The sequence below is a fragment of the Lactuca virosa genome, chromosome 1 (genome assembly GCF_052849685.1).
Source record: "Lactuca virosa cultivar CGN04683 chromosome 1, Lactuca_virosa_CGN04683_v6, whole genome shotgun sequence".
In the NCBI taxonomy this organism is placed as follows: Eukaryota; Viridiplantae; Streptophyta; class Magnoliopsida; order Asterales; family Asteraceae; genus Lactuca; species Lactuca virosa.
Genome location: NC_136426.1, coordinates 238,051,088 through 238,123,176, shown reverse-complemented (window position 1 = coordinate 238,123,176; position 72,089 = coordinate 238,051,088). Strand labels below are relative to the sequence as shown.

Below are 72,089 nucleotides of genomic sequence, written 5' to 3'. Positions count from 1 at the left end.
ACTTGTGACTGCTCATAATCAGGGTTCATAGACTTGTTTAGATCAAGCTTTCTACTACATGATCCTGCTTCTCTCCTACAAGGTTTCTTTCTATTCATTTCAGGTGACACACTATCAGGCTCCAACTCTTCAATAACAACTTTAGAAGGAGACTTGTAATAACTAGCTACCCTTGTCTGACCAGTTTTAATATACACCCTAATAAGTATGTGTTTAGGGACATATGATACCATTTTAAGTACATCTTGGTCATTACCTAAAGGCATTAAGCCATAGTCCAAAGGGTATTCAGGGATACAGAAATGGTAGTAAAGGGTTTGCTCAGTTTTGTACCCTAGTTCTCGGACCATGTCGTCAAGCTCATGAAATGAAAATAAATCAGTGTCAACATCATCTACATATGCTACAACACCATCAATGTATTTCCTTCCAGGTGCTTTGGTGAAGACACCACTGTAGTGTATCTTCAACATGAAATTGTTGTCATATCCTTCTGCAAACACAAAAAAAAGAAAGAGTAAAATCAATGATTTCTCTACGTGAACACAATCGACCAAGAAAAAACAAGTTTTGTTGTAGTATTGTACCGTATCTTTTTCCTAAGTCCTCCACGGTTACAAATTTTTCTCGAAAACACCATATTGATAGCACCATTGCAATTCCTGCAGCTTAAAACCCTAAATCCCAATTTCTGTTCTTGCTTCTACGATGGGAATGAACCCGATGAATACAAATGTAACTGGTTATCTTCTTGGGAGAGGGACGGGTAGTGACGTGCAAGCAATAGGTAATCATTTCATATTAAAGAGAGAAGGTTACAACTGAAATGACGAAATTACCCCTGCAATATAAAATTAAAAAATGAGTTAACGGTGAAATGCTAACGGAGTGAGCCGGAAGGACCATCTGTGAGGTTTTTTGAACTTAGGGATTAAACTTGATATTTTTGAAAACCACAGGGACCATTTTTGAAGTTTTGTCTTTGTTTTATCAATATATTGATATAATATGAACAATTTAATACATTTATTATAACTTTCAATACATAAAGCTTTATATAATTCATGATATACCGTTGAGAGCGTATAATTTTTATCTATATTCCGATGTAAGTTTTTATCGCAATCTCACATAAAATATGATGTTTTTAGTATTTATTCATACGAATATAGTTGTCTTTATATCATTATAAAATATTTTTTTTCTACGTCTCCTCTTTAAAAGAAAACAATATTATGATCTTCACATCAGCAAACAGATAACATAGGTTGGTCAATTAATATTAGACTTATCATATAAAATATTGTCAAGTTTAAAAATAAATTAAACTAATTTTTGTTCACTCTCAATGAGAAATATATGTTTATGTAGATTTCTGATAACTATATAAAGAGTCGTTTTCAAATAGTGAAAATTATTAGATTCAGTTGTAATTTCTTTTTTATATATTATACTTTAGAGATGTAACTTTATACATTCAACAGTTTTGTGAAATAGTTATTTTTGATTTCGACTATATTTATTCGGCTTAGGTTATTCTATTCAAAGTAATTATTGTGTTATTGTATGCATAAATGTGAGCCAATCAAATTTACTTATTTTAAGAAAGTGATTAATATATATTATTGAATTAAATATAATTGAAAAATATCATCTTAATTAATTGCAAGGGTATTTTAGTCGATTAATATAGATTTAATAAAGGAAAATTGCATTTTTAAGGGATAATAGATTCTATTAATTTTAAAAATCTGATTTTACGAATTATAATTTTTTTAATTCGGACATTCTGACAGAATATGTTTATGAGTATATTAAAAAAAATATTTTTGAACCATAAATAATAAAAATATTCTTGAACCTATTTATTGATCATGACTTTAAAAACTTCTTGTAGAATAACAAATTCTTGAACAATCAATTGAAGAATAAAAACAAAAAATACATTATTTCTTATAGAATACGGGTAACAATTGTTAAGAATTACATTTATTGTTAAAGAATAAAACTAAAAAAACTTTCAAAACGGGAAAGAAAACATCAAAATCTAACAACGACACTAATACATTCTAAAAGAATAATGTTGCTTAAAATCACTTTCTATTTTGTGGTCCGTTCTTCAAGCATCAACTTTTGTGATTCCAACAGAATTGGAATTCGTGATTCTATTCCAACAGAATTGGAATTCGTGATTCCATTCTAATAGAATTGATGGGCTATATTTAGGAGATTATCGGCATGAAAGCTCCATGAAAACCATAAGGCACTCGATATGGCAAAGGTAATAATTGCAACTGGCTCACTGGTAAACTTCTGTGCATCTACTAGGATAACCTGTGAAATTAAGCCAATTTGTGTCCCATTGATATCCAAGAAACATTAGTCCAATTTGCTTCACAATAATATCTATACATGTAATAAGAGATTGATATAAACTTACCCGAGATATATTCAAATGTTCATCATGTACAAACGAGATCACCCAACATGATATATAATTTCATGGAGATTACTGGTATATCAATTAGAGCCCAACATGATATACATAAGCACAGTTTCATGCGTGAGAACCCTAGTTTTTTCCTTCCATTGTCCTAAGGCTAACAGATAGCTATGATCCAATGTCATTGAGTGATCTCCCTAAAATTCAATTATTTTACCAGGAAATGTACAAAACCAAACACCTTAAGAGAAGACATCCAATTCCTCAACTGTAGCAATTGATAAGGAAAACGCATATTTTGCTTAAATTACTCTTCATATATATATTGACAGATTCATGGAGAAGAGTGATAATATATTTGTGTGACAACCCGAAATTTCAATCTTGTACAAACCATTCAATCCAATCAAAGTTAGACTTGTTCCTGCTAACTTCTAGCACTATTTTGAGTCTATTTGAGCATTCCGAGCCTAGTATATCCAAGGAATAAGTGAATGGAAGTGCCAATTGAAGTTGTAACCCATCAAACATGCCATAAACCCTCAAAAGAGGAGTTTACGGCCAAGGGTCATGGGTTTACGGCCGTAAACACATGGTGGCCGTAAACTCCATGGTATATATATGGCCCTTAGTCATTTTTCAGCCACTTTTCACTTTTCCAAACCTAGAACTCGAATTCTCTCCCAAGGATCTTGAGACTTTTGCTCCCAATCTTCAAAAATGTAAGTAAATTCTTCCATATATGAGTTAATACATATCTTCTCCTTGATTCACTCTTCATTTCATCCATGAAATCTCTTCTTTTGGGTAGATCTTCAAGTGTTCTTCATTTCACCAAGAACACACACTAGTGTTTTTGGACTCTAACCTCCCTTTCAAGCTTCCACTACGTAAGTACACTATCCCTAACATGTTGTATACTTGAAACACTTGCTAAACATCTAGAAATCGTGACCAGAAGGGTGTTTACGGCCAAGGCAATCTCCCTTGGCCGTAAACTCTATTTAAGTGGTGCAAAGTTGCCACAACACCCTCCTAAGCCTAAAAACAAAGCCTAGAACACTTCCAAGATGATTATAGGACCTTAAACACACGAAATGGTACAAGACACCATGAGTTTACGGTCGTAAACACCATGGGCCGTAAACCCATGGGCAGTAAACACCATGGGCCGTAAACACATGGGCAGTAAACACCATGGGCCGTAAACCCATGGGCCGTAAACTCATGGGGGTTTACACTTGGGCCGTAAACTCCAATGATAGGCCCTACAACCCTTAGATGCAACCCCTTAGTACTTCTAGCACTTGAATCAAAGTGTTTTCCTTGTCCTAAGGTGTCTTTACTTGTTTAATTAGTTGTTTAATCACTAATTAGATACATATATGTGTCACTATATGTTAAATAGGATCCGTGTGTGCTCGAGTCAGTACGTTTACAAGTCATCACAAACATACTATACACTACATAAGAGAGAATACTATACACTAGTACAGAGAGAACATTACTACACTATGATATACTATACAAACATACGAATACGATAACTAGAATGTGACATACTATTTTTAGATACAACAAGATCGTGTTGTATCATTTTTGTAACCAGAGTCTCCTGGAGGGAGAGCGCGCATTGTGTGTATAGATCTATACGGGACAAACACTCCCACACCCCGACTGCTAGCTACAGTCCCAGTCGATAAGGCCAAGGGGTGACAAAATTTCACCTCACTACATATGACACCGGAGGGTCATCATTTATTCAGTCGTCGATCAACATGGTTACATACGAGTTCACATTCAAACCTTTAATTAACCGACTAGGGATTAAAGGCAAAAAGACTCTCCGAGGTGTATTGTACATTTAATACTGCCTGGAGTCTGTATTTTATTACTTTATAGCCAGCAGTGTTACTGCTGAGGTAAAACATTATTTTCCCTATTACATTTACTTTGTGATCTTCTCACATATTCATAAATGTTTAAACTATATTTCGTTAATAATAGACATACTTGGGAAAATACACACTTTTACGCGGAACAAACATACATAACATTGGTGCCTTGGTAGAAGGCCACTTTTAGTAGAAAATATAGGATTTTCTAGGAGATATTATTACTCACTACAAACATTTATATCGAGAACTTACAAACATTTTCTTCAAACTTACAAGCGTTTTCATACAAACAAGGACACTAAATACTTATGAAATCACGAGCTTTAATGTTGATAAACTCTTTCAAAATAAATTGTATTCTCAGGTCATCAGTAGACAGGTACCGATGAAGCTTTTGAGAAGATGGAGCACATTCAAGACTCATCTCTTATTTTGATTCATATTTTTGGTGTCTTATAAACTATACAGAACACGCTTGTATTAGAATTATTCTATTAATGCAATGGATGTTGTTGCTTGTTTACTATTATGCATTGTTATGATACTGTACATGACGTCCTCCGCCCCAGAACGTTTCCGCCGTTCCGGTTTTGGGGTGTGACAGATTGGTATCAGAGCATTGTTTATAGTGAATCGAGTATATCAACCCATAAAAGATATACAAACTATAAACACATCGGGATTAAAATACTCTGACCAAGAGTTTATACTGTTAAATAATAAAATATTTAACCAAAGTATACCTAGGTAGCTGCATTCATACTAAAATCAGTGTCACTAGGACAGAACAGTGTCATACTAGAACATAACAAAAGTATTACGATTGTTGAACAACACGATTAGGCTTAGAGACATATAGTCAAACCTGGGAGGATATAGCCTGATCAACTATATTTTCCGAGGAGTGACTAGCATGTGCCTAAGAATGGTTGTGGTGTTGCAACAAGTCTAAAAACTTACCAACACTACTACAACAAGAACATTAGAACAGAACATAAACCTAAAATACTATAGGAGTATTTTGTGTTACTATAATTACTTATTTGAGAACTAAAAAGGTCTTTACTAGTAGGGCAATAGTTGCTAAGTGGATACGCTAAGGTTACATGTGACTAAGGTGCTATAGACTTAGAATCTGTGACCTTTGCTTTATTTCCTGTTCCTTGTTTGGTTGTGGATTTAGAGTTAGGGTCACTTATTCGAAGGTCTATCCTGTTTTGGTTACATGTAATTGGTATGCACTATGCGAGTATTGAAGTAACTAGTAAAGATCATCTTATAATTATCTTAGATTAGTACGTCTATTATTATAAGATTCTTATACCCCCTTTTCTCGTGTAGATAGCATGGATGGCTTCCATCTCCCCGGCGATCCATATTTTCCCAACCAAGGCAATGGTGGGTGGCTCGATGATGAGCCATAAGAGGATCATTCAATCCCTTTGGATGATCACCTCGCAGAAGGTTTTTCAGATGGTTCTGACTCTGAACCAGAAGTCAACAACCTGCCCCAAGAGGCTCCAGTCCCAAACCTCAACCCCCGACCGGCATGGGGCGACAAACTTGAACCGTTGGAGCGATGAACAGGGTAAACCATTAACCTTCAATGGAGACCGAAGCTTTTACAATATACGCGAGGGAGGCTCAGCTGACCGAGTCCTACCCATTATGGTCCGCAGGATTTCTCGGAATGTAGAGCAAGGTCGAGCAGCCATCGACCGAGTCATGGAAGTTGATGCCAACTCTGGAATTAACATGGTCCGCATTCGCCAACTCGAAGAGGCTATGGAAAGGACTAGGAGAACCAACGAGGCCTTGCAGCAACAACTGGCTACATCCCGAGCCGAAGTCATGGAACGCCGAGTGCGTCAGAGGGCGCATGAGCGACATCTTCAGGAAGTAGTTCGTCAACTGCCAGATCTGAGGGTTCGCCCGAGGGATACCCGTCGCCGGTAGAAGATGTCGACTCGTCTTTTCTTTTGGGTTAAGGAATAGCCTTTCTTTTCTGTGCCTATGTAGCACTTGTCTATAAAATATTCCTATCTTTCAAGTACTTTAACTAGATTTCTAAGTTGTCAACATTTTCCCTTATGGTTTGATGTAAGACCTACTATTAGATCATTTTTCCCGAACTCATTTACATCATTAATACCAGTAATATTGGCAGTTATCTAATCCATTGGAAAGTCCTTACTCTTGTGTTTCTCTACTCTATGGTCATGTCTCTATCTGATGTTTGGACTATGGCGATTTAGTCCATGAATCACTCGCATTATGCTTACAATTGATTCTTACTACTATCATCATCTCTATCAACTTTCAGTAAAAGATGCCGCCTCGCAAGCGTCTAACCAGAGGCAGGCCTGTAAATCAAACTCCACCACCACCACCCCCTCTGCAGTTCGATGCGGTGATGTTTCAGGCAGCTGTGACCGCAACCATGGCCCAAGTAAATTCTGGTAGTGCTAGTGGGGCTGGGACGGGAACCAACTCTAGCCATGGTGAAATCCAACCACGTACACGGGAGTGTACCTATAAAGACTTCATCAGCTGCAAACCAACGTACTTCAACGGAACCGGGGGGATTATTGCGCTGTCCCAATGGATCGAAAGAACGGAAGCAATCTTTGAGATGTGCTCTTGTCCTGAAGCAAGCAAGATAAAATTTGTTGTCTGCACCTTCACCGAAAGGGCCCTGACATGGTGGAATGGCCATGTCAAATCACTCTCACTGGTAGCAGCTAACGTTATGGGCTGGGAGACACTGAAAGATCTAATGGCGAAGGAGTACTGCCCGAGGGGCGAAGTTCAGAAACTCGAAGAGGAGCTGTGGAACCTTAAGATGAAGGGTTCCGACATAGTGGCATATACGGCCAGATTCAGCGACCTGGTGACTCTATGTCCCAACATGGTCCCCACCGAAAGCAAGAAAATCGAGAGATACATCTGGGGTTTGGTGCCCCCGTATCGAGGGAACGTTCTAGCATCGAACCCTGCGACCTTTGATAGTGCCAAGGAATTGGCCCAAAGGCTCATCGATCACGAGGTCCCTTCTCTTCCAACAACAATTACAACTGCTATCTCAGCACCAAACAAAGCGGCCGACAACAAGAGAAAGCGTTGGGACCGAAAGAAGGGCAAATCAACTCAACCCTCTTCCAAGAACCAACAGGTTGTGGCTGTCCATGCTGCCACAACTCTTGTTGCCCATGTACCAGCGAATCCATATGCAGGGAACCTACCCAAGTGCACTAAGTGCAATTTCCATCACAACGGCTCCTGCCGGGAATTGCACTGCACCAACTGCAACCGGAAGGGCCATACTGTCCGGTTTTGCAAGGCGCCACCAAAACCCATCACCCAAGTCCCTGGTACAGGAGTGAGCCAGGCCTGCTACGGTTGTGGCGAGACAGGGCAATTCAAGAGAAACTGTCTGAAAGCTGGGAATGCGGGAGGAGCAGGAAGACTACTTGCTATCGGCCACAATGAAGCAGTGGCAGACCCCACAGTAGTCACGGGTACGTTCCTCCTCAATAACTCATATGCATGCGTCTTATTTGATAGTGGGGCAGAAAGGAGCTTCGTGAACCAAAATTTAAACACTTACTTAATCAATCACCGCAAGCACTAAAAGAAACCTTCGTCGTAGAAATGGCTAACGGAAAGACAGAGAGTTCTAACGAGATTTACATAGGTTGTACCCTCACACTAGATAATCATTCATTTCCAATCGACCTCATACCCGTGGTGATCAAGAGTTTCGACGTTATTGTGGGCATGGACTGGTTGAGTCTTCATCGTACCGATATTCTGCGCTTTGAGAGAGTCGTCCGTCTAAACCTACCGAATAACAAAACCTTGTTGATCTACGGAGACAAACCCAGTACGAGCCTTCGTATCATCTCAAGTATTCAATCCCAGATGTACTTGCGTAAGGAATATCGTGCATTCCTGGCGCACATTGTCGATACGAGCCAGAAAACAAAAGACCTAAAAGACCTCCCCGTAGTACGCGACTTCCCCGACGTTTTTCCAGAAGAACTACCGGGTTTACCTCCCCAATGTCAAGTCGAATTCAGGATCGACTTAGTTCCAGGGGCTACCCCCGTAGCCAAATCGCCCTATCGTCTAGCACCTGCAGAAATGCAAGAACTGTCGGGTCAACTTAACGAACTGCTCAACAAGGGCTTTATAAGACCAAGCTTCTCACCCTGGGGAGCACCGGTCTTATTCGTGAAGAAGAAATACGAATTGTTTCGTATGTACATTGATTACAGGGAACTCAACAAGCTTACGGTCAAAAATCGTTACCCTCTTCCTCGCATAGACGATTTATTCGACCAGTTGCAAGGAGCGAGCTACTTTTCCAAGATTGATATGAGATCCGGGTATCACCAGTTACGAGTGCTTGAGGAGGATGTTCCGAAGACAGCCTTCCGAACTCGTTACGGACACTACGAGTTCGTAGTGATGCCATTCGGATTGACTAATGCGCTCGCAGTATTCATGGACTTAATGAATAGGGTATGCCGTCCTTACTTGGATCAGTTCATCATCGTTTTCATCGATGACATACTTATCTACTCTCGGAGTAAGGAGGAGCATAGCGATCATCTACGACAAGTACTAGGAACCTTACGATCGGATAAGCTCTATGCGAAGTTCTCTAAATGCGAATTTTGGATCCGCAGAGTCGAATTCTTAGGTCACGTGGTTAGCGAAGAAGGAATCCACGTGGACCCCTCCAAAATTAAATTCATCAAGAACTGGTCAGCACTGAAGACGCCTACATAAATTCGTCAATTTCTAGGCCTCGCTGGCTACTATCGCAGATTCATACAGAACTTCTCGCGAATTGCAAAACCTCTTACGACACTGACCCAGAAAGGTGTGGCCTTTGACTGGAAAGAGAAACAAGAGAATGCATTTCAAACGCTGAAGCGAGCCTTATGCACCACACTGATACTATCCCTCCCCGAAGGGATAGAAGACTTCGTAGTATATTGCGATGCCTCCAACCAGGGGCTCGGATGTGTTCTGATGTAACGAGGTAAGGTCATCGCCTATGCCTCAAGGCAGCTGAAGACACACGAGGTCAACTACACCACGCACGATCTCAAATTAGGAGCAGTTGTGTTTGCCCTGAAGATCTGGAGACACTACCTGTATGGTACGAAAAGCACTATCTTTACAGACTACAAAAGCCTACAACACATATTCAACCAGAAGGAGCTCAATATGAGACAACAACGGTGGGTCGAACTACTCAATGACTACGAATGCGAAATTCGTTATCATCCGGGTAAAGCCAACGTAGTAGCAGACGCCCTAAGTCGGAAAGAATATTCTGGTCGAAGAGCCAAGTCATTAACTATGACTATCCATTCGCATCTGTCCACACAAATTAAGGAGGCTCAACTCGAAGCCTTAAAACCTGAAAATGTGGCGGGTGAATCTCTGCGAGGAATGGATAAGAACTTGGAAGTTAAGGGTGGCGGAGCTTTATATCTCATGGACCGGATCTGGACACCGAAACACGGTGGCTTCAGAGACTTGGTCATGAAGGAAGCGCACAACACTTGATATTCCATCCACCCGGGTTCAGATAAGATGTATTTGGATCTTAAAAAGTTATACTGGTGGCCTAACATGAAAGCAGAGATTGCTACCTTCGTGAGTAAATGCCTTACTTGCGCCAAGGTCAAGGTCGAATACCAGAAACCCTCAGGTCTACTACAGCAACCAGAGATACCAGAGTGGAAGTGGGAGCGGATCACAATGGACTTCATAACCAAGCTACCCAAGACAACGGGTGGACTTGATACCATTTGGGTCATCGTCGACAGATTGACCAAGTCCGCGCACTTCCTACCCATCAAAGAGACCGACAAGATGGAGAAGCTCACAAGAACATACATTCGGGAGATAGTACGACTGCATGGTGTCCCTATATCCATTATCTCCGATAGAGATAGTAGATTCACTTCGAGGTTCTGGCAGTCGCTACAAAGCTCCTTAGGAACGAGGCTGGACATGAGTACAGCCTACCATCCACAGACCGACGGACAAAGTGAGAGAACTATCCAAACCTTGGAGGACATGTTTCGAGCCTGTGTGATCGACTTTGGGAAGGCATGGGATACTCATTTACCCCTTGTCGAGTTTTCCTACAACAACAGTTATCACACGAGCATAAAGGCTGCTCCATTTGAAGCCCTCTATGGCCGGAAGTGCAGATCCCATCTGTGCTGGGCTGAGGTGGGTGACACTCAGTTAGCTAAAGGACGAGTTCCTGACAACACTCTCACAGGTCCGGAGATCATTCGGGAAACGACAGAGAAGATCGTTCAGATTCGTGAACGACTGAAAGCCTCTAGAGACCGACAGAAAAGCTACGCAGACAAACGAAGGAAACCTTTGGAATTCCAGGTGGGAGACCGAGTCCTTTTGAAGGTCTCACCCTGGAAGGGCTTGATACGCTTCGGAAAGCGTGGAAAGCTAAATCCAAGATACATAGGGCCTTTTGAGATTCTCGCTAGAATCGGCCCTGTAGCTTACAAACTCAACCTACCCCACGAGCTTAGTAACGTGCATCCTATTTTCCATGTCTCGAACTTGAAAAAGTGCCTATCCGACGAGACTCTTGTAATCCCACTCAACGAGATCGAGATCAACGAGAGCCTCGATTTCATGGAAGAACCTGTAGAGATCATGGACCGAGAGGTCAAGCAAAAGAAGCAAAGCCGTATCCCAATAGTGAAGGTTCGCTGGAACGCCAAGCGAGGACCGGAATTCACTTGGGAGCGCGAGGATCAAATGAGATTGAAATACCCTCATCTTTTCGCTTAGTTATTTGTAATAACTTAGTTGCTTAAACTCTAATTTCGGGACTAAATTCCCTCTAACGGGGGGATGATGTGACAACCCGAAATTTCAATCTTGTACAAACCATTCAATCCAATCAAACTTAGACTTGTTCCTGCTAACTTCTAGCACTATTTTGAGTCTATTTGAGCATTCCGAGCCTAGTATATCCAAGGAATAAGTGAATGGAAGTGCCAATTGAAGTTGTAACCCATCAAACATGCCATAAACCCTCAAAAGAGGAGTTTACGGCCAAGGGTCATGGGTTTACGGCCGTAAACACATGGTGGCCGTAAACTCCATGGTATATATATGGCCCTTAGTCATTTTTCAGCCACTTTTCACTTTTCCAAGCCTAGAACTCGAATTCTCTCCCAAGGATCTTGAGACTTTTGCTCCCAATCTTCAAAAATGTAAGTAAATTCTTCCATATATGAGTTAATACATATCTTCTCCTTGATTCACTCTTCATTTCATCCATGAAATCTCTTCTTTTGGGTAGATCTTCAAGTGTTCTTCATTTCACCAAGAACACACACTAGTGTTTTTGGACTCTAACCTCCCTTTCAAGCTTCCACTACGTAAGTACACTATCCCTAACGTGTTGTATACTTGAAACACTTGCTAAACTTCTAGAAATCGTGACCAGAAGGGTGTTTACGGCCAAGGCAATCTCCCTTGGCCGTAAACTCTATTTAAGTGGTGCAAAGTTGCCACAACACCCTCCTAAGCCTAGAAACAAAGCCTAGAACACTTCCAAGATGATTATAGGACCTTAAACACACGAAATGGTACAAGACACCATGAGTTTACGGTCGTAAACACCATGGGCCGTAAACCCATGGGCAGTAAACACCATGGGCCGTAAACACATGGGCAGTAAACACCATGGGCCGTAAACTCATGGGGGTTTACACTTGGGCCGTAAACTCCAATGAGAGGCCCTACAACCCTTAGATGCAACCCCTTAGTACTTCTAGCACTTGAATCAAAGTGTTTTCCTTGTCCTAAGGTGTCTTTACTTGTTTAATTAGTTGTTTAATCACTAATTAGATACATATATGTGTCACTATATGTTAAATAGGATCCGTGTGTGCTCGAGTCCTCACTTGACACTTAGCATCCTACCCACCACTTCCATCCAAACCACTCACTACAGGTGAGTTCATACCCCTTAATCAACCCTTGAAATGATTTTTAAATGCTTTTATGGGGGGGAATACAAGTTGAAGCATTCTAGTTATTATATTAATCACATGCGATTAATAACTAGAACAAACAGAAAGATTTTCTATCACTTTCAAATTGTTATCAAACTTATGGATTTCAAACACTTCAAAACATTTTAAACTCTTTTATATGCTAAATCCTTTATAAAACTCTTTTTAACTTATATTATTGTCAATCTCATGTCTATACAGATATATTTATATAAGTAAGATTTGAAGGGCTTAGGACTGATAGCTCACTTTATTTCTTGTTCCTTGTTTGGTTGTGGACTTAGAGTATCCTGTTATTTGTCCGAATGTCATTGAAACCTTAGTTATATATCATGTATATGTGTTTAGATATAAAGGCTTTTATTTCAGTTCAGTACCTTTGGGTAGCAAAGGCATACAAACAACATTACTAGTAAACTATAATAGGTATAGTTTAAGAGATTACTACTCACTATTACTAATACAACGAAGCATACAAGAGTCAGTACATTTACAAGTCATCACAAACATACTATACACTACACAAGAGAGCATACTATACACTAGTACAGAGAGAACATTACTACACTATGATATACTATACAAACATACGAATACGATAACTAGAATGTGACATACTATTTTCGGATACAACAAGATCGTGTTGTATCATTTTTGTAACCAGAGTCTCCTGGAGGGAGAGCGGGCATTGTGTGTATAGATCTATACGGGACAGACACTCCCACACCCCGACTGCTAGCTACAGTCCCAGTCGATAAGGCCAAGGGGTGACAAAATGTCACCTCACTACATATGACACCGGAGGGTCATCATTTATTCAGTCGTCGATCAGCATGGTTACATACGAGTTCACATTCAAACCTTTAATTAACCGACTAGGGATTAAAGGCAAAAAGACTCCCCGAGGTGTATTGTACATTTAATACTGCCTGGAGTCTGTATTTTATTACTTTATAGCCAGCAGTGTTACTGCTGAGGTAAAACATTATTTTCCCTATTACATTTACTTTGTGATCTTCTCACATATTCATAAATGTTTAAACTATATTTCGTTAATAATAGACATACTTGGGAAAATACACACTTTTACGCGGAACAAACATACATAACATTGGTGCCTTGGTAGAAGGCCACTTTTAGTAGAAAATATAGGATTTTCTAGGAGATATTATTACTCACTACAAACATTTATATCGAGAACTTACAAACATTTTCTTCAAACTTACAAGCGTTTTCATACAAACAAGGACACTAAATACTTATGAACTCACCAGCTTTAATGCTGATAAACTCTTTCAAAATAACTTGTATTCTCAGGTCATCCATAGACAGGTACCGATGAAGCTTTTGAGAAGATGGAGCACATTCAAGACTCATCTCTTATTTTGATTCATATTTTTGGTGTCTTATAAACTATATAGAACACGCTTGTATTAGAATTATTCTATTAATGCAATGGATGTTGTTGCTTGTTTACTATTATACATTGTTATGATACTGTACATGACGTTCTCCGCCCCAGAACGTTTCCGTCGTTCCGGTTTTGGGGTGTGACAATTTGGTCATGTCATATTTTCAAGATCTCATATTTTCTGAGTATAAGGTAGGCTATATATCAAAGGTCAATAAAAAAATACCTGCTCGGTGTCACGGTCTGCGTTACCGTAGCTAACAAGATCTGCCATTCCATGTGACAGATTCACCGGCCCACCACCAGACGTCACTGTAATCTCCGGTCATAATCAATGGCGAGCAGGCTTGGTCTTTCGTACACTACCATCAACCTTTCACTTCACATCTAAGTTCAACACTCAAAGCATACGAAATTCCCTTCACGTCGCTGTCAGAGAAACGAAAATCGTCCTTTCAAACCCTAGAAATCACCAACTCCGCCCACCAGATCTACAAACCGCGCCAATAATCCGTTTGAGTTGAACACCTTTGAGTTGTCTTGGAAGATTTCAACAGCCGTTTGACCTTGAACTATAAATGGGGGAAAGTATGATGCTTGACGCTTATCTGTTTTCAACCGGTGAAGAAAGGTATGACACTGAAGCTGATTAGTTGCGGTTCCCGGCCGTCAAATTGGTAGATTGACGACGGAAGGCGACGAAATCAGAATGTGGTCCCGTCGGAGTAAGCGGAGTCAAAGAGAGAATTTCTGGCTGTTTGGCGGAGTAAATGTAAGAAAGTAATTCTGTTTTCTAATTTATCTATGAGTCAGGGCTTGGATCCAGCAAAGGTCTTGGCGAATGTGCTGATTTTTGGCGAAGGTCGATGACGCAGATACGACGTTGGAGGTCGCAGGCGGCAATGAGAAGGTGAGGAAGACCAGCTTATTTATTTAGGTTTTAAGGTGAGGAAGACCAGCGATTATCCCATGATTATAGGGATTATTTTTGGAAGTTACTAAACAAATTACTAAATTACCCTTATTTATTTATTTAATTTTTTAATTTTTTATTTAATTTTGATTGACCCACGTTTATGCATACAATAACACAATAATTATTTTAAACATTTGAACCTACCTCATATTTATACTATAATATCTAAATTCTTAATCCCATTGTTTATTTACATTTTTAATCACAACTCTTTTAACTACATCGCAATGCGCGAGAATATTTCTGGTACTAAATAAACGGTGGACAAAATTTAGAATTTACTCTTTTGTTTTTGTTTTGATAACTTTAACAGCACACTTGGATCAGATGGGCCATGTGATACAATGGCAATTTGGATGTTAAATGTTTACGGGTCAAAATGATAAATCCAAAGCCAAGGGTATAATAGTATTTTCATATGCATTACCCTTTTCTTTGTTAGCACTTGCCCTGCCCAAGAGTCTTCTTTTTAGTACGAACTTCAAAATACACCTTACCCTGCTTCACCCAACTCACACAGTCTCTCTCTCTCTCTCACACACAGTAACTATGAGACCTTCCACCACTGGATCCCTCCTACTCCTCCGCATCGTCCTCCTCTACTCCGCCGCAGTCGTCGTCTCACAACCTGCCAACGCTGCCTCCACATCCTCAACTCTTGACCCAAAGCAAGTAAGGGCACTCCAATCTCTCTACATTCCAACAACCCATGACCCCTGCACCCAACCTTCTTTCCACAACGCCACCGTCTGTGATACCGGCACTCCCTTCCGCCACCTCCTCTCCCTCCGGCTTTCCAACTGCTCCGAGGACCTCTCCCTTTCCACCACAGCCCTTTCCTCCCTTTCTACACTCACCTCCCTCAGCTTTGTCGACTGCCACGTTCCCATAGTCCACTTCCCCACCTCCCTCTCCATCAACCTCCTATCTTTCACATCCATCAACTCCCTACAACGTCTCACCGGCGTCTTCCTCAGCCGCTTCAGCAACCTTACAGAACTCGACATCTCCGGCGATTCCATCAAAGCATCCGGCATCCACATTATAACCTCTAACATGAAGTCTTTGAACACCCTAACCCTATCAAACACTAACCTCACTGGATTAATCCCAAAACATTGGAATCCGAAGCTCTCGCACATGGATTTGTCGGAGAACAAACTCAATGGTACTATACCCACATCTTTAACACTTTTGGAAAACCTTAGATTCTTGAATTTATCTTCGAATCAACTCACTGGAGAAATACCCTCTACAATTGGTGACTTGATTTCTCTTCAAAATATCTCTTTATCATCAAATTCGTTATCTGGCTCGATTCCGGGATCAATTTCCACTATTTCAAGATTAGTCCATTTGGATCTGGGTTCGAATCAGTTAAACGGTACAATTCCCAGATCCATCACCGAAATGAAGGGATTGAAGTATCTGAATCTGGAAAACAATAATTTCCATGGAGTTATGCCTTTTAATGCGTCGTTCATCAAGAAATTGACCGTGTTCAAGATAAATGGAAATGACAATCTGTGTTACAATCACTCTTCGATTTCGAAAAAAGCGAAGCTTGGGATTGCTCCTTGTGATAAACATGGACTGCCTATTTTGCCTCCACCGGCGGCCGATGAGCCGTCGTCATCTGTGGATGATTTGAACAGCGGTGACTATGATGATGGTGGTGATAGTGGAAAGAAGAGAAAGGGAGATGATAGTGATCATGGTCCAAATAAGGTTGTTCTTGGAGTGGCAATTGGGCTTTCGGCTGTGGTTTTTCTCATTATTTTCTTGATTATATTATCCAAATGTGGTGGTAGATGCTGTGGATGTTGTTAGATTAGCCATTAGAGTTTGGATTGAATATTTGGTTGATTCTTTTGCTGAAGAATGAAGGAGATATACCTCGGAAATGAAGCTAAAAATTGCTTGTTTTCGGACACAAGGGATTGACACGTAAGAGAAAGATTAGTCTCACTTGATAATAATTATGATCAAAGATCTTAAGTGGGATATGATGGCATGTGTTTATTTTTGTTTGTTTGTAGTAACATTATTTGATTATACTTTTTTTTTTCTCGGAACGGTATTTATATTCTTTGAATTTGGGAAGAGTTGTAGATTGGAGTGTAATTTGTACCAACTCTTATGGAGGGGATGTATGTGCAACCATTCGTGGTTGTGATGAGTTGTATCATGTGCTCGTTTTCTTGAGGATGATTTTTGCCTTGTTATGAGGTTCACATGAATGTTACTTCATTTTTTGCTTTACTTGCTTTTGATAGGGTTTTAAGTTTTGGTTGTTTTCTTCATGGTATTCATACAACTAACCATGTTTAAACATTTTTTATATTCGAAATTTTTTAAAAAATGTTTATCGTTGTAGATGATAAATATTGAGAGTTTTGTTTGTTTAAACACTAATGAACTCTAATTTTTAATCATCTAACCTTTACATTTTCATAACAATCTATTTTACATTTATATTTAGATATTATTTTTATATTTCTTTATACAGTCTTTTTGATCAAATGTACAAAATATACTTAAATATATTTAATAAACATTTATATCATAAAAAAGTAAATTAAAATTTCTCAAAATAATGCAAATATCAGAAGTTAAAAAATATCACATTACAAACACTTAATCGTTTTCTATTTATTAAATTCTTAAAAAAAATGATAGACTTAAACTTTAAAAAATCATATAAAAGTTAAAACGGTATATATATATATATATATATATATATATATATATATATATATATATATATATATATATATATATATATATATATATATATATATATATAGGGAAGGGTTATTTGGAAACAAAAAAACCCTAAAAATCATAAAAATGCATAAAAAAAATAATTAGATATTACAAAAAAAAATTAAAATTTTTTTTATAGAAAAATCACAGCTTTTAGTATAAAATCGCTGAAAAAAAAAATAAAAAATCAATTTTTTTTTATAAAAAAGTTGGTTTTTTTTCAAAAAAAATTCAGTGATTTTATACTAAAAGTTGCGATTTTTTCATAAAAAAATTCAAAATTTTTTTTTGTGATCTCTAAGTAAAACCTTTTATATATATATATATATATATATATATATATATATATATATATATATATATATAAGCTCAGGTTATTTTGTTTTTACTAACTATTGTGTACCAGAATGCACTGATCTAGACTACAGATGGAATAGAATCAATGATTATGATCTGAGAGTCTATGATATTACGATAGGGTAACATGTACCATATACTCACACAAATTTCAGCATAATTGTATTTTGGACAATTAACTATATTTAAAAAATGAAATTTTCGGATTGTTAGGGATAATTAATACTCCTAATTTTAAAAATCTGAATTTTTTAAATTAATTCAATTTAATTCTAAACATAATTTGTAAACATAACCGATTTTATTCCGTCAGAATGTTTTTTTGTTAGAATGATTTTATTTCAGAGTTTTATTCTATTAGAATATTAATGAAGAATAACAGAATTCTTGAACTCCTAGTTGAAGAATAACAACATTTTAATATTTTTATATACATTCGAACTTAAATACAAATTCATACATATTCTTACATACTAATAGCCTTATACATTTTAATATATTTATACATATTCTAAAAGAATATCATAAAAAATCAGCATTCTTGAATATACAATTAATGAATAAATACAAGTGTAATTCTTAAAAAATAAGAACATTCTTAAACTGTGAGTGTGATTAATCTTTGACTCATTCTTCAAGTCATTCTTATCAGGTCTTCAAGTCATTCTTCCGACCATTCCTATCACAAATGCAACAAAAACTAAGAATGGTTAAAAGCATGTTATACATTCTGACAGAATACATATAATACATTCTGGTAGAATATATAGAACACAATCTTGAATAATACATAAAATACATTCTCGCAGAATACATAGAATAAAATCTGCTAGTTATAACTTTACATGCCACTATAAAGAATTAAAAGCATGTGATTTTCCATTTGCAATCGTATTTCTATATATCTAAACATTTTAAAGCATAAAATGTATAAATGCATTCTGTCAGAATTACTAGAATGTTACTTGCAATTCCTAGCACTTTATATATTCTGGAAGAATACATAGAATACATAGAATTTGCTACTAAATCAAGATTATAAAATTGTTGGAATAGTGGAACATGTTAAGTTTAATATTTTGCAAATATTAGATGGTTAGATTTTGATATTTTCCACATATTGCTTATTTTGATCAGGTGATTACAAATGTTTTTGAGAAGAGTTTTCTCATTCATACAATGTTTAAGTTCTAATCTGTCTCAAATTTGTGAAAATATCTTATAAACCGTTAATTAAATCATCACCCTAAATTGATTAAAAAAAATCAAATTCAAATAACAAAGATTGATGTTACTCAGGTAATTAACAAACAAGGAGTTAACAACAACAAAAAAAAAACATATCAAAAGGTTTAATGAAGAAAATAAAAGAAGTACTCTTTCAGGTAATTAACAAATAAGCATACCACATGTTAGAACCAAGTAACACAAATAACTAAGTTAGAATTATTTTTGTGTTCTTCAAGAATTTGAACATCAAATTCTCTTTGAGGCATTTCTACAAACACCTGGTGTGCAACATAGACATCAAATTCTCTTCCAGGCCGTTTCTACAACGAAGCTGCCAATGTGAAAAAAAGTAAAGGTTGGAACAGAAAATGAAAACACCCAATGTAAATGAAGAATGTAATTACCTGTAGAATAGGAGAATAGAACGAGATGTCTGGGAGAGTCGATCAACATATACTTTCAGCACCATTATTTCTCTCTGCCCATAACTTGAGTTGTTACTTTGATTAAGATTTGATTTGGATAATTAAAGCCTTATAATTACAAGTAAACATCGTTTGACAGTGGCATGAAGGAAGCAGAAGTCACCAATGGTGGAGAGGGAAGAAGAAGAAATTGGGTCGCCAACGATCGTGAGTTTTTGGACGATCTCTATCGCAATTGGTGACAGAGTTCTAAGACGAGAAAGAAGAAAGGATGGATTGTGTGAAATAATATGTTGTGATGGAGGATTCTTGGTGCCGCCGATGCTGGGGAAGAAAGAGGGCAACATTGTGTGGATGGTGATGACGGTAGGTTTACAGAGAAGACGATCTTATGGTCGTCATTATCATTAGGGATATTAAGATTTCATTTAAATATTTTCTAAATATACAAGATTTATTTTTGGTTTATAAAAGTAAAATGACTATGCTACCCTTATTCTTAAATTTAATGATTAAATTATTGTTAAATTCCTATTGGTCCATACATGTATACAATAGTTGTGGGAAATATTTGAACCTAGCTCTCTCTCTCTCTCTCTCTCTCTCTCTCTCTATATATATATATATATATATATATATATATATATATATATATATATATATATATATATATATATATATATATATATAAGTTGGTTATTTTTTAAATAGAAAAAATTAACTATTGAAATGTTTTTATAACAATAACATTTTATCGATAAAATTTAATACAAAATTATTCTTGTCAAAGTATATTATTTAAAATTATAATTTTTTTAATCTAATCATAGAAGAACAAATGTGTAATAACAATCTTCTTTTAAAAATTAGGGGAAAATACTAAAAAAAACTTAAATTTTATCGCTTTCTCAATCAATTCTCGAAATTTTTAATGATAATTAAACATTTAAACTTGACAAAGTTATATAAATAGTCATTGTGGTTTAGAAAAATTCATAAGTTTAGTTCCCAAACTTCTTTTTCTTGAAGACGACACTTTTGGTTTCAATTTTTTGTATGGTGTAACATTTTTCTCTGACACGTTTCATAATATTTCCTGTTTTGGACTCTCGACATGAAAACATTCCAGTGGGTTACCAATCATGGAATTGCTCTCGTATAAACATGCTTAACTGTAGAGTTCTTTTGGGATATGCTGCACTTACGACTTTAAAACGTGTTGTGACATGAAAGGTATCCACACCCCTTATAAGGTGTGCTTAGTTCTCCTTCCCAACCTATAGGGGATCTTCATCCCCCCTTTATTGGGTTCGACGTCCGAGTCGAACACATCGACCCATGCCCTAGCTCTGATAACATCCCCTCAGAGAATGCTAAACCGTAGAGTAACTTTCTTTGCTTATGTCTGATGCCCCCAACAACTTTGAAACGTAGGTAGTAAACCATCTCCACCCTGACCTAATTTTCCTATGTTAGCAAAGTTAGCATTTTGTTATGTACCTCTATTGAATTGAATTTAGATGGCCTTAAATTGTTATCTAAGGGATAAAAGTGTAATAAAATGAACCTTGAACATATATATGGGGTGCAAGGGGCATTATGTGACACTTTAAGGGCCGAAAATATAACTGAAGGACTATTTAAGTGAAGCTAACCTTAAATTCGAGTTTGTAACCGTATTCGCAGTCAAGAACACTTAGTTTGAGAGACTTCATGTGTGTTTCCCATTATTAGAGTTGGAAGGTGATTCAAGTAAAGAAAGTTACATTTTTTTATGGATTCTTGGTTGTGTAGTTCTTGACTTCTTTCCCCCTTCTTGCTCCTACTGTCCTTCCATAGTTCAAGAAGGTTCGTACTCAATATCTAGCTTCTATTTTTGTATTAGTTCCATTGAAATTGGTATTAGATGAGTTTTTTCACAATTGGTTTGCTTTAGTATTATTATGAAAATAATGTTCTAAGGTTGTGCATGAGCGTCTAAGGTTTGAACTCCCAAAGCCATGAACAATAACGGTCGATGTGACGTGTCCTTCCCATGTACGTGGCGTGCCAATGCAATTTTTGGGTTCTGGTTTATACACTCTTGTATAAACGCGACATGTCCATACTCTTATTGCGGCGTATCTAGTTGTTAGTTCGTGACTAGGATATGTACAACAAATTAATGAACACGACACATATATCTCGAGTACATGACATGTTTCCGGTCTGGACTCATCCTACATCAACGTGACGCGACGCACTATTAGTCATAAAAACTAGTTAATTTTTTAGTATTTAATAAAGAATATTATAAAATATGGATAAATATGATACAAAATTGTTAATATACGATAAATTAGGTCAAAATCCGGAGATAAGGCTAAAAGAAGAAGATTGGAGCAGAATATGAAGTATTTTAGGAAGAAATTCGAAATTGCCTTAAAACACGGGGTTATCGCCACGGTTGATAGGGTTAGCGACGCAAAGAAGGTTGTTACTTCGGGAACAATCTACAAAGACTACAGTTAGGGCCGCGAAGATGAAGGCTTAGCACCACTAAGTTTTATTTTTTATAAATACGAGATCTTCACAACCTAAATCAAAGAGGAGACAAGAAATCGACTTTCTTACGAAAAAAGCCCTTTATCATCCAGAAGTCAGAGGAGATCAAAGAGGGAGTTATACTGAAGATCGTTGAAGAAAACTTGAAGATTTATTAGGTTTGCAATGTTTAACATTCTTATCATTTGTTTTTCTGTAGACATGAGAGACCAAAAACTTTCTCTTCTGCTTAGATGTAGATGGACCAAAGTACTATGGTGTAAAAGTTGAATTGAAGTTATGAAATTGATTATTTATCACTTTTTGGATTAATTCTTTACCTTACTTGTTAAAGTTCATATTTTTATTGTTTGTAACTAAGTTACATGTAGTTTAGACTATCAATCCAGTTATTGTAACTTGAATCTTAATGATTTTGAACAATAAACATTGAAAAGTTTAGATTTATTAACAATAAACATTAAACTTTCAATTGATTTATAAGTAACTCGGCAAATCGAAATGATTTTTAGGTTGCTAGTTTTATGACCATTAAATTAGTTGCTTATTGATCATATAGTATTAGTAATTTGAACAAGATTCCCTATCATCATATTGATCAGTCTCATTTTAAAAATTCAATAAACTATCAACAAATCACCATAGGAAATAGGGATTCGAAATCAAAATAGAAATGCCTTAATATTATTGTTCTTTATTAAATCCTTTGTTTGATAACTTGAAGTTAAACCTAATCACAAATAAATACCCCCCCCCTTCAAATTTTATTTTTGTTTTAGTTAATTTAATTTGTTATTTTCATACCTGTTCCCCGAGAGTTCGACACCCTTATTTACCTCAACTATACTATACTCGATCGGGTTCATTTCTTGTGTGCGTATTGGTTAAGTCGTAATAGATTTAGGATCTCTACATTTAAAACCTGAATATTTTTGTATAAAAGTAGCACATCAAGTTTTTTGCGTTGTTGCTGGGGAACAATTTAATCTATATCATATTATTTTGATTTTGTAAAATGTTTAATATGTTTTTAATTTTTGATTTTAGTAGTTAATCGTTTGTTTGAATTCATGATCTTCGTGATGTGAAAGCCAGTGTATCGCGATGCGAATTTTGCTGATTCCAGATACAGTTTTGTTTTTGTTGTTTGTTAAATTTTAGCTTGTTTTGTTAATTTTTTTATAGTAACATTTCATGAACATAAGATTCAGTTCCAATGTTACTTCCCCATTTGAAGAACCATACGTGAATTACATAAAAGGCAAAAAGAACTCAATCGAGAGGAGGATTATTTATAAGAAAAGAGCCATCCCGACACCGAAACAGAAGGAGATCAAAGCGATCAAGAAGACATGACGGACACACTCACTTTGGAAGAATTTGTTACTATGAAAAGAGAAGGAACCAGACCAGGATTGTTCCGACCAATAATTCCATCCTTTTTTGGCAAGGATCATGAAGATGCTAACAAACATATCGATCAAGTTCTGGAAATAGTGGATTATTTCAACATTATTGGAATATCAAAGGACGCGATAATGCTATGTATGCTACCGATCACATTCTAAGATGTGGCAAAGAGTTGTGTTAAATTATTACCGCCTGGTTCGATTACAACATGAGGTACATTAAAAGAGATGTTTTTGCAATAATTCAACCCACCTTCAAGAATTGCCAAGGTAAAAGCTAAAATTCTCAATTTTCAAAACATAGTTCGAAGCTTGGGATTGCTACAAGACCATGTAGCTAAATTTTCCACAACATGACCTTATTACGCACCAAGAGATACAAAAGTTTTACAATGAAATCAATGTTTATACGATACAACTCATTGATTCCCAAGGTCCAATTACAAAAACAAATCTGACGGCATGCAAAGAAATCATAGAGAATTTGGCTAAGCATTCTTATGAATGACACTCACTAAGAGAGGGTGAAATTAACATGTACAAGAGCAGTATGGGAAGCATCCAATGGATTAGCATCATTAAACACAAAACTTGACACCATGGATTAGAGTATCAAGAAGATCAACTAAACCATTCATGCTATACAAGTTGGTTGTGATAATTGTAATAGAAAACACTTAACAAAGGGTTGTGACCTTGATGAGATCGAGAATTGAAAAGTGCAAGTATATACTCTAGTGGTGACAAATTTGATCAAGATTGACGACAATAACAAAAGGAATAGAAGCCATACGTAGAGTATCAGAAATAAAGGGATGAAAATATAAACAAAAAGTCGTAGGATTTTATCAAAGAGAGAAACCAAGTCAAGAGAGAAACCGATTTAGAAGCTCTATTGGAAAATTTTGCCGAGGCTTTCGTAAAACGCTTGAATGAAACAGGCGCAACTCTTAACGATCAACAAGCAACACTCTGAAATTAGCAAGCTTCTATACTTGGAATCGAGCAACAAATGAGACAATTATCAAGACTCCTACAAGAACGTATTCCAAGCACGTTGCTTAGCAATAAGAAAACAAATCCAAAAGCCCATGTGAAAACCATTACCACAAAAGGCACAATTGTTGAACCACTGAAAGTTATAGATCTTGATTTCATACCCGCCGTGCAGTCCAAAGAAGAGATCAAAATAGCAAGTCCTACTATTTACCTTTCACGCCGTGAACAACAGATCTTCACGATGTGATGCACGTACCAAAAGATGAATTCATACTTGTATCAATACAAACCATCTCTATCATATCCTGCTAGAAAAGCCTAGAATGATTTGGAATGGGAGCATAAAAAACTCCTAGAGCAGATTAGATTGAAGACAAGTGATATTTCAATAGTTGAAGCATTGATTAAATTGCCTATTATGTGGCTTTTCTTAAACTAGTGAAGCATAATCAAAATGTTATGGAGGAATTAGCAAGAGGGGAAGAGCCCAAGCAAAAAGCGGCTGAATTGTTGAACCAAATTCCTGAAAAGATAGATGATCATGGAAGTCTCATGATATCGTTCGAATTTGGAAGTTTAAAGACAAATGTGTGACATCCCAGAATTTAGGTCAAAAACTGTAAACGGTCAAGTTCACAGTAAGTCTCTTGGTAAATTAACTCATTGAGTTTTAGTGCATCTAATATAATATAAACGAGTTATTTCAACTATTATAAAATACCAGATTGTATCTTAATTCCAAATATGTAATATGGCAAACAAATCAAACAGCTCAAAACTGTAACCCAAGGAATGCGTCTGAAAAAATGAAATTTCGTATTAAGCAGTTGTGAGCAAAACAAACATTTTAGTCACGAAGTACGTGTTTCCCTGTTTTCGAAAATATAAAGAACGCCCAAAACGGAGTTCGTATGCAAAATATACGACCGTTTTAAAAATCCAAAACTAGTATACTACTGTTTTTCTTAAAACCACTAAAACCGTTTCTATCATTTGAGGGACTTGCACACCTCAAATGGAAATTACGAAAGCATTTTTGGACTCAAACTATGACCTAATATTTATTTTCATATTTGAAATATTTTTGATAAAAATATTTATAAAAATTAAAAAATCAGACGTTTTCAGATTTATGAATCGCGAAATCTCAAACTATTTCGACAAAATCTCAATTATTGGTAATGTATTCCGGAAAAATATAGGAATCCAAACTGGTTGCGGTGGATCTTAACAATGGAAATAGCCCAACACTCAATAATTTCGTGAACAACTATATATATGTATGTATATTCGGATATGGACATGTGTCATGATCAATTACATGTGGTTGGTTAAATTTTCATAAATATATAATATATATATGCGTGTATTTTTAATTTAACAAACCAATGTTTAACAAATTAATAAATGTTACGTTCCTAACATATGAGTTCAGATATATATATATATATATATATATATATATATATATATATATATATATATATATATATATAGGCTTAAGTTATTTTGTTTTTACTAACTATTGTGTGCCAGAATGCACAGATCTGGACCACCGGATGAATAGAATCAACAGTCATGATCTGATGGTCTATGATATTACAATAGGGTAGCATGTATCATATAATCACACAAATTTCAGCAAAAGGGTATTTTGGTCAATTAACCTATTTTCAAAAAAGGAAATTTTCGGATTTTAAGGGATCATTAATTCCCTTATTTTTAAAAAATCTGAATTTTTTAAATTAAATCTAATTAAATTTTAATATTATTTTTAATAATAACCGATTTTATTCTGTCAGAATGACAAAAACTCAACAATAAACTAATAAATATATTTGTGGTTTTATTCTTGCAGAATATGGTTTCATTCAAGATACTTTTTATATTAAACATGCTCAAAGAATTATACAACATATTATCAAGAATAACATTTTCTAAAGAGTACGAATTTTATTCTTTAAGAATCACTATTTACATTCATCCGTAAAGAATAAGACTATAAACAATTATTACATTCATTCTAAAAAAATTATGACTAATAATGGTTTAAGGAATACATTTATTCTTTAAGATTAAAACTAAAAATGGTTAAAAAAGAAAAAAAATCGAATCTAACAAAAACACTAATCAATTCCGAAAGAATATTATTGTTAAGAAACACTTTATACATTTTAGCATAATATATTTTGCAAGAATACACTCTAGTTCTCCATGTTTTTTCTCATTTTCTACATCAATGGCAGTCTCTTCAAAACCTAAATCCACAAAAAAAAAAAACCTTAATCAACTTTCAGATATTAAAAAATTCAGAGCATTCTACAAGAATAAAAACTATAAATTCTGATAGAATGTAGTAGACATTAAACAATTGTAATTTATTCTAATAACATGCATTACTAGTTATTCTGCTAGAATATACTATCGCTATTCTAATAACATGCATTACTCGTAATTCTGCTACAATGCATTACTCGTAATTCTGCTATAATGCATTACCAGTTAAACAAATATACTTGTTGTTAACAAAACATTCTTAAAGACATTTTGACAGAATGCATTTATATAAATAAATTCTGACAGAATACACACAAGTTTTGACTTATATTCTAATAGAATTTATAACATCTTTTTTTATAAAATAAAAACACCAAACTAACATAACTATACATATTAACATCAATTCTAAACGAATATTTCATTTCTATTTGTTGCTTAAACTTCAATTCTTTAAGAATTCTAACAAAATATTATCTACTTTACTTCTAACAGAATATTTCAACACAAGTATAAACATGTTACCTTAACATATTCTAACAGAATCTTCCCAATAAATATGTTACCTTGATTCTGAATCACTTCCAAAATCAAAACTAGTAGATAGAAAATTTAAGTGCAATATTTCAATATTTTCTTAGGATTCAAGCCCTAAAACATAATAACACAGTCCAATTCCATTATTGAATTCTCAGATTGGAAATTTGTAATCATACAAACGAACTGCGAAATAAACCAAAACTGAAAATAAAGGAAAGTAAAACCACACTTGGATTGAAGAAAGATCAAATTCATATCGGCTAAGTTATGCTCTGGTGATGGCCCAAACTTAAACCAATTTAGGGCTTTTATGTCCTGTTCGTCATTTGGCTGATTGAGTAAGGGATACGAATCATTCACAAAGGAGGTCACGAAGGAACGGAACAGATGAATGAAGAGGGGGAAAAGAAAGGCTCACAGGCGGCACCATTTTCGTCGATTGATTGCGAGATGGAGGTCGTCTCCCGAGGTCGACGGGCCGAAAGGGAGAAGCAGCAAAGTTTTGCTCGTCTCTTCCGGCTACAAGGTGTGAGGTCCGGGCTTTGCAAGCAGCGTTAGTAGCGAAGACGAGCCTTTTGACCTCTGTGGTTGATGGGAACCTCAGAGGAAGAAAACGAGGGGAAATCGGGTCCGATGGGAGTTCGGTCGGCAGCCATTCGTCACAGGTGAGGACCTCGGTGGTGTTTGCTCGAAAATCACGATGTTCCCCCCCTTGTTTTGGCAGTTCCGAATCAATCACAGGTAACAAAAATTTCTTTTCGGATTTTGTTTGTTTGTTTGATAGAAATCATTGGGGTGTTTTGGGTTTGTTGGGAAATCGATGATAATGAAGGGAATTTGGGTTTGTTTCATTTGACAGGGAAGGTAAGGAGAACCAACAGATGAATACTGTGATATAGAATTAGGGTTATGAGGATGAAGGAACCGTGATTCAAGGGATCAAATACATGATTTTGAAGGTAATTAAAGATTTTAAATATTTACCATAAATAATTACAGCTAAGTTACTAATATACCCTTATCAATTTAATTAATTAATTATTGTTTCCTTAATTCTCATTGGTTCCTAAAAGCACACAATAATTATCAAAAACATATGAACCTAGCTCTCTCTCTCTCTCTCTCTCTCTATATATATATATATATATATATATATATATATATATATATATATATATATATATATATATATATACCTTATAAAACATTTTTAGTCAAATGCTGAATTTTAAGTCGTACAAATCTTATTGCACTGTTTACAATCATTTTATGCATTACCAAATCATAGATCTTAGTTTTGTCAATATCTGAAAAAGTCAAACAACTTCTTATCGCTCCTGTCAAAGCGTTATGGTTTTGACCCGGTCCTTATTCCTATCCCATCCAACGACTCCCTACCATGTCGCCCTTTCTTATGCCTTATAATATTATACATGTTTATCTTCTACACCATTTATATAACCCTCCCCCTTCTATCAACCATCTGTCCTTCTCTCCAACTCTAATTAACCATCACGCTACTCACCACCAGCTCCATGACCTCACTCCACTATTGTGCCGCCTCGTGCTTCTCTAACTGGTGACTACATTTCAACCATAATCCCAAACCTGCTCTGCCATTTGCAGCCGTCACAACACTCCCCTGCCCACATCCCAGGCAACCAATGCTACCCTGAAATCGTTGCTAGCACCTTCGCACTCCTGCACTACCAGGTATTTTATATTAGAGTTTCTCTTAGCGTCATCACCATTTTTCTCCATCTTCGCTGCTTGGTCCAACCACCAAATATTAAGCGAGTGTTTTATCAATTGCTACTGGTTTATGTGTAATAATGTCCAGAAATGTCCATTACTGCCACCAAAGACGTCACTACAAGCTGTTGGTGTTATTACTTGCCGCCACGACCTCAACCGACATCACCTCTGGTGTCTGTCGCTCTCGACACCTCTCCAAACTGCCATCATCGCCTCATCTCTTCTCTAAGACTTTTGAGGGCAGCGCACGTAGTAACAGTCACTCCGCCCTTCAATCACGTTTAGCCACCCACTACCAGAAAGAATGAGCTACAAAGTTGTTTCCCTCACTTGTAACATCAGTTGCTCCACTGTTGTTCACAAACGTTGTGCCCTTCACCACCAAATATTATCCTCACAATCATTTGTTGCTCCACGACCATCACATGCTTTGCTCACTGCCATTGCTTTGTACCTTGCCACAAACCCCAAATCAACCAGACACCTGTGATATTATGATTAATTTCCTAGGCTTGAATCTTGGATCTATCTCTCCTGTTCACCCGGATCTAGGTAAGAACACCTTTGATTTTGTTTTTTTTACTCTTATGTCTTTTTATTTTGATTTTTTCTTCATTAGATTCAACTGAATCGAAGCATTGTTTTATGGGTTTTATTTATTATCTCAGGTTACTAATCTACACAAATATATGGGTTTTATTTGGGTCTTTTGTTGGGTTTTCTATATTCCCAGATCTGTACCGAAAATGATGTTGAGAGACGAAGATTCTTCATGGCTAAAGTAGTTTGTTTGGAACTAGTATAAATGTATTATATTTTCAAATTCATGGACTTAGCTTTTGTCAGTTTACATGACTATTTTCCTTTATGTCTGCATGCCTGTTTTTCTAACAATGAAGAATACTGTGGAAAATTTTGGTATTTCAATTATACAAGCTTTTGGATACTATGACAATATTTTTATATTTGTAGATTTGGTGCAAAACATTGTTTGTGGCATATATTCATTTTATTTTGACCATTTTACTATTTTATAGCCTTTGCTTTTATGGTCTTCTTTATATTCTAAGAGGTTTTAGTATTTTAGTTGCATCTATTCTATCAGTTACTTACTTAACTGATTCTTTTTAGATATAACTTTTTAGTGGTAAACTGTAAGTAAAATAAATTTTGAAAAGGTAACTCTTGAGGTTTTGGGTATGATGTTTACAACCCATTGAAAAAGGGATTGGATTTCGAGTTTCCATTCTAACAACAATTATGCTCTTCTGATGTTATCTAAAATGATTTCCCCCTTTTATACAACTACATGATTTTATGCATTTACTATAACCAATTATAATCAATAAAAATTATGTTTTAGGTTGACCAGGTGTTATTGGATTTTGAGTTTTCAACATTAGAACTTTGTGGGAGTGAAAGAGGAAGGAGTATGGGTGATATAGGAAGATGGTGCATCCGTATTCTTAATGATGTGTTTTTTTGTGCTATGAGATAATCTTACAATAAACTATGAGGTACACTATATTCTTTTATACAATATTAAAATAAGGTGCAATTGAGTGTGTGTACATATAATGTAGATGCTTAAAATACAATGATGTAAATATTATATTATAATCAACAAATCGGCGAAAGTATGTTGCTATATCTTGCATTAATTCCGGATAATACGACTAAATGCAAGATATGGCAACATACCCTCTCAACAATCCGTCTTGATTTTCTTTTTATTCCATAACTAATTTGTTCGCAAATTAGATTACTTCATATGGTTTTGATTTAATGTCTTAAGGTTAAGTTTCTACTTTGTTAGTGTCTGCCTTTAAATTTAGTACGGATATTTGTTTTTGATTTGTTTTTTGTATTTTGACTTTACCATGTAGGACCATTTTTGTTTGTCATAAGCCACATCTAGATGTCCATTTGGATGAGTTTGACATGTTCTAAGTTCAAAGATCTTTCATTATATTTAATGCTTTATATGTTGAATTTTATAATGAGATGAGTTCGTATGTAATTATTTGTTATACATTTTTTCAAAATTAAGCTTGAGAGGCAATTAGTAATTCGTTATAAGATGTGATTTAGTTATCTTTTTAATAATACTTTAAAAATACTCGAGCTCTATTTTTTTAAATTAATTTTTTTGTAGTCCTAAATTATATGGTAATGTTTATAACTGGTTTTGAAATCAAATAAAAAAATTACAAATTGCTTTTTCAAAATTTATAAAGTAAAATTGTTTTGGAAAAATAATGTAAATATGTTAAGTATATATGGTAGTCCAAAATTATTTTTTTGTCAAACATTTTTTCTCGATTTTTGGTTTCTCTGAAATGAAAATCTTGATTTAAGTTTTTCTATGTTTCCTTTCACCTTTTTATCACTATTTCTCAATTTTAATCCCTAAACTCACTCTCGATCATGATATTTTGCAGATAGGAGACATCCTATGATTTAAAGCTCTAAATTTCAACGGTGACCCTTTTTTGTTTTTCTGCCATGATTGTAGAAACTGTCGTTGCAAATTCAAGGTAAGCAACAATTTCTAGCCATAAACATCACTCTTGACTTGAATTTAAGCCCTAAACCATTTTTTTTCCAGGAAATAGACTTCAGAAGAAATCTTATGAGCTCTCTGTATTTCTGATGTACAAGTCATTTTTAGGAAATACTGAAAGAACGAATGAAGTTGAACCCAAAAATCGTCATAAATCCATTCGAAAACCATGATATAACGCTGATAAGGTGCAATTTTGGTAAGATTATAGTATTTTGGGCTTATTTGTTCAATATCTTTCATTTTGGTCACTATCTACATCACGACAAACATGAACCATCTATTTCTCTCTGCATGTCCATGGTGGTTTGTGTATGATGTTTTCATATACTTTTGGATTATTAATTAGAGTAAATTACACGAGTGGTCCCTATGGTTTGGGGTAATTTACGTGTTTGGTCCCTAACTTATTTTTTTAACTCGGGGGGTCCCTACTATTTGTTTTTGTTACTTGCTTGGTCCCTATTGTTTGTTTTTGTTACGTGTTTGGTCCCTATCTTACCTAAAAAGACAATTATTTAAATAGGGAAAAATTGTGGGGTAGGTAAGGTAAGGTGAGGGGTGGGGTTAGGGGTCTGTTTATTTTTAATAAATTAAAAAATCAGGGCAAAATAGTCTTTTTAGTTAAGATAGGGACCAAGCGCGTAACAAAAACAAACAGTAGGGGACCTTCCGAGTTAAAAAAATAAGTTAGGGACCAAACATGTAAATTACGCTAAACCATAGGGATCATTCGTGTAATTTACTCTATTAATTATTACACATATGTTCATCTTCAAGTTTTTTGGTTGCAGATCCATTCGAAACCCATAATTAAGCACAAGTACGCTACATTGGGTAAGATTCTGTTATTTGAAGTTTATTATTATTTTTTTCAAAATCTATCATTTTGTTTATAGCTATTTTTTGTGTAGCAAGATTTATGTAAATCCATAAATCTAAGTATTTGACGAAGGAAAGACATGGATAGTTACATTAATCTGGATCTGATATGTTAAGATTTACCTTTTTCAGATATGTGGAATATTAAAGGTGAAAAAAATAAAGATAAGATGGAGTTGAGAGTGAGGGACAGAGAGAAAGTACATAGTTTTATAAGTCAACATTTACGAAATTGTATGAAAAAAGTGTTTATGTCTGGATGAATAAAGACTTTCAATTTTCGGATCTATTGGATCTATAATTAGTCTTTTGTAAAAAAGACTGAATTTGAAAAGAATAGTGAGCTTTTGACGGTTAAAATGTATCTTTTGTTTTGTATTGTACCTAGAAGTTGATTACGAAAGTAGAATGAATAAGTTAGATAAAAGACAACGGATGAGGACGATAGAAAGGAGAGAAAGAGAGCTTTTATGCTCATTTTTGTAACATTTTTCATTAATGTGTTATTAATTATTTTATTCTAAAATAATATAGCACATAAAAAAATTAGTCATTCTAGGGTCGTGTAAGATGCATATTTGATTCATAGAAAAAACTCAATAATCAAAAGACATTATTTTATATTCAAGTAAACCTAAAAATTGTCCATGATTCCTCATTTTTCACGATTTAAAAGTAATCTATTTTAAAATTGTTAGTTTGGGTCTATTTATATAAAAATGAACATTTCATAAAAAAGCATGTTAAAATGAAAGTTAAATGAATAGATAAAAATATCAATTAATTTTTTTTCGAAAAACCATATGCAAAATTAAATTTGTATCAATTTGACGGTTTTTTATTTTATATTTTTTGTTAGTTAGTGAAGTTCATTGTTGTTTTGTTTCAAATGTGAGATTATCCACCTAAAAAGATAACTATTTACATATTTTTCTGAAACTAATTTGATATTTTCTATAAATTAAATATAAGCAGTGGTATGATTTATGTTGATTGTTGAGTGATAGTTTGTTATGTTGGTTAACATACTTGTAACTGATAGTTTGTTATGTTGGTTAACATAATTGTAACTCCAAGGCACCATTGAAAAAGAATAAATTGTTGGTCGTTTTACTTTCAAACCTTTGAACGATTGGTCCCTTATTGGTTTTAACCAATTTTGGAATTTTAACATGCTATTTCTTTTAGTACGAACATTCGAACCTTAAACCAAAACTGAAAAACAGGATACACCACAAAGACCATTTACGTAAATTGCATAATAATCATTACTTTTTCTTGACTTTCACAAAAAACCACTAATTTCAGACCCAATATTCTCGCATGGTCAATTTTATGTTGCATTTTTCAAAGGGGTCTCACGTGACAATACAAAAGTGTTAGTGAAGCCAAACGAAGATAGAGTCTATATAAAAAGTGTTGCAAGATTAATCATGTATTAGCAGTTATGTGTTTTTATATATTTCCATATTTAGTGTAATCTTATATAATTCTATTATTTTTGTTTGAACTGTTTATTTTTATCGGTTATTTGATTTATCATGTAAAAAATAACACCAAGGTTGGAATCTATTGTCTTGGATATGTACTTTCTTTTGAAACATAACATTTTTGTAAAAAAAACATATCACCAAAAATATACTAATAATATATTTTAAAATCAAAATAGAAAATTTTATTTTATATCTAACCAAAAATAGGAACATATATATTTAAAAAAAATATAATTTACATTGTTTTTCAACAAAAAGAACCGGCCTAAAGGAACCAAATCCCCGCCAATATTGTATAGATATTCAACTAGAAATAAAAAACATAAATAAAATGAAACACAATGATTAAAGAAAACAAAAACCAATATTGTGAAGTCTAAAAAACCGGAACAAAAAAGTCGAAAACCATTGGTTATCCAAATTGACAAACCATTTTTTTGTTTGGCTTCGAGGTTGACAATCCCGACATGTTCCACAATTAAACTAATCGCCGCCATGACTAAACTATTCGTCAAAAAGAACTAATCATCTCTACAAAACTAATTTCCGAAAAAATTATACGCACCCGTCGCTTGGCGCGGGTAAACGGCCAGTATGTATATATATATATATATATATATATATATATATATATATAAAACAAATTCATGACAAATGGGAATAGATTATAATTATTAAGAAATGATTTGTAAAAGTTTTAAATATACATACATAGGTATACAAATGGAAAACACCAATAATACATACCAAATCAAACAAATACACACAAATACATACCAATGAAATCAATACATCACACATAAAATATAAAATATGAATCATAAAATACAATCTCTTTGTATCACAAGTAATGCAACCCAACAAAATCTCGTCAAAAATCATTTTCTTATAGCTTCTAAATCTCATTCAAGGCACACACAATCACCAATTACTTAATTGACAGCCAAAATTAGATGAAACTTATACACTACTCAACTATTGTACAACTTGCTTCTAACCTTCAGCTTATACAAAACCACACTCAATACAATGATAAAAAAACACTCAAACTATTCCATATTTCTTCATTCTGTATGCTTCTTCGTATCCAACCAAGATCAAACATCATCAACAAAAAGAAAAACACTGATTCTTGTTCATTTTCCCTATCAAACATCCCGGTTCATCCATCAATACCAGTCAGCAAAAAAAAAAGAGATTCATCCTGTTTTTCTTCTACTCTTTCGGTGGACAACAAACAGCCAAACATTTTTTTTTCCTCAACTGATTATCTTTTCGTTTCCTGTCAATCGAACCCTCCTAAAAACACCCTGAGAATCACTTTTACTGCTACCTTCTTCTTTTGTTGAGCTTCCACCAATGGACTAAGAACATCACAATCCACCTCTGTCCCTTCCTGTTTCAATGACCAAGCCTCAACCCAAACATCCATCGATTTTTTATCAAACATCAACACATAAACATCCATTCCCTATGTTAATTTCTGTCAAGAACAAATAATAAAAAAGAAGAAGAAGAACAGGGGAGGCTGCCGGAGCAGCCCCCATTCGCTTACCTGCTACCGATCGAAGTAACAGCCCCACCCTCGCACTCCTCTACCCCATCCCGTTCTTTCCTTCAGCTTCGTCAAACCACGGAGACGACCTCCCTCGTCGCCGATCGAACCATTCCCCCTTCGCACATCACCATCAAAGCAGGAAGAAGCTTCGATGTTTTCTCCCTTCATTCATTCGGTCTCGTCGACCTCCCCCTGCCGCCACTTCGCTGAACCGTCATCACCACCGCTGGCTATCACTGTGAGTAATCGACCGACCACCACCATCGTGAAATCTTTAATTGTGGATGCCCACTAAATTTGCCTCCAGTCGGAATCACGAGACCTAGGTTGTGGGCCTCGTCCCCAGATGTTTGAACTGCAAAGAAAAATCGCGACTGTTCAAACCTTGATACACTTTATTTAAATCAAACCCTAAACTATGCCCTTTTTTTTTACGAGTCTAGTCCCTCCTTGTGAAATTATTCTCATTCAAGTCAAACATACATTTAAATTAAACAGAATTGGTCCCTCCCCCAGAAAAACCTAATAAGTTAAGTCCTAAAACTCTAAAATAGTTTAAAATGTACATGTTTAACCCCTGTATTGAGAATAATTCGCAATATCAGTCCCTGAAGTATGATTTTGGCAAAGTCAAACCCTAAAATTTATTTATTTTAAGAAAGACCACCATATACTTAATAATTAATGCCAAAACTACCATTTGGTTTATTAGGAAATATAAATATACTCGGTGGTTCGTTTTAAGAACGAGGGCGTCACGTAACAAATCTCACGACAAGATTCACATCTCGAGCCTCGTTCACGCTTCAAGGGTGAGTGCTCACGGCTCCTTTTTAATATTTTAAATATTTTTTTTTGGGGGGGGGGGGGGGGGGGAATACATGTGCCTAAATATTTTGTTTATACAAATCAATTCCTTTTTATGCAAATCACAATAAATCTAGTTTATAAAAATATTATTATTTAACAATTTACCATATTGTTACGAATAAACTAGTATAAATTTTTCGTATACGTATTATGGTTATTTTATCGTGAAATAACAATTTCACACAACAAATACTACACGATACAAAATTATATGATTTTTATGTGACATTTCATATTATAACAAGCACGTTATGAAACTCTGGAGTATTTCATGGATTCAAGCTATTACTATGCATGTTTATTTATATGTTTAAGTGTACGACGTTTATACATGTACATACGTTCATTAATTTGAAACATTCATTTTTATAAAAGTGAGCACACCACACTTTTGCATACATGTCAAACATACTCAACTTTTATAAACCTTATACAACGATATTCATTATGCCTAGTGAGTTAATCATAATTAAGTTAGGACTGAGAGTTATTCACAAACTTTTTAGTTAATGGATTTAGTGAAATGCTACGTTATTCATTAACTAAGTCTAACCACTCAAAACTACATGTATTCTTAGGAAATCACTAAACATACATTCCAGACGGATTGGATTACAGGTGACCTAGTTTACTTACTGTTGTATTATATGCTTATCTGTTAAGGCAATTCATGTATTATTATTATTATTATTATTATTTGTAACAAACCTTGTATCCAAATATCAAGATGAAACTCAAATGCTATTTTGTTTATTGTTGTACTTGTGTTATATATTCAATTTACCTGTGATCCATGAACTTAGTCACACAGCCTGACGTGTTCCGCCACCTCGGCCGGGGGTGTGACAGATTAGTATCAGAGCTAAATTGGCTATAGAGAACTCGTATCCTCGAAAGGGGAATACAACTATAGCAACTAGCTTCTGATAAAAGTATTATTGTTATTAATTACACTACTTCTTGGCTACTTACGGTACGAGGAATCTGGTTTGAAGGGCCGCATAAGGTTATTGGATTTCAGAACGACTTAATTGCTAAAATGGTCCTGCCCTCCGGTGTTTCCCTGTCTAGACCTCGTCTGTACTTGGTAGTCTTGGAGTAAAAAACAAAATTTAATAATACTGCAAACCTCACCAACAATAATATATAAGAGTTATATATATATATATATATATATATATATATATATATATATATATATATATATATATATATATATATATATACTCTGACCCGCGATGAGAACTCTTAATAAAATTCTAACATACCTCCTACTAAAACTACCAACTCAACTGTAACACTAGTCAAAATAGGTCAATAGACAATCACATGTGATTATGCCAATCATGTAATGTGATTTTGTTAAACTAATAACGTGATAAGAGTGATATATAGTTCATGATAAATTCTAATACAAATATGAACTTTCTTTATGATACAACTCAAAGTATACGTCCATACGATTCCAAAAATATAGAGAATGTCTGAATCTGACTTCGCATGAAGAAGTTATGATAAACCGAACACTATAAATCTCTATAATAAGAGGAATTTAAAATAGACTTAGAACTAGCTATTGAAGTCTAAAAGAGAGTTGTAGTACTTGTAAATACCTACGCGTGTATATAAAGAACGTCAAAAACGGAGTTCGTATGCGAAGGTTACGACCTTCCGAAGATTCAGCTGTTAGAAACCCTAATCTGACTGAGCTCACGACGTGAGCACAGAAACTCACGACTTGAGGAGTCATTTTTCCACATCTCGGAATCTAGAAGGTGTGTGACGAGGCTGCGAGGGGATAAGATCCAAACTCACGACGTGAGCAAGGATATCTCACGACGTGAAGAGTCACATGGCCACCTTCCGAAGCTAGGGACGCAAATGGCAAGTCTACGGGGATAAGATCCAAACTCACGACGTGGGCCTTATAAAACCCACGACGTGGGGGGTCTAAAATCCTTACTATAAATAGCAGGTCCGACTTCAGCCATTCTTACACCTAAACTTCTTTCTCCTCTCTCCTTTGCTGAAGCCATCTTGCATCCCGAGCCCCGACGACCTCGTACGCTGACCGTTTCTGCTTAGATTACATAAAATCACGCTACTAGGGTGAGTTTCACGGCCCCACTTTCTAATATTTTGGGGGAAAACGCATGCTAAATATTATATATACATTACTATTATGTCTATATGATAGTATATAGTTATAATAGACGGGGTATAGTCGTTCTAAATATAATATTTTGAATATATACAACTATTATACTAATGTAGATCTTGAGTTATACTTAGGATTCTATATATATGTTGTGTGCGATATAGTTCCGAAGTTATATTCGGAAGTTCTATATGTTAATTTATAAAGTATGTTGCTATTATTGGTTTTATGTCAAGATAAAACTTGGTATGTTGTATGTTGTTATTATTAGTTTTATGACCAGATAAAACTTGGTTTGTTATATGTTGTTGTTGTTATTGGTTTTATGTCAAGATAAAACCTGGTTTTACTTCAAGTTATAGCTGTTATACTGCCTAAATGTTATGAAGTTAGGAGTAATGTTTAAAAGCATAGTCTAGTAACTTAGGGTTTTAGACATGAAAATGCTTTTGTTATTAGAGCTATAGGAAGCCGTCGAAGTCTACATGAGTAATTGTATTCATCAACTAAGATTGGGGATCTTAGCGGAAATCCTCTGAACTGTAATCGTTAATTCCGTGTGAGCGAGGAAGTCGTGTATAATTAGTATACGGGTTGACCACCCCACTTGTGACTGTTAGCTACAGTCAACCATAAGCAAGTGACGAACTATCCTTTTTACTTGTTATTGTTCCGGCGTCGATGAAGCGTACAGTGTTGTCCTCATGGAAATCATGAGTGGGTTGTCCTCATGGAAATCATGAGTGGGTTTTATCAGAGGTATTATGTCACAGCAGCGGTTACAGGCTCATGGTAGCAAATTGTTAGAAACATTATACTTTGTCATATACAAGTATTAATGTTAAGTATAAGTTTCCCCCTACTTATACCTTAGGTTTAAGGAATGTTTAGGTATACCAGTTAATTGATAAGTAAACTATTATACCTAATATACATACTAAATGTTGGAGAGTCAAAATGATACTTTCAAAACTATACTTTTGAACGTGGAAAATGTACTATTTTATGGAGTCAAAACTTTTGGACTCACCAACTTTATGTTGACGTATTTTAAAATGCATGTGTTTTCAGGAACTTGAAAAGCTGGTATGTATTTGAACAGAAGAAGTTTTACTATTACCTTTATGTTCATTAAGAAGTATGCCATAGTCGGATATTATGTAATAGGTCCTAGAAAAACAGTTATGTAACTTTCAGTTATCAATAAAGGTATGTATTTTCTTTAGTACTGTTCAATGTATGTTATATAACTGTGATACGAAGAATGACGTTACACCACCCGGTGTTTCCGCCGATGGCTGGGGGTGTGACATCAACCCTTTAGGTCAAAAACCTCAATTAAGGTTAGTACCGTACATAAGTCATACCATAAATAAACCCGAAACGTACGACTATGTTATTTATGGTCGGGTCGGTGCACAACCAACCTTAAGCAAGGAGTTTGACAGACTACAATGGTTGAAAGTTTTAGAGATTGAAGGATGTTCTCAAGATTCGCTGCAGAAACCTAATACTTTAGAAACCTTATATCAACCCCAGAACAACATATACATTTTAAAAATACTTAAAAATCTAGGATAACGTTCAGATTTTCCTAGTTCGCCTAAACCCAAAGAAGAACAAAGAACGAATAGCTCCGCTACCGTCATAACAGCGAAACCCATAGTTCCCAACTGATCATTCAGTAGTCTACAAACTTCTCCCTCTATCATTTGAAATCGGTAGGATTTCAATTCTCTCTCTATAAATTGGAAATCTATAGGATTTCTGGAACCGATTTGACGATCTCACAAAGTTTTTCTCAGGAATGATGAACCCGAAATATTTAGAGACCGAAAGGTACATCTGGGGATTAGTGGTGGTTGTCAAGACCAACAAAATAAATACCCTAAATATTACACACTAAAATAGTGTATAGTGGTAAAGGGATCGTATCCACGGAGATTGGTTCAATTTAAGTCTCTATGTAAATCACTTGTTCAAGTACTTGTAAAACAAAAGTGAAAGTAAAATGGAGGGGGGGGGGGGTTTAATTATTTTAGATTGTGTGACAAAATTAAAACTAGCTAGAATGTAAATATGACAAGTAGACAAGTAAAAGATTTGATTAAAATCAATAAAGTGGAATTGGTTGATTTTGGGATACACCACAGGGATGACATAGTTGACTTATCATTACACCAAAAGGAATAACACTTGTGAATTGGTTTAACTTGGCTATAGCAATTCATAAACACAAATTACCTCAACTCTTCTTAGATATTAAAATGGTTAGAGGAGCTCTAACACATTCCCTTAATTAAAGTCACAAAATCAATGAAGCATATAATCTTATGAAAATAAATTAGCTTTGAGTTCTAAGGGTTACCAAGTCCATAAGATAATCAAATGCTTACATTATCATTATGGAGGAAACATTCCCATGGTTTAAATGAAATGAAAACAAACATAGAAACCATTTGTTGCTTACCAATCTCAAAGTCCATTACTTAACCAAGAAATTGATCAACAAAAATATATGTTTATTCTTCTAAGCTCATGATCAAAGATAAACAAACATAAAAAGATGTTTAACTAGAGAACATTTCCATAAACTTCAAACACAAGGTAATAATAGTCTTCAAAACAACCAATCATCCATGGGATAAAACGCTAATCAACCAAATGAGAATTTAGCCAAGCATGGCCAAGATAAAAGAAATACAATATAGTTTAGTGGTACCAAACATTGTTCTAGTTGCAAGATGGAAAGAAATTACACCAATCTTCTAAATCATCCAATTCTTCCAAAGCCTTCTTGAGAGAAAAATGGAGTCCTCCTTCCAAGTGTTCATCTTGAAAAAATGATTCAAATCTCTGGTAAAAGGGGTTCATTTCCGGATTCAAAAAGTTCCCAAAAGCTACCCACCAACCTTCCACAAATAGAGTCAACAAGTCAAAACTCGGGTTCACTTCATCACTATTCACGCGGACCGCGTATGGTTCCACGCGGACCGCGTGGGTCACGCTGAATGCATGCCTTGGCCCATTAAAAATGCAATCCAACCCAATCTTCTAATTTATACTCCAGCCAACATGCACAACTCTTGGGAGCCCAATTGTACTATTCCAAAGCCTCCAATGATGATCCAACGCTCCTTCAATCCTCCATAGCTCGAGTCCTTGTTCAAAGATTAATCCCAACACGCTTCTTGCTTATATTGACACCGAGCCCAATTGCACGACCTCAAGTTCACAAGCAATCCACAAGCGTCCAATTGTCCCGTACTCCTTCCATACCTCCAGTAACGAATAGTCTTCAGTAAATCCTACAAATAAGCTCAAAAGACTGGAAAGCACCTGATAAAGGAGAAAAATAACAAAAAGAGAAAATATGCATGAAGATTAACTAAAATGAGATGGAATGTGCTAAAATAAACTATAAAAAGAAGTAAATAAAATGAAACTATCAAATCACCCCAAGCTTAAACCTTACTTGTCCTCAAGTAAGACAAGACTAAAATGAACTTGGGATGAACTATCCTAAAAAGAAAAAGGAATGAACATCTTAGGTAGAAATTCACAACACGCCCTTAAAATAAAAACATATAATCCATTTTTAGGGGTAAGAAACACATTAAGGGACGAGCCTTTGTTACCTTTCTAGAAAGGGATGCATGTTGATCAAGATGCAAAACGAGCATGCATACTTCACTAGTATGGTTTATGTGACATTGTTTCGTGGTCCGATCTAGCCCACTAGCCATAAGAAAGTGTCCCTCGGTTAGAATGTTCCTCACTCCTCACAACTTCAACCCCACGTCAAAAAATAAAACCTAGAAAAAGATAACTCGGGCCAAAAATGGCAAGGAACGAGCTATGTACAAAAGTTGGCAAACTACAATCATCTAGAAGAGTAAATGCTTGCACCAAAATAAGATCCAAGTAGAGCAAAGAGTCGAGCATGCGATGAGTGAAGGGCGCCATCGTGGTTGCCAACAAAAATGATATCTAACTAGAAAAACATCAAACTAGAAACAAATTACATAAGCTAAAATCCGAAAAAGGCTAAACATCTACAAAAGCAAACAAATGGATACAACTCCATGGCCCGACCTTTTATTTTATTTTATTATTTTTTTTTTTTTTGTTCACTCGAAAACCCCAAGGACATGTTACAAATACAAAAGCTTAAGACAAAAAGAGGAAAACCTAATATATATATATATATATATATATATATATATATATATATATATATATATATATATATATATATATATATATATATATATATAACTACATTCGCATTTTATGATTGCGATAATATCCGAATTTTCAAAACCATTTTTTTAACTAGACTTCTAAAGACTAGAACCAACAAACATAAGGTTCAAATTTCACGAAAGATCAACATTTGACTTCTCCAAACAAGTTGGTTACATATGAAATTTCACGTATACAAACTAAATACTAGACTTTATTGAAATTTTTGGTAAATTAACGCAAAATTTTTCGAACGACACTTTTGAAACAATTTACTTTTGACTCACAAAACAAAACAAAACTGGGAAAAAGGGGTAGTTGTCTCTCTCTCTCTCTCTCTCTCTCTCTCTCTCTCTCTTTTAGGCTCACTTTTTTGGTTTACCATAGGAGTTTTACAAGTATAGCCTGAAAATAAAAATACAAAACTATATACAACTATAAGCAGAATCTAAGTCTAACCCAAACAAGAGGCCAAACGAGCACAACTACACTAAGGCTAATTCGAGATCAAGTGGGAAAATGTGTCTAAATCATAAAGTAATGATATATGATGTGAATTGTAGCTGTTAGACACTAAAGATCTCAAAATAGCAAAATCTATCTTTTATTCCTTTCTTTGGGGTTTGATTGTGGCTTGTGAGGAAAATTCAGGTGAGGGACTAGTCGGCTCGAGGCTAAGTTGTCCCCCTACTTATGCCACACTTGACATGAGTCGATTCATATGCAGAACTACTTGCACTCTCTCCCCACGTATATATAAGAGAAGAAGCAGCAACTGAAAGTCCCTAAGAGCGATTCTTACTTGTTATGTGAGTTTCCAAAAGAATTGTATTTAAGGCGTGCCGTGTTTTTCAAGTAAAGATGTTCGGAGATGAGAATAAAGAGATAAGAAAAATGCATGAATGCTTATGCCCTAAGCTAAATGCCACGCAAAAATAAAAAGTGAAAAAGAAGAAAATAAAATATTTTTGGAATTTTATAAAAAAAATGAATGCAATTTAAGGCTAAATGCTATGCAACCTAATTAAAATGCATGAGAAATCAAAAAGAAAAGGGAATACCCCACCCCAAGCTTAAGAACAAGCATTGTCCTCAATGCTTAAGGCGAGGTGGAAGTACCTAGACCGGGGGATCGGAAGGAGGATATGAGTATTGGGGGTAGGGGTAAGGGTAAGGTGGAGATGGATAAGGGTGGGTGGGTGGAGGGTATGGATAGGGAGGAGGAAGTGGGACATTCTCGAAATGGTTTTGTGATTGGTGCCACCCCCACATATGGTGCATCTGTTGGGACATGATTTGGTTGGAGACACAAAGAGCCTCGAACCGTTCAGCAAAATTGGGGGGAAGCGGGTAATATCTGGGAGGTGCTTGGGGCTGGGCGTGCTGTGGACCATGGGTGGGATCATCGTCGGGCTCGTCATCCACATGCATCTCGTCATCATCTTGATCCTGGAGCGCATCTTCATTGACTGACTGAATGATGGTCCTCGCGAGTCTCAACTGAGTGTGATCGTGGAAGGTGAAGTTGGCGACTTGAGGGTCAGGAAAATGAGATATCCGACCCCTTGAGGACAATACCATGTAAAACTGCTCCTGTTCGTACGACGGATGTGATGCATGTTTGTGAGAACCCGCTCATCCATGAGAATTTTGTTGTCGACGGGCATGTAGTCGTCCGGAAGCTCAATGTCAAGACCGCGAGCTAAAAGGGTGACAAATCCTCCTATGCAAATGTCACCGGTTGTTTTGGCTCTCATGAGTGCGCATTTGTGGAAAAAGAACGAGGAAAAATCCGGGATCGGTGGGTTTTCACGTCGCGTCATGCACCAAAGGAAGAGAGCTCATTTTTTGTGACTTGGCCGGCTTTTTTGCGGGCAAAAACAGTACACACCAAGATACGATGGGCAATGCGGAGGCACGGGTGAATGATGGAGGTCGCCTTATCGCGACCGGCACATGAATAGATCCCCCCCGGTGATTTCCGTCCAAAAGGTCTCGTGGTTGAACTCGGCGGGCAAGACATCGAAAACCGTGAATGTGTTCGAGGAAGGTAAGCCCAAGATGTTGTTTATTATTGCAAAATCAATGTATGCCCGGTCCCCCATAAGTTGGAATGCAACTTTTTTCCTCTCGCTGTCTAACCCACAGTCTGCAAGGAACTCTCTAGTAGGGAGCTCGTAAGTGTTTGCCATGAGTTCGAGAAGGTTTTCCCACCCAATGTTACGGAACAATTGAGTGATCCCCTCAAGGACCCCTAATGAAATGAGTGTGGGTTTGCACACAAATTTGGTGGAGGCAACCTTTCTAGGAAAACTCTTCCTGTAATTTTCGGCCGCCTTGGCATCCCGAAATCTTGGAATGTCGGGTTCATCATTTTGAGCTCTAGCGGGGGCTTTGCCTCGGGCTGCAGCCGAGCGTTTTCTAGATGTGGACATGGTCCACCTGCAAGAAAAAATGACAACTACACGAACCACAAACCTAACAAATGGTATTTCAATTCCAATCACCAGTCGACTCCCTATGGACTTCTAAAATGATTCAACACTCAATGCAAGAAACATTATCAAGAATCAATTGATGCAATGCCATATAAATTGTTGTTCTAAAACATGCATATTGGTCAATTAAAGTCAAGGAAAGAATGTACCCGTTGGTGATCACGACTTTTGAAGGTTGAAAATTTGCACGCGAAAATTCGGGATTTGAAAATCTTGCAACACTCCACCCCAAGCTGTAAGCTTTGTTCAATATCCTGTGAGAAAAACTTTACCGCGAAAACCCGAGAAATCCGACAATGGCTTGAGATTCTGGTGAAATTTTCCGGCGAGCTTTGAGGGATATTTTTAGTGGGGTTTGTAGCCTTGACCAAGAGGAGAGATGGTGGTGGTGGCGCCCGGAATTGCAGCAATGGATCGGACCGGATTTTGGGTGGGGTTTGTAGAGCTCGAAAAATGGAAGAGAATGGCGGTGGTTTCACGTAATTCCGACCGGCGGTTTGACGGGAAATCGAGTTTTAGTGATGGAGGGGAGGTTGTTTTAATGGAGTTTAGGGAAGAGGAGTAGAAGAAGTGAGGAAGAAGATGGCGGCTGATGGCTTCTATTAGGTTTAAGTTGCGGTCAAACGTGGTCAAAACCGGGTCAACAAAAGTCAACACCTCACACGGACGCGTCTGTGAGTACACGCGGTCCCCATGAATTAACCTGGAGCAGTTCTGTTTGCGATTCTTACACGCAGACGATTTGAAGGGGTATATGCGGTCCGTGTTAATAACCCACGCGGACGGAGCCACGAGTACACGTGGTCCGCGTGAATTGGCTAAAAACGGTCCATTTGTTCGACATTTCACGCGGTCATCTATCCGAGCACACATGGTCCGTTTGTATAAACACATGGACGGCTCTTCGAGTATACGCGAACTGCGTAAAATGTTCTGTAAACCCCCCACTCTTGAAGATGGACGCGGTCATTTTCAGGGGTCATACGCGGACCATTTGTTTATACACGCAGACACACCCCTAAGTACACGCGGTCCGCGTGTATCCTGTTGCAATTTTCTCAATTTTCGCCCTTTGACCAAAACGAATACCGGGCCTTAAAATCCAACACTCTTTTACTGCAAGAAGGAAGAAGAAGAATTGTTAAGTGCAAAAAGGATCTATCTAAGATATTTATTCGGAATTAGAAAAGATGAAAACTTTAAGTTTTCCAAAAATGCCCTTCTTTAACGTCTTTGGTGAGACGTCCTTCCCTTTCGATTTTAGTAAACCGGGGCATCCAATTAGATGACATCTAGGACATTTGCATTAAAACCTTCATAGAAAGGTTTCAAACGATGCCCATTGACTTTAAAGATTTTCCCCGTTTCTTCACTTTGGATCTCAACCGCTCCGTGCTCAAAGACTTTTAGCACAACAAATGGACCTATCCATCATGACCTCAATTTTCCGGGAAATAATTTCAATCGCGAGTGGTAAAGCAAAACCCTATGTCCCGGCTCAAAATGCTTGCGGGTAATGGACTTGTCATGGAAAAGCTTCGTTTTCTCCTTGTAAATTATCGAGTTTTCATAAGAGTCGTTTCTCAATTCTTCCAACTCTTGAAGTTGAAGCTTCCTATGCCTTCCCACCTCATCAATGTTGAAGTTGCATTGCTTGACCGCCCAAAATGCACGGTGTTCCAATTCCACGGGAAGATTACATGGTTTTCCTAAAACTAATCTGAATGGAGACATTCCTATCGGGGTCTTGTAAGCGGTCCGATAGGCCCACAGGGCATCATTAAGCCTCGAACTCCAATCCTTTCTTGTCGGGTTCACTGTTTTCTAAAGAATACTCTTCACCTCACGATTCGAAACCTCCGCTTGGCCATTCATTTGAGGGTGGTAGGCGGTAGATACACGGTGGGTTACGTTGTACTTTCTTAGCAAAGCCTCCATCATCTTGTTGCAAAAATGTGTCCCTCTATCACTAATCAAAGCCCTAGGCATACCAAATCTCACAAAGACATTAGATTTTAAAAAGTCGATAACCGTTTTGGCATCATCCGATCTTGTGGCTTTGGCCTCAACCCATTTAGAGACATAGTCAACCGCGAGCAATATGTAAACATTGCCAAATGAGACGGGAAATGGGCCCATAAAATCAATCCCCCATACGTCAAAAATCTCACAAACAAGGATTGGATTTTGGGGCATTTGGTTCTTTTGTGAAATATTCCCCGTCCTTTGGCACCGATCACAACTTTTGCAAAACAAATAACAGTAGCGTGACATGGTTGGCCAAAATAGCCCACACTCAAGAACCTTTCTCAAAGTTCGATTAGGTCCGAAGTGTCCCCCACAAGCAAATTCATGGAAATATTATAAAATGGATTGATGCTCTTGTTGGGGTACACATCGCCTAATAATTTGATCGGGACAATGTTTCCACAAATAAGGTTCATCCCACACATAATATCTTGCATCACTTTTCAATTTGTCTTTTTGAGCACGTGTAAATGTGTTGGGATACCTTTTCGTGACCAAAAAGTTAACGATATCGGCATACCAAGGAGTAGATTGAGTAAGGGAAAAGAGATGCTCATCCGGAAACTCGTCCCGCAACGAGAGATGAGTCTCATTTGAAGTGATTCGGCTTTGGTGATCGTCAACAAGGTTCTCGCATCCACTCTTGTCCCAGATTTCTAAATCAAATTCTTGTAATAGTAAAATTCACCGGATGAGTCTTGGCTTTGCATCTTTCTTTGTCATTAAGTACTTGAGAGCTGCGTGATACGAATACACAATAACTTTGGTGCCAAGTAGATATTGTCTAAACTTCTCCAAAGCGAACACTATGGCCAATAGCTCCTTCTCCGTGGTAGAGTAGTTGCTTTGAGCATTGTCTAGTGTTCTCGATGCATAGTAGATCACATGAGAGGCTCTTCCATTCTTCTGACCCAAAACGGCGCCTATTGCATAGTTGCTTGCATCACACATGATCTCAAAGGGGAGATCCCAATTCGGTGCTTGCATGATGGGAGCGGATGTAAGCAACTCTTTGAGCTTGTCGAAAGCTTCTTTGCACGCCACATTGAACTCGAAATCAACATCCTTTTGCAAGAGTTGGCACATTGGTCTTGTTATCTTTGAAAAGTCCTTGATGAATCTCCGGTAGAAACCTGCATGGCCCAAAAAAGAACGAACTTCCCGAACACAAGTCGGGTAAGGTAAGCTTTGAATAACATCAATCTTGGCCTTATCTACCTCAATTCCTTTCTTTGACACAATGTGACCCAAAATAAGACCTTGACTCACCATAAAATGACATTTTTCAAAGTTTAAAACCAAATTTGTTTCAATACATCTTTTCAAAATTTTGGTGAGATTGGTCAAGCACTCTTGAAAGGAGTTTCCGTATACCGTAAAATCGTCCATAAAAACCTCAATTATGTTTTCGACATATTCGAAAAAGATACTAACCATGCAACGTTGGAAAGTGGCCGGGGCGTTACACAATCCAAATGGCATTCTACGGTATGCGAAAGTACCAAATGGACATGTAAAAGTTATATTTTCTTGGTCTTCCGGTGCCACCGGGATTTGGTGAAAACCGGAATACCCGTCTAGACAACAATAATGAGATTTTCTGGGCAACCTTTCTAACATTTGGTCAATGAAAGGTAATGGGAAATGATCTTTTCTTGTGCTTGCATTGAGTTTGCGGTAGTCAATACATACTCTCCACCCGTTTTGCACGCGGGTGGGGACCATCATACCTTTGTTGTTCTCGACCACCGTGATTCCCGTATTCTTCGGCACGACTTGGACCGGGCTCACCCATTTGCTATCCAAGATTGGATAGATCATTCCCGCATCTAGGAGCTTCAAAATCTCTTTCTTGACCACTTCCATCATTGGCGGATTCAACCTTCTTTGCGCGTCTCGACTCGGCTTGCATTCATCCTCCATCAAGATCTTGTGCATACAAGTGGAGGGCTCAATCCCTTGATATCCGCAATCGTCCATCCCATGGCTTCTTTATGTTCCTTCAACACCTTGAGGAGTTGCTCTTCTTCACATTCGGTTAAGTGAGTTGAAATGATGACCGGAAGAGTCTCGTTGTTTCCCAAGTACGCATACTTCAAGTGTTGAGGAAGGACCTTTAATTCCAATTCTGGTGGTTGAACAAGGGAAGGCGGAAATCTTGTGTGAGTTTGAGGTAATTCAATTTGCTTCACACTAAATTGAGTGGTTTTCTTGATCTCTAAATTGTTGACCAATCTTTTAACTTCTGGGTCTAATGAGTAGAGCTTCAACTTCTTGGCTAATTTTCCACAATCAAATCCTTTGCTCAAAATCATCTCCAACATGTCACCATTAGACAACTCGAACAACTCTTGGGTTAATGGTTCGACAACATCAATAAAGCACAAGGATGAAACATCACTAGGATATCTCATAGCATCATAAATGTTAAAACTTATTGTTTCACCATCAAACTCCATTGTTAAGCTTCCCGCATACACATCAATCTTTGTTCTAGCCGTCTTCAAAAATGGTCTCCCAAGTAAAATTATACGCGACTTTGAGGACACTTGTTCATCTAGATCAATCACATAGAAATCCGCCGGGAATACCAATTGGTTCACTTGCACTAGGACATCTTCCAAAACACCTCTAGGAAATACACTTGATTTATCCGCAAGAGAGATTATGACACCGGTTTCACTTAAAGGACCAACATTCAATGATTCATACACCGACTAGGGCATGCCATTAATAGAAGTACCAAGGTCAAGCATGGCACTACTAAAAGTGACATCTCCTATCTTGCAAGGGACCGTAAACATTCCCGGATCTTTGCACTTAGGTAGAAGCTTCCTTTGTAAAACCGCGGATGCATTTTCGTTCATTGAGATTTTCTCATTTCCCTTCAACTTTCTCTTGTTGGTGCAAACCTCTTTCAAGAATTTTGCATATCTAGGAATTTGTTTGATTGCATCAAGTAGAGGAATGTTTACTTCCACCTTTCGGAAAGTGTCCAAAATCTCTTTCTCCTCCATGTTCTTCTTTGAAGTTGCAAGTCGGGAGGGGAATGACGGTTGAGTGGCTATTGGTGTCAATAGAGGGGTAGTCTTCTTCGGGGCTCCGGCTTGTGCATCATTCTTGACAACGGGATCCTCAACGGGAGCGATCTCTATTTCTTCCTCCTCTTCCATTGGCTTCTTCTTTGAACTACCTTCTCCGGCTTGTTTGTCACTTCTCACGGTCACCACATTGACATTTGGGTTTTTTCGGTTTGAGAAGGCAATTTCCCACGGGACTCCAACTTGCTTATGGATGTAACTATATCTCCCATTTGTGCTTCAAGGTTGGAGATACTAGTTCTTGTCTCTTTTTGGAATTGTTGGGTACTAGTGGCTAAGGATTTGACAATGACTTCAAGAGACATTCCGGAGCTACTTGGTTGGGATTGAGGGGGTTGTTGATGATGATGTGGAGGATGCGGTTAGGGTTGATAGTGTGGTTGTGGATGTTGGTAATGAGGTTGTGGTGGTGGATAGGAAGGTCTAACCAATGCATTTTGAGGCAATGGTCTTGGGTTGTAGCTCATGTTGGGATTTGGCTTCCAACTTGAATTATATGCATTTGGTAACCGGATGGCTTGTTGTGGTAGTTTTGGAACTCTCCCGTGGCATTTACATGTTCCGCATCTTCTTGAAGAATGGGACACATATCCGTAGGATGTCCCATTGTTGCACATATTCCACAAACCATCACTTTTGGAGTTTGTCCCATGGCTAGCTTTTGGACAACGGAGGTTAGATCTTTGATTTGAGACTCTAGGTTTTATGTTCCCACTTCATTGACTTTTTGTTGAGTTTCTCTCTTCATATCTTGGCGAGGGCCAAAATGTTGTGAATTTGCGGCTATGGTGTTGAAGAGTTGTCTTGTTTGTTGTGGAGTTTTGCTAAAGACATCTCCACCACTTGAGGCATCAACTAGTCTTCTTTCCATTGGTAACAATCCCTCATAGAAGTGTTGGATGAGGAGTTGTTCCGCAATTTGATATTGTGGACAACTATAGCACAAGTTGTTGAATCTCCCAATAATCATGAAAAGTCTCATTTTGACCTTGGCTGATTCCACAAATCTCATTTCTAAGACTTGAGACTCTTCAAGCGGGATAGAACTTATCGGTTGACGCTTGTGGCTTCATACTAGTGCAAATAATGTGGAACATCTTCAAGTGCTTATGAGGGTCTTCATTCTCCAATCCATGAAAAGTTGGGAGGTGATGGACTAAACTTGACTTCAACTCCGAGCCTCCTTCCAAAACCGGGTAATTGATACCGGTTGGAGTTTGTGTAACATCGGTTTCCATCATTTGCCTCAAAGTTCTCTCGGGAACTTCTCCTCCGTCCGCCATTGCAATTGGTTCAATAATTGGTGGATTTTGTTGTAGGGGTGGTGTTTCGGGAATTTCTTGGTGAGGGTCGGGACTAGAATCAGGTTCCGTATCACTTGATGAAGCGGTTTCAACCTCCGGATCCCCGTGAGGATTTGAAGTTTGACCACGTTTTATTCTCTTTTCCTTCGCCAAACGTCTTGCTTCTTTTTCAATTTCCGGATTATAAATCAAAGCACCTGTACGTTGAGATCTGAGCATAGAGAAACAAATTGATTAAAAATAAACCAATCCCCGGCAACGGAGCCAAAATTTGGTGGTTGTCGAGGCCAAAAAATAAATACCCTAAATATTACACACTAAAATAGTGTATAGTGGTAAAGGGATCGTATCCACGGAGATTGGTTCAATTTAAGTCTCTATGTAAATCACTTGTTCAAGTACTTGTAAAACAAAAGTGAAAGTAAAATGGAGGGGGGGGGGTTTAATTCTTTTGGATTGTTTGACAAAATTAAAACTAGCTAGAATGTAAATATGACAAGTAGACAAGTAAAAGATTTGATTAAAATCAATGAAGTGGAATTGGTTGATTTTGGGATACACCACATGGATGACATAGTTGACTTATCATTAGACCAAAAGGAATAACACTTGTGAATTGGTTTAACTTGGCTATAGCAATTCATAAGCACAAATTACCTCAACTCTTCTTAGATATTAAAATGGTTAGAGGAGCTCTAACACATTCCCTTAATTAAAGTCACAAAATCAATGAAGCATATAATCTTATGACAGTCAATTAGCTTTGAGTTCTAAGAGTTACCAAGTCCATAAGATAATCAAATGCTTACATTATCATTATGGAGGAAACATTCCCATGGTTTAAATGAAATGAAAACAAACATAGAAACCATTTGTTGCTTACCAATCTCAAAGTCCATTACTTAACCAAGAAATTGATCAACAAAAATATATGTTTATTCTTCTAAGCTCATGATCAAAGATAAACAAACATAAAAAGATGTTTAACTAGAGAACATTTCCATAAACTTCAAACACAAGGTAATAATAGTCTTCAAAACAACCAATCATCCATGGGATTAAACCCTAATCAACCAAATGAGAATTTAGCCAAGCACGACCAAGATAAAAGAAATACAATATAGTTTAGTGGTACCAAACATTGTTCTAGTTGCAAGATGGAAAGAAATTACACCAATCTTCTAAAACATCCAATTCTTCCAAAGCCTTCTTGAGAGCAAAATGGAGTCCTCCTTCCAAGTGTTCATCTTGAAAAATGCTTCAAATCTCCAGTAAAAGGGGTTCATTTCCGGATTCAAAACGTTCCCAAAAGCTACCCACCAACCTTCCACAAATAGAGTCAACAAGTCAAAACTCGGGTTCACTTCACCACTATTCACGCGGACCGCGTATGGTTCCACGCGGACCGCGTGGGTCACGCTGAATGCATGCCTTGGCCTATTAAAAATGCAATCCAGCCCAATCTTCTAATTTATGCTCCAGCCCACATTCACAACTCTTGGGAGCCCAATTGTGCTATTCCAAAGCCTCCAATGATGATCCAACGCTCCTTCAATCCTCCATAGCTCGAGTCCTTGTCCAAAGATTAAGCCCAATGCGCTTCTTGCTTATATTGACACCGAGCCCAATTGCACCACCTCAAGTTCACAAGCAATCCACAAGCCTCCAATTGTCCCGTACTCCTTCCATACCTCCAGTAACGAATAGTCTTCAGTAAATCCTGCAAATAAGCTCAAAAGACTGGAAAGCACCCGATAAAGGAGAAAAATAACAAAAAGAGAAAATATGCATGAAGATTAACTAAAATGAGATGGAATGTGCTAAAATAAACTATAAAAAGAAGTAAATAAAATGAAACTATCAATTAGCTTCACCCGTTTAAGGTCTGGTTACTGCATCCAAACCCACTACCTTTGATAGTGTTAAGCAATTGGCAAATCAATTGACTGAGCAGTGTATTCATCAGAGTACCATGGCCCCACAAATCAAAAAGAACCAGGCTGGGAGTACAAAAACGAAGTTCCATGGCAAGTCAAAAGGGAACTTCAAGCATCGCAAACCTAATCCATACCCTATGGATGTGTACGCCATAATCACAAACACTCCCACTCCATTAAAGCCCTACACTGGAACTTTACCCCACTGTATTAAGTGCAATTATCACCGTGTCGGAAATTGTATGGTCTGCAGTATCTGTAACTGAAGAGGTCACACCTCTAAGTTTTGCAGAAAGGCCCCGAATAACACAACCTCAATCAAGAGGAAGCCGAAGTTGATTTCGAATGCAATCAAATAGGGAATTTCAATAAGGATTCCCCAAAACTAAAGAATCAGAATGAAAAAAGAAGAGAAATTGTGATAGGTGATGGAGATGCTTGTCAGGAACCAACTGTGGTTACTAGTACATTTCCTATCAACAATATTTATGCTTCCGTACTATTCGATACTGGTGCTGATAGAAGCTTTATTTTCCCATGAATTTAGAACCATGATTAACCATAAATGATGCACACTTACAAAGCCTACACGGTAGAAGTAGCAAACAACCAGTTAGAAAACACCTTAGAAATACTCACAAATTACCTTTTCACCCTGAATAACCACATCTTTCACGTCAATCTAATACCTATGACCATTGGAAGTTTCAATGTGATCACTGAAATTGATTGGTTATTAATTCATCGAGCAGAAATTTTATGTTACGAAAAAGCCGTCCGACTACCATTACCTAACAATGAAACTCTTGTGATTTATGGAGATAAATCAAGAAAGAATCTAAGAATCATCTCTTGCATGAAGGAAAGAAGGCGTTTGCAGAAGAGATTCCTTGCTTTCTTGGCCCACGTGGTGGATATGCAAGACAAGGGTAAGGAAATCAAAGACATTACGCAAGTGTGCGATTACCCGAACGTATTTCTAGAGGATCTGCCTGGAATACCTCCAGTCGGACAGGTCGAATTCCGAATTGACCTAATCCCAGGTGTAGCACAAGTGGCAAGATCTCCTTATCGTCTGGCTCCATCGGAAATGCAAGAACTATCTAGTAAACTTCAAGAAATTCTTGACAAAGGCTTTATCTGGCCAAGCTTCTCTCCATGAGGAGTTCTGGTATTGTTGTCAAATAGAAGGATGGATCGTTCAGGATATGCATCGACTACCAAGAGTTGAACAAAATCGCCATCAAGTACCGATATCCACTCCCGAGGATCGATGACCTGTTCGACCAACTACACGGATCCCGTTACTACTCAAAGATCGATCTAAGATCCGACTATCATCAACTCAGAGTCCAAGAAGCAGACATTCCAAAGATAACAATCAGGACTCGGTACAGTCACTACTAGTTTCTGGTTATGCCATTCAAACTGACCAACAACACCAAAAACAATAATACTCTAATTCCTAGGGCTTGCAGGCTATTAACAGAAATTCATCGAGAATTTCTCCAAGATAGCCAAGCCTCTCACTGTATTAACCCAGAAAGAAAAAAATCGATTAGAGAAACAAGCAAGAGTCTGCCTTCCCGAAATTGAAACAATTGTTGTGCATTGCACCAATTTTGTCTCTTCTAGAGGGAACACAAGACTTTGTAGTATTCTATGACACCTCTCACCAAGGATTGGGATGCGTGCTGATGCAAATGAATAAAGTCATTGCATACGCATCTAGACAACTTAAGCCAAACAAGATCAACTACACTACCTATGACTTAGAGTTGAGAGTTGTAGTGTTTGTCTTAAAGATTTAGAGACACTACCTTTACGGAACGAAAGTGTGTAGAAATGGTAAATGATTACAAATGCAAATTTCGTTATCATCCGGGTAACGAAAATGTTGTAGCACATGCTTTAAGAAGGAAAGAGCAAGCAAAGCATTTTCATGTAGATGCTCTAACCGTAACCACCCACTCCAATCTCACCAACCAAATTCGAGATGCTCAGCTGGAAGCACTCAAACCTGAGAATATCGTAGGAGAAAACCAGTGAGGTATGGACAAACAGTTCGACCTCAAGGATGACGGAACACGACATTTCATAAACCAAATTTGGACCCCAAAGTTTGGTGGTGTCAGGAGTCTAGTCTTAAATGAAGCTCATAAATCAAGATATTCAATACATCCCGGATCAGATTAGATGTATCTCAATCTCAAGAAGTTTTATTGGTGACCCAACATGAAGGCAGAGATTACCATCTATAACGAAGTTGCCAAGAACTTCAAATGATTATAACACCCTCTGGGTTGTGGTTGACCGTTTGACCATCTGATATTACAACATGTACATGTTTTATCTTTGAAAAATTTTGATATTAATATTTTTTGTTTTTAATTTTTAAAGATATGCAAGGACAAAGATGCTAAGCCTCAGTGTGGGAATCTGCTCTACCATTAAAAAGGTAAGACCATGTTTCCTTTTTCCCCTATTAACTGTTGTTTAAAAAGAAATATTGTCACAAATATAAAATATTTGAGAAAATTGTTAATTATGTTACACTTGGTGGAATGGAAGAAAAAGATATATAAAGACAAATTTGTAAAAAGTTGGGACTTCATGGGGAAAGCTTAATTTCTCTTGCTTTCTCTTCTAAATCCTTCTGTATTTAGTAAAAAAAAAGACACGTAAATAGCATCCTATTTTGACTGGTTTTCAAAGTACTTAAATCTTTAAAAATAACATATTAGTTTGAAATCTTACCAAAATAACGTGTTTTTGACAAAGTAGGATGTTATGTTGACATATTTTTGCTACTTGAGCAAAGGCACATGTAGCTTAATCTTTAAATTTTGTTATTTTATTTCATTTATCAAAATTTAAAAAATGAATAAAGCATATGATGTTAATTTTCCCTTGATTCCACACTTTATTAAACATTAAATATAGCTTGTTGTTTCTAAAACTCACTACAATTTAAAAACCAAGATAATTCGAAATAAGAAATATAGAAAAGAGTAAATTTATAGAAATGGTGGCTGTGGTATTTAACCGATTGTTGAATGCATAAAATGTTTAATCTGTAAATTACAGAGATGGTTCCTGTGGTATTTTGGTGGATTCTTTTATCTGTAAAATAACATCCTACTTTGGTACTTTTTTGGTACTTTTACCTTATCAGAGAACATACTTTGATATGACAGAAAACAAAACCTACATCTGCCAAGATTGTATCAGACTGTCGATAATGACCATTTTCCGATTGATATATATGAACAAATGCCCTCCAACTATTGTTATTTAAAAGAAATTCAAACCAATATAAGAATTTTTAAAGTTTTAGTCTAATCTCTGTCCAATCTATTGTTTAATCTATTTGTTTGATTATCAATGTAAGTTTGACTTTTGAAAAATATTATACTTTTAAACAATCCAACAAGAAAAATTATAACTTGATTTGTGCATCAGATTCGAGTGGCTTGGCACAGAGGATATTCAAAGTTACAACCATGAATACAAGATGAGGCTAGACAAAGCCGGTGAAATAGAAGATATCCATGTTCACTTGGTTATTGAGGTAAACAACCATGGATACAAGAGTTTCTATTTTTGATTTGATATAACTAATCTCTTATGTAGGCTACAAAAATTGTGTTCTTTCTTGGAAGGTAAATATATTCGGGGTGCTAACTGGCTATTAAGAATGCCCAATGATTTAGAATGGTTCAAAGACAAGGGTGTGAGAGTGAAGACCTAATGAGAAACGAGCCTTAGAAATACCAAAGTTGTAAAAGAAGAATGGTCTAAGGTTTCGTTTTTCGACGAATCCTAAAACCAGAATCTCTTGAATGTTTAGTGCTCATTTTATGACAATATGCATATAGTAATAAGCTCCAACTTTTGGTCCATACAAATTACTACCCGATTTTCGCTATTAATTTTATTAAATATATTTGGAATAAAAACAATGAAATCTAAATGTATTTTACTTAAGGAGTAGTTTAGGAGTAGGTTAGATTTGTCGTTTCAAAAAAAACATTATTTGTTAAATTTATGTATCTTATAATTGGTTTGTAATTTCTTGGGTATATCTGGATTGTTGTAGAGAATTGTACTTTTCTTTCTTCAAGTTAGAACATTTTTAATTTGAAAAAGTTTCCCAATTATATATGGGTGTATTAGTGCATCTCTGTGGACATGCAGTTTATAATTATCACTGCTTTGCCATTTGTAGCAATGCACTTTCATTAGATTTACAATAAATGTCCACTTGTGGGTTTTTTTTCGTTTATAACAATGTACTTTTAACACAAGTTATTGCTTAAACTCCCGCCGCAACGCGCAGGCTTAAAAACCTCGTTTTAATAAAATGACAGATTTCATCCTTAACTCCAAAACTAACCAATTTTCATCAATAACTCCGAATCTAACCCCAATATTTCCATAAATGCGAATCTGACCCTCCTGATTGCACTGAACTTACAACTTGTACCTATTTTGCTGAAATGTGTCAGATGGCAGCCTTCTTTTTGTAGAAAATATCACTTTTCACCCATTTTTCAACTTCCAACAATTAAAAATTAATAAAAATTGATTTCTTCAATAAAATTTCTCCTTTTTGACTCAAATTTCATCAGATTTTCCCCCTTTTTTGTTTTGTTTTGTTTTTTTGTTTTTTTTTGATGAAGGACAAAACTTTTCAAGACACTTTTGGTACCGATTTAATGTTCAAGAATGAAGTTGGTTTCTTGCACACCCATTTATTTGATGAAAATCTATCATCTTCTGAAAATAATACCCGCTTTTTGGTTGGAAAGCAAAAATTTCCAAAAAATTCATTAAACCAACCAAATTCTTTTTTCTCTTTTCTCCAACTTTTAACGTATTCATCTGAAGAAAAATGTGAATGAAATTTCCTTTGAACATTCTTGACTTCAAGTTTTTGAACCTTTTCACATGCATTAGATACTTGTACCTTGGGCATCCAAACCTTCTTCATTTTAGTCTTGTTCTTGTTCTTGTTCTTTCCTTTCTTATTTCTAGGCTTCAGAAACAAATTTTGGATCTGAACAACCTTTTCATCTTTCTGAATCTGAACATTTGAAGACTTTTGAACACAATTCTTATGAGTTTGATAAATCTCAACATCTTGAAATATTGGCTTTCTGTAAGGAATCAATCCTTCAAAGACATCATCAACATACAAAAAATCATCTATTGTTGTTCCAATAGAACAAAACTCCTTCACTTTCACGAATTCTAAATTTTACATTAGATTCTTCTTCAGAACAACTAGATTTAGATTGTGAAGCTTCTGAAAAACTTGAAACACTTGACTCCCTCTCAACAAGAAGATCTGGAGTCACTTTTTCTTTAGAAATTTGAATAACATCATGAACTTCTTCAAGAACATCAATAATATCTCCTTTTTCTTTTCTTTCTTTTTCTGACTTCTGTTGTTTATTTTCCCAATCCAAATGTCCATAGATAATACAAAATTGTTCTACTATTCTCTCATTCTTTTGTAATTCACGTTCATTAACATATGAGTATTCAGTTATTTTCTCATGAACAAAGAAATTGTATAACTCAGTAACATCCCTTAACGTAATATCACCAAGAACATGAAAGAAAGTCACTTTGTCTACACCATAGATTGGTTTAGTAACCTTTAATCCAAGTTCTAAAATGGAGTTACAGAATAAAAGATCCATTAGATCTTCAACAAGTGACAGAAATTGAAGAGAGCGAAAGAAAATCTATTAAGAATTCTAGAGAGAGAAAACAGATCTAAGATGGTTTCTAGTAAGAGAAAGCAGGCCTGAGATGGATTTTAGAGAGATAAAGTAGATCTGAACACAAAAATTTGAATAAACATGAAAATTTTCTTCTAATTCTCTTCCAGAACACGATTCAAGAACAAATCAGATGAAATAATGAGTAGAAGATAACAGATTTGAACAAGATTTTGCAATAAAACGAGGTACTAGACTTTTTCTTTTCAGAAAACTTACAAAACTTGAAGAACAGGGTGAGATTCATGATAAAATATCTCCATAAACAAGATCGATTCTTGCAATAATCGCTGAGATCTACAAGAACCCGCTCTGATACCACTTATTGGGAATAAATCCACGATGACGAATGCAGAATATCAAGAACAATCAAGAATCAATCACCATAATATGCAAGTAATCTGATAAAGGTTTTTCGTATATTGATTCTGACATGAACGCATAAAGAAAACCCTAATATGGTAAAAAGCTTACTTCAAAAGCTAACCTCATGATTATTTATAGGGAACAATAAATATATACCATAAATATTAAATCAATGCCTTAATATAAAACCAATGCCTTAGAAGAGCTCGATTAAGAACTTCTACTGTAAAGGCACCGTAGGGAATCATAAAATGATTAACCCTAAAAAGGCTTCCCTAAATAACGAAATATGCCAAATTAGTTTCAATATCTCAATTACTCAACACAAGGGATTGTCACGGCTTTAGCTACGTATGAAGCTTCCCAGAAGGAATTGTCCGTTAACGGTGGGAATAATGATGACATCCCCGTTTCTAGCAAAAACAACCTCATATACTGTTCATATAAGGATTACTTAGCCTACCAACCCCCATCTTTCTTTGGTACGGAAAAAGTCATCGGTCTATCCTGTTGGATAGAGTTGATGGAGGCAGTGTTATGTATCAGCTCTTGTGCTAATAACTGTCACGTTAAGTATGCCACTTGTATGCTAATGGATTCCGCCCTAGCTTGGTGGAATAACCATATCAAGTCTATAGGAGTTGATTCAGCCTATGCCATTTCTTGGGAAGCCCTGAAACAGATGTTGATCGAGAAATATTGTCCACGACAAGAAATTCAGGCTCTAGAACAAGAATTGTTAAACCTTTCCATGAAAGAGTCAGAGGTGACTGCCTACACCTCTCGATATAACTACCTTGCCAACCTTTACCAAAGTATCATAGACTCAGAATACAAGAAGATGGAGAGGTATATTTGGGGACTAAACCCTCCAATTCGAATTCTGGTTGTGACATTTGAACCCACTACCTTTGATAATGCTAAGCAACTGGCCTATCATTTGACCGACCAATATCCCCATCTAACTACCACGACCCAACAGCCAAAGCAGAACCGAGCGAAGTGTACGAAACGGAAGTACCAAAAGGAGTCCAAAAGGAATTTCAAACTCTTCAAACCCAAGACAGAACCGGTGACCACCTATGACTCAACTACTCCTACTCGGTCCAAGTCCTACTCTGGAACCTTACCCCATTGTACCAAATGCAATTACCATCATGTCGGAAATTGCGAGGAGATAATCTGCAACAATTGTAAACTAAGAGGTCATATCTTGAGGTACTGCAGAAAGATCCAAGGAAGCCGTAACTGCTATGAATGCAATCAACCAGGGCATGTTAGGAAGGACTGCCCGAAACTGAACAACCAGGGCGACAAAGGAACAACATAGTAATTGATGCAGGAGATGTTCACTAGGACCTAGTCATGGTCACTAGTACGTTTCTCCTCAACAATAATTATGTTTCCGTATGATTTAATAATGATAACGATATAGGATTTATTGGCCATACTTTTAGAAACATGATAAAACTTAAATCTTGCAAAATTAATAAGACTTACAGAATGTGAATCGAAATAAGTCCAAATTAGAAAAACAATTTAGAAATACTCACTAATCGTCGTCTCACCTTGAAAAACCACGTCTTCACTCCGATCTAATTTCTATGACCATTGAAAGCTCAATGTGATAATCAAAATGAATTGGTCATCCTCAGATCGAACGGAGGTTTAATAATATGAAAAACCCGTTCGACTACCCGTACCAAACGATGAAGCCCTTGTGATTTACGGAGACATGGTAAGGAAGAACCTAAGAGGCATTACTTGCATGAAGGCAATGGAGTATTTGCAGAAGAGATGCTATGCTTTCTTGGCCCACGTGGTGGATATGCAAGACAAGGGTAAGGAAATCAAAGATATGTTGCAAGTGTGCGATCACCTAGACGTATTTCCAGAAGACCTACCTGGAATACCTCCCGTCAGACAGGTCGAGTTTCAAATCGACCTTATCCCGGGTGCAACATAGTGGCACGATCTCCTTATCGTCTGGCTCCATCGGAAATGCAAGAACTATCCAGTAAACTTCAAGATCTTCTCGAGAAAGGCTTTATCCGGTCAAGCTTCTCCCCATAGAGAGCCCTGATATTGTTTGTCAAAAAGAAGGATGGATCATTCAGGATACGCATCGACTATCGAGAGTTGAATAAGCTCACTATCAAGAACCGACATCCACTCCCGAGGACCGACGACCTGTTCGACCAACTACAAGGATCTTGCTACTACTCAAAGATCGACCTATGATCTGGCTATCATCAACCTAGAGTTCAAGAGACAGTTATTCCAAAGACAACATTCTGAACTAGATACGATCACTATGAGTTTCTAGTCATGCCATTTGGACTGACCAACACACCAACAATATTCATGGATCTTGTGAAGCAGGTGTGTAAACCCTACTTGGATAAATTCGTGATCGTGTTCGTCGACGACATATTGATATATTCACGAAACAAGGAAGAAAATGGCCGGCACTTGCGTTTGATTTTGGAACTGCTAAGAAAACATAAAATTTATGCAAAGTTTTCTAAATGGGAGTTCTAGATTGTGACAACCCGAAATTTCTATTCTGTACAACCATTAACTTCAATAGGAGTCAAAACTGTTTCTGCTAATTTTCAAGCTTTTTGGAATAAGTTTGAGTATTTTAAGATTAGTACTCTAGGAGATACTAGGAGAGAGGATGCTCTAGGGTTTATTGTGCAACAATAAAGTCCCAAAGCTCCAAGAGTTTGGAGTTTACGGCCTAAACAAAGGTGTTTACGGCCGTAAACCCTAAATTGGGGGTATATATATGACACTTAGTCATTATTTACCATTTTTCACAAATTCAAGATCCAAACTCAATTCTCTCTTAAGTATCATCCAACAATTCTTCAAGATCTTCAACTTGTAAGTGTTTCTAGCCATAATAAGTTGATATATTACTTAATCTAGTGATTTAACACACTTCCATCCGTGAAATCATTCCAAAAGGTTAGATCTTCAAGTTTCACCAAGAACACCAAGAACACACACTAGTGTTCTTGGACTTTTAGCACCTTTTCAAGCCTCTATCTTGTAAGTACTTCTATCCTAGAGTATAATAAGGCTTGTTACACTTCTATACATCAAGAAAACACCAAGGAAACCACGGATCAAAGGTGTTTACGGTCCAAGAACACCTTGGACCGTAAACCCTAAAAAGGGTGCCAAAGTGTGCCCTAGTCCCTTCTAAGCCTTGGAAACTTGCATAGATCCCTTCCTTAATGAGTTTAGTACTTGAAAACATCGAAAGACCATAAACCATATGGGTTTACGGCCGTAAACCCAAGGAGAAGTGGCCCAGGGACCGTAAACTCCATTTAGGAGTGGAATGGTGCCCTAATCTCTTCCTAAGGCTTATACTTCAAGTAGAAATGCTTCTAAGGACTTGTAAGGCTTCAAAACGCAAAATGGTCAAGAAACATGAGTTTACGGCCGTAAACTCATGGGTTTACGACCGTAAACTCAATGAGTTATGGTCACAAAACCGTAAACTCAAATAAAGGGTCCCCTTGAACCCTAAACTCAATAGCAATGTCCTACAACACTTAGATGCAATCCTTGGGACTTATAGCACTTAAATAAGGTGTTTTACATGTCCTAGGTTGTCTTAACTTTGTTAATTAGTTGTTTAAAGACTAATTGGATACATATATGTGTTATTATATGTTAACTAGGATCATTGTGTGTGTACAAGTCTTCACTTGACACCTAGCATCCTATACATTCCGTTCATCCAAACCACTCACTACAGGTGAGTTCATACCCCTTAATTAACCATTTAAATGTTTTTAAATGCTTTTATTGGGGGGAATACAAGTTGAACAATTATAGTTATTATATCAATCATATGTGATTAATAACTACCAAACAAGTGGATTTCTTACTTTTCAAACTGTGTTACCAAACTGTTTTACTTCAAACTGTCTTACAAACTCTTTTACATACCAAATGCTTTTATCAAACTCTTTTACATGTTAAATACTTTTACTTAAATTTTTTTGATGTATATTTTTGGTGTCTATATAACTTGACAGAACACACTTGTATGAAATTATATTATTAATGCAATGGATGATGTTGTTGCTTGTTTACTACTTTGCATTGTTGTGATACTGAACATGACGTCCTCCACCCCCGAACGTTTCCGCCGTTCCGGTTTTGGGGTGTGACAGATTGGTATCAGAGCATTGTTTATAGTGAATTGAGTGTATCAACCCATAAAAGATATACGAACTATAAACACAGCGGGATTAAAATACTCTGATAAAGAGTTTATACTTTTAAATAATAAAATATTTAACCAAGTATACATACCTGCATTCATACTAAAATCAGTGTTTTAGGACAGAACAAAAGTATTACGATTGTTGGACAGCACAAGTAGACTTAGAGACATATGGTCAACTTTGGGAAGATGTAGCCTGATCAACTACATTATCCGAGGAGTGATTAGCATGTGCCTAAGTGTGGTTGTGAGGTTGCAACAAGTCTAAAAACTTACCAACACTACTACAACGAGAACAGTAGAACAGAACATAAACTTAAAATACTATAGGAGTATTTTGTGTGACTATTAATTACTTATCTGAGAACTAAAAAGGTCTTTATTGGTATGTCAATAGTTGCGGGGTGGATACATTAAGGTTATAGGTAAGTAGGATGGCATAGACTTAAATCTGTGATATTTGCTCTACTTCCTGTTCCTTGTTTGGTTGTGGGCTTAGAGTTAGGGTCACTTATTCGAAGGTCTATCCTGTCTAGGTTACCTATGACTGGTATGCACTACGCAAATGTTGGAGTAACTGATAAAGATAATCTTATAATTATCTAGTTAGTTCGTCTATTAATTATTTCCTTATCCCTTTTCTCGCGTAGATATAATGGCTGGATTCCATTTTCCCGGAGACCCGTACTATCCCAACAACGGCAATGCAGGATGGCTGGGAGAAGAGCCAGAAGATGATCACCCAATCCCTTTGGATGATCACGAAGCTGAAGGCTTTTCTGATGGTTCTGACTCAGAGCCTGAAGTCAACAACCTACCCCCAGCTGCTCAAGACCCAAACCTGAACCCTCGTCCAGCATTTCAAGGACCCACACCTCTGTAGGCCACAAACTTGAACAGATGGAGTCAGGAACAGGGTCAATCCATACCCTACAATGGAGACAGAAGCTTCTACAACCTCACTGAGGGAAGTTCAGCTGACAGGGTCCTACCCATAATGGTCCGTAGGATTGCTCGGAACACCGAGCAAGGTCGAGCAGCTATCGACCGAGTAGTGGAGATTGACGCCAACTCTGGTGTTAACACTGTCCGCATTCGCCAACTAGAGTTTGCTCATGAAAGGACTCAGGTCCGCAATGCAGTTCTACAGAGGGAACTTGCTGAAACCCAAGCTGAAGTCAGGGAACTTCGAGCTCAGCAAGCAAGATCTGATAGGCGCGTAAGAGACATAGAACGCCTTCTGTCGGATTCAAGAACTCACTCTAGTAGTTCTCGTCGCCGATAGAGTCTTATCGACTTCTCTTTTGGATATAACCTAGTTTTTGTAAAAACTCTAGTCTAATTTCCTATCTTTGTAAATCTTAGACCCGTTAGGTCTTGATTAGGTAGTAGTCTGTCAAAATTTTCCATCTTGGTTGATGTAAGACCTACTTCTAGGTTATTTTTCCCGAACTCATTACGTCTGTAATTCCAGTATTATTGACAGATATCTAATCTTATGGAAATCAATATCCAATTGCTATCATCTGCTAGTACTAGATCTTCATTCAATCATACTATTCAATCGTGCTATTCATTTGTGCTGTTGGACTATGGAGAGTTAGTCCATGAGTCATTCTTATCTACTTCCTATTAATTTCTTATCAATATCTTCATCTTTCTAAACTTATAGTTAAAAGATGCCTCCACGTAAGTCAACAAGACGCGATCATCCCGCACCAACACCACCTGCTCCTCAATTCGACACGGCAGCCCTGAATGCTGCTGTAGCTGCGGCTGTGGCTACAGCCATGGCACAATATCATTCTTCTGGTTCCATTGGAGGAGGAACCCCTGTCCTATCTACTCATGGTGAAATCCCTGTGCGCTCCAGAGAGTGCTCCTACAAGGACTTCACAAACTGCAAGCCATTGTCCTTTAAAGGGACTGGCGGAGTCATTGCCCTATCTCAATGGTTCGAAAAGACGGAGTCGGTCTTTGAGATCTGTTCATACCCGGAGGGAAGCAAGGTCAAGTTTGCTGCCTGCACCTTCGAGTCAAAAGCCCTGACATGGTGGAATAGCCATGTCAAGTCACTATCCCTTATAGTGGCAAATGCTATGGGCTGGGAAGCTCTGAGAGAGCTAATGGTTGAGGAGTACTGCCCGAGGGGCGAAATCCAAAAGCTAGAGGAAGAACTGTGGAGCCTAACCATGAAGGGCTCCAACATAGTCTCCTACACCGCCAGGTTCCGTGAACTGGTGGCCCTCTGTCCCAACATGGTTCATACGGAGGGGAAGAAGATTGAAAGATACATATGGGGGCTGGTGCCTCCATTCCAGGGAAATGTTTTGGCTTCAAACCCCACTACATTTGATAGTGCCAAGCGATTGGAACAGCGGCTCATAGACCATGGGGTTCGTACCCCGGCCGCAACAACAACCCTGGCCATCTCAGAACCCGTCAGAACCGCTGATTCCAAGCGGAAGTTTTGGGATGACAAGAGAAAGACAAAGGCTGCCAAAAACCAGCAGGTCGTGGCAGTTCATGCTGCGATAGCACCTGCCGCTGCTGCTCCGGTAAAGCAGTACACGGGAAGTTTGCCCAAGTGCAACAAGTGCAACTTCCACCACGTAGGAGCCTGCCGGGAAATGCAGTGTTTGAACTGCAACAGGAAGGGGCAGACTGCCCGTTTCTGCAAAGCTCCGGCGAGGCCAATCACCCAAGTCCCCGGTGCTGGTGTGAGCCAAACTTGCTACGGTTGTGGCGAGGTGGGCCACTACAAAAGGAACTGCCCGAAGGCAGGGAATGCCGGTGGAGTGGAAAGAATTCTGGCCATAGGCCACGAGGAAGCGGTTGCCGACCCCACAGTGGTCACTGGTATGTTTCTCCTCGATAACTCTTATGCATGCATACTGTTTGATAGTGGAGCGGAGAGGAGTTTCGTGAACCAAAAATTTGCTCATTTACTTAAGCAAAAATCACGAGCACTTAAAGAACCGTTCACTGTAGAAATGGCTAATGGAAAGACAGAGAGCACTAGCAATATATTCATAGAGTGTACCCTAACACTTGATAACCATTCATTTTCGATCGACCTCATGCCGGTTTCTATTAAAAGTTTCGACGTCATTATCGGCATGGATTGGTTGAGTATTCATCGTGTCGACATCATGTGTTACGAAAAGGCTGTACGCCTTAATCTGTCGTCTGGCGAAACTCTAGTAGTATATGGCGACAAACCCGGCACGAACCTTCGTATCATCTCGAGCATTCAATCTCAGAAATTCTTGCGAAAGGAATGTCGCGCATTCCTTGCTCATGTGGTCGATGTGAGTCAAGAAACGAAAGACATTCAGAACATTCCAGTAGTACGCGACTTTCCCGACATCTTTCCGGAAGAACTCCTAGGATTACCTCCGCAACGTCAAGTCAAGTTTCGAATCGACTTAGTTCCAGGGGCTACCCCCGTAGCCAAATCGCCCTATCGTCTAGCACCTGCAGAGATGCAAGAGCTGTCCTGTCAACTTAACGAACTGCTCAGCAAGGGCTTTATAAGACCAAGCTTCTCACCCTGGGGAGCTCCGGTCTTGTTCGTCAAGAAGAAAGACGGATCGTTTCGTATGTGCATCGACTACAGGGAGCTCAACAAACTGACCATCAAAAATTGTTATCCTTTGCCTCGGATTGACGATTTATTTGACCAACTTCAAGGGGCGAACTTCTTTTCAAAAATCGACTTAAGGTCCGGATATCACCAACTACGAGTGCTAGGGGAGGATGTTCCGAAGACAACCTTCTGAACTCGTTATGGGCACTACGAATTCGTAGTGATGCCGTTCGGATTAACAAACGCACCTGCTGTATTCATGGACTTAATGAATAGGGTGTGTCGTCCTTACTTGGATCAGTTCATCATCGTCTTCATCGATGACATACTTATCTACTCTCGTAGTAAGGAGGAGCATAGTCAACATCTGCGACTAGTCTTAGAAACCCTTCGTTCGGAGAAGCTCTATGCGAAGTTCTCGAAATGCGAATTTTAGATCCGACGAGTTGAATTCTTAGGGCACGTGGTTAGCGAAGAGGGAATACAGGTGGACCCTTCCAAAATTAAGGCCATTGAGAACTGGTCAGCACCGAAGACGCCTACAGAAATTCGTCAATTTCTAGGTCTCGTTGGCTACTATCGCAGGTTCATTCAGAACTTCTCCCGCATTGCGAAACCTCTTACGACACTGACCCAGAAGGGCGTGACCTTTGACTGGGAAGAGAAGCAGGAGAGAGCGTTCCAAACGCTCAAAAGAGCCTTGTGCACCGCACCAATACTATCCCTCCCCGAAGGGATAGAAGACTTCGTTGTCTATTGCGATGCGTCAAATCAAGGACTCGGATGTGTTCTGATGCAGCGAGGTAAGGTCATCGCCTATGCCTCGAGACAGCTAAAGACACATGAGATCAACTACACTACCCACGATCTTGAACTAGGAGCAGTTGTGTTTGCTCTGAAGATCTGGAGACACTACCTGTACGGTACAAAGAGCACAATCTTTACAGACCACAAGAGCCTGCAACACATATTCGACCAGAAAGAGCTCAACATGAGACAACGACGGTGGGTCGAGCTACTCAGTGATTACGAATGCGAAATTCGTTATCATCCGGGTAAAGCCAACGTAGTAGCTGACGCCCTAAGTCGGAAAGAATATTCTGGTCGTAGAGTCAAATCACTGACTATGACTATCCATTCACACTTGTCCACACAAATTAAGGAGGCTCAGCTCGACGCTTTGAAACCGGAAAATGTGGCGGGTGAATCCCTGAGAGGGATGGATAAGAACTGGGAGGTTAAGGGTGGCGGAGCTTATTTTCTCATGGATCGGATCTGGACCCCGAAACGCGGTGGTTTCAGAGACTTGGTCATGAACGAGGCGCACAACACTCGTTATTCCATCCACCCGGGTTCAGATAAGATGTATCTGGATCTTAAAAAGTTATACTGGTGGCCTAACATGAAAGCAGAGATTGCTACCTTCGTAAGTAAATGCCTTACTTGCGCAAAGGTCAAGGTCGAATACCAGAAACCCTCCGGTCTACTACAACAGCCAGAGATACCGGAATGGAAGTGGGAGCGGATCACTATGGATTTCATAACCAAGTTGCCTAAGACAACGGGTGGACTTGATACCATATGGGTCATCGTCGACAGATTGACCAAGTCTGCACACTTCCTGCCTATCAAGGAAACATACAAGATGGAGAAACTTACAAGAACTTACATTAGGGAGATTGTACGACTGTACGGTGTTCCCATATCCATTATCTCAGACAGAGATAGTAGATTCACTTCGAGGTTCTGGCAGTCGTTACAAAGTTCCCTAGGAACTAGGCTGGACATGAGTACTACCTACCATCCACAGACAGACGGGCAAAGTGAGAGGACTATCCAAACCTTGGAAGATATGCTGCAAGCCTGTGTGATTGACTTTGGGAAAGCATGGGATACTCATTTACCCCTTGTCGAATTTTCCTACAACAACAGTTATCACACGAGCATAAAGGCTGCTCCATTCGAGGCCCTCTATGGCCGGAAGTGCAGATCCCCTCTGTGCTGGGCTGAGGTGGGTGATACCCAGTTAGCTAAAGGACGAGTTCCTGAAAGCACTCTCACAGGTCCGGAGATCATTCGGGAAACGACAGAGAAGATCGTTCAGATTCGTGAACGATTGAATGCCTCTAGAGACCGACAGAAAAGCTACGCTGATAAACGAAGGAAACCGTTGGAATTCCAGGTGGGCGACCGTGTTCTATTGAAAGTCTCACCCTGGAAGGGCTTGATACGCTTCGGAAAGTGTGGAAAGCTAAATCCAAGGTACATAGGGCCTTTCGAGATTCTCGCAAGAATCGGCCCTGTAGCTTACAAACTTAACTTACCACGCGAACTCAGTAACGTACATTCTACCTTCCACGTCTCGAACTTGAAAAAGTGTCTGTCCGACGAGACTCTTGTAATCCTACTCGACGAGATCGAGATCAACGAGAGCCTCAACTTCGTGGAAGAACCAGTAGAGATCATGGACCGGGACGTCAAACAAACGAAACAAAGCCGTATCCCGATAGTGAAGGTTCGCTGGAACGCCAAGCGAGGACCTGAATTCACTTGGGAGCGAGAGGATCAGATGAAACTGAAATATCCTCTTCTTTTTACTTAGTTATTTGTAACTACTTATTTGCTTAAACTCTAATTTCGGGACGAAATTCCTTCTAACGGGGGGATGATGTGACAACCCAAAATTTCTATTCTTTACAACCATTAACTTCAATAGGAGTCAAAACTGTTTCTGCTAATTTTCAAGCTTTTTGGAATAAGTTTGAGTATTTTAAGATTAGTACTCTAGGAGATACCAGGAGAGAGGATGCTCTAGGGTTTATTGTGCAACAATAAAGTCCCAAAGCTCCAAGAGTTTGGAGTTTACGGCCTAAACAAAGGTGTTTACAGCCGTAAACCCTAAATTGGGGGTATATATATGACAATTAGTCATTATTTACCATTTTTCACAAATTCAAGATCCAAACTCAATTCTCTCTCAAGTATCATCCAACAAATCTTCAAGATCTTCAACTTGTAAGTGTTTCTAGCCCTAATAAGTTGATATATTACTTAATCTAGTGATTTAACACACTTCCATCCGTGAAATCATTCCAAAAGGTTAGATCTTCAAGTTTCACCAAGAACACCAAGAACACACACTAGTGTTCTTGGACTTTTAGCACCTTTTCAAGCCTCTATCTTGTAAGTACTTCTATCCTAGAGTATAATAAGGCTTGTTACACTTCTATACATCAAGAAAACACCAAGGAAACCAAGGATCAAAGGTGTTTACGGTCCAAGTACACCTTGGACCGTAAACCCTAAAAAGGGTGCCAAAGTGTGCCCTAGTCCCTTCTAAGCCTTGGAAACTTGCATAGATCCCTTCCTTAATGAGTTTAGTACTTGAAAACATCAAAAGACCATAAATCATATGGGTTTACGGCCGTAAACCCAAGGAGAAGTGGTCCAGGGACCGTAAACTCCATTTAGGAGTGGAATGGTGCCCTAATCTCTTCCTAAGGCTTATACTTCAAGTAGAAATGCTTCTAAGGACTTGTAAGGCTTCAAAACGCAAAATGGTCAAGAAACATGAGTTTACGGCCGTAAACTCATGGGTTTACGACCGTAAACTCAATGAGTTATGGTCACAAAACCGTAAACTCAAATAAAGGGTCCCCTTGAACCCTACACTCAATAGCAATGTCCTACAACACTTAGATGCAATCCTTGGGACTTATAGCACTTAAATAAGGTGTTTTACATGTCCTAGGATGTCTTAACTTTGTTAATTAGTTGTTTAAAGACTAATTGGATACATATATGTGTTATTATATGTTAACTAGGATCATTGTGTGTGTACAAGTCTTCACTTGACACCTAGCATCCTATACATTCCGTTCATCCAAACCACTCACTACAGGTGAGTTCATACCCCTTAATTAACCATTTAAATGTTTTTAAATGCTTTTATTGGGGGGAATACAAGTTGAACAATTATAGTTATTATATCAATCACATGTGATTAATAACTACCAAACAAGTGGATTTCTTACTTTTCAAACTGTGTTACCAAACTGTTTTACTTCAAACTGTCTTACAAACTCTTTTACATACCAAATGCTTTTATCAAACTCTTTTACATGTTAAATACTTTTACTTAAATTCTTTTAACTTATATTCTATGTATCTATATAGATATAGTTATATAAGTAGGATTGAAAGGACTTAGGACTGATAGCTCACCTTACTTCATGTTCCTTGTTTGGTTGTGGACTTAGGGCATTCAGGTTATTTGTCCGAAGGTCGTTTGAATCCTAGTTATATATCATGTATATGTGTGTAGATATAAAAGGTTACTTCTTTC

At 37.2% G+C, this 72,089-nt stretch overlaps 1 protein-coding gene and 1 long non-coding RNA gene across 3 annotated transcripts; both read left to right on the top strand.

Moving 5' to 3' along the window:
* Window positions 1-15,275: 15,275 nt before the first annotated feature.
* RLP51 (receptor like protein 51) lies at window positions 15,276-17,074 on the top strand. The gene has a single exon (XM_079084189.1). It carries the CDS (start codon window positions 15,362-15,364, stop codon window positions 16,640-16,642), a length of 1,281 nt encoding a protein of 426 aa, XP_078940315.1. The 5' UTR covers window positions 15,276-15,361; the 3' UTR covers window positions 16,643-17,074.
* Window positions 17,075-35,045: 17,971 nt separating this feature from the next.
* LOC145165439 (uncharacterized) lies at window positions 35,046-57,695 on the top strand. 2 transcript variants are annotated; one of them, XR_013740056.1, is made up of 5 exons: window positions 35,046-35,848; window positions 36,323-36,422; window positions 56,152-56,209; window positions 57,214-57,322; window positions 57,414-57,695. It is a non-coding gene; the product is annotated as an uncharacterized LOC145165439 (long non-coding RNA). The 2 variants fall into 2 exon arrangements; XR_013740054.1 differs by lacking the exons at window positions 56,152-56,209; window positions 57,214-57,322; window positions 57,414-57,695 and adding an exon at window positions 37,059-37,609 and having other exon boundaries at window positions 35,058-35,848.
* The last annotated feature ends 14,394 nt before the right edge of the window (window positions 57,696-72,089 follow it).

Excerpts from the sequence above, each read along its gene's own strand:
- RLP51 (XM_079084189.1), top strand. The coding sequence starts at position 15,362 with ATGAGACCTTCCACCACTGGATCCCTCCTACTCCTCCGCATCGTCCTC.